Source organism: Aythya ferina, assembly GCF_964211825.1.
Source record: "Aythya ferina genome assembly, chromosome: 1".
Taxonomy (NCBI): domain Eukaryota; kingdom Metazoa; phylum Chordata; class Aves; order Anseriformes; family Anatidae; genus Aythya; species Aythya ferina.
Genome location: NC_140296.1, coordinates 60,883,293 through 60,944,948, shown reverse-complemented (window position 1 = coordinate 60,944,948; position 61,656 = coordinate 60,883,293). Strand labels below are relative to the sequence as shown.

The following is a 61,656-nucleotide window of genomic DNA, read 5'->3' as shown; positions in this document are numbered from 1 at the left end:
CCTTTCAGCGAGGTTTCCTTGGCGATCAGCCACGCCGCTTCTTCCTTCGGGCGCGCTTCGCCCCCCCGGCCCCGGCGGCCGCCCCACGTCCATGTTAATTTCGCCCTATGGAAATGAAAGCGGCCCGGCCGGGCGGCTGATATTAAAGCGATCCCCCGGCCGCTGCGGCCCCGCAGGAGCGTGGCAGCCCCGCAGAGCCCCGCAGAGCCCCGCAAAGCCCCGCGCCCCCCGCTCCCACGGCTGCGAGATGCGCTCGCTTGCGCGGGGCGCACCGCCTGCGAGCGGTTGCCTTGGCAGAAAGGTGCGGCTTTCTGATGTTCTTTTGTCTGATAACTAATTCAAGTTAATGCGATCTTTATGTAAAGCTAACAGCGGATAATTGTCTATTTTCTCGCCAACAATCTCCATCACAATCACTTATCTGGAAACCTGCGGTTGTATTAATCGTTATATTCCCCGAGATAAGCGTCTCTCGAATTATCAGTAAACACTGGAGGGAAATTAAACAAACTCCAGAGCCACTTAAGTTTCCTCTGCAGCTTTTAAACCCCTTCTCTGGGGGGAAAAAAAATAAAAAATGGAACAAAACAAAATAAAAAACCACCCTCCCCACCCCTCCATCCAACCTCCCCAAACGGGACCAAAGCGGAGGGGATGTAAAAGGGGGGTGAAACAGAGGAGAAGGGCCTGAACTTTTAGGTATTTTCGAGGAGCCCAGAACCGCTGAGCTCGTTCCTTCTTCGGCGCACACCTTGCGCCCCGCTCGCTGTGCAGGGGTCGGTCTTTAGCAGCCCCCGAGACCTTGTTGGCAATTCTTGTAAATCATGTAATTAAGTGTATTAGTCGCTGCAGGGCAAAGTCGAGCAGCTAGGAGAGAATACACGGGGAGATTAGGCAGAAGTTGCATGGCTTTAGGTCTGCCAGCCGAGCAGGAGAGAGTTCTGCTTCCTTCTGAGACTCCCCGTATTAGCACAATTATTGGCAATATTTATACTAGAGAGTGATCCGAACCCCAGGAGGGTAACAGAGTGCGAGAGAGCGGAACTACTGTGGGAATACGCTTTACTGCTCAGATCCCATCAGTTCCGTTAGGTGTAAAGAAATTATAGCAAATTGTGCTGGAAACCCCTCCAGGGAAAACATACTTGTATGAGAAAGATTTTGTCTTTTTGAGATGAAGTCAAAACAGCGGTGTCAAATGAAATTCATTTTAGGGGCGCTGCCGTGTGTGTGTTTACTCGAGTACCTGGGAGGGGAAAAAAAAAAAAAAAAAAAAAGCCCAGATCGTGGCATTTCGGTGGGGAATTTCGGACAGCAGAGAGTTTGCGACTCCTCCGGGGAAAAGGAGGCGTGCTGCAGCCTCCCCTCGCTCCCTGCCGCTCCCAGCCCGGCAGCCGGGCTGGAAATACCGCAGTCCCGCCTGTGCTGTGCGGTGCTTGCTAATCACTGGCTTCGCGCTTTGCATTTATAGGAGGCTCTGCCACGTTCAAAGCGCGTTATGAACACTCACTAAAAAATCCTGTCACTTGGTTGCAGAGCGGGCACCAAGGGATTTCCAAACTCGCCGCTGAGATGTGTTTTGTTTGCTGTCGTCTCGTGATTTTAATAAGCAAACTTTGATTTGCAAAGGATGGCACAGATCACCTCTTAGCCATGGGGAAGGTGAGGTCTGGGATGAGAAAGAAAAAAAAAAAAAGTCAACACACCCAAACACAAACCAAGTAAAATATCGCATCGAGGCACACTGCCTCCTGTAACTAGTTTGTGTGTCAAGGCAGAGTATTTCCAAATACGATCAGTGTCTTAAAAAAAAAAAAAAAAAAAAAAAAAAAAAGTAAAATCCTAAAACTGCTTCAGTTCTCGGGCTCTTTCACTTGCGCTGAAAGTTCCCAGGGTAGCTTTTTCTTATGGCATTTGAGAATCATCCCACTTCATCTCTCACCTGAATCTTGTCATCTGTGCCATCTTGAAGTGATCTGTGAACAATGCTGGTCCCTTGGACAGCCCAAGCTGGTCAATCAGGCAGAACAGACTATGCAAATGGAATGGAAAGGCGAAGCGATGGAGAACAGTGGCCCCCATTGTCTTGGGTATTTCAAAGCGAAGCCCAGCTGCAGCAGGCGTTGCTGTCTCGGACCCTTGGTTGCTACTCTAATGTCATCATTGCAAAACATCACATTTTGAAAACTATACAGTCTGAATGCATGAGCAGCCCTCCGCGAAGATTTCACTTTTCCGTGACATCCTTCAGAGTCACCCAAATATAAAAATAATTTAAAAAAAAATACATAAAAAAAATAAAAAGGGGGAAAAAACCACGCGACAACTGGGGACAGGGACTCGAGCCACATTGTCCCATAAGATCCCTGATCACCTTTTCCTGGGCTGCTACTTACTCTGGTAGAGCCGACGCAAAATGCCTTTTGCTACCTTCTGGTTGCATCGCCTTTCTTGGTGGTTTTTAGAGCCGAATCGGATGGTGATTTATTTAAGTTGCATTTAACTTATTTTATGTCGGGTCTCTTTCAGGCAAGCTAATGAGCTAACTCCGAGGAAACGTCGCTGTGAGCGAGCAGTGAAGCATTTATTCACAATTGCTCCCAAAACTTCAGATACGCGGGCTTTTAGGGGAGTCAGGCAGTGCCTTTGCGAGTGATTAACACGCAGCTAAGCCGGCTCCGTTAGGACTTTCCTGAATACCCGGTTTGGGAGCACCTCCTGCAGCTGCCGCTCCCCAGCATCCCTCCCAGCACCGGCCCCGAAGCTGGACCCGGCGGGAGGAATTAACTTTCGCCACGGCAAAGCCGAGCTCTGCCGAATGATTAATGTGCGTTTTTCAAGCGGCTGAATCTCTGCCCGTGTCTTACTTCTCGTTTCTTTTCATTTCCTTTTGTCTGCAGGTGACATTTGTGATCACCGTGTGGCGAGCAGAGGAAACTCCCCTGGCTTCCACCCTCATGCCAGCAGCCTGCGCTCAGAGAGCAAAGGTCTGTGCAAGAGGGATCTCAAAACACTGGGGGTTATCTTTCCCTCTTTGCCATCTCTTATCTAGCAGGAATTTGGGAATCAAAGGCTGCTTCTCCAACAGAGAGCCTACAGAGGTGGATAGTGCCCAGCCGGTCTTGGATGCTTCTAGATGGCATGGATTTGAGTGGTTGCACTGTGTTCACTCAAGAACGGAGAAGAAAGGTTCATCGGCGTAGGACAGCTAAGCTAAGAAACTCTTAACTGTGTTCCTTGCAGGACCAAAAAAACCTCAGTGTTTCTTTTCCGTTCCTTAAACAAGCTCTCACACTTTTGATAGGGTAACGTATTCTGTAATAAAGTCACATAAATTGCAAAGGAAAAAATGATGGGATTTTTTAAAACTAAGTTGTCCACTACAATTTGATTAGCTTTCTAATTCTAAGTTTTCCACTTTTGAAAATAAGTGTGTCTATAACAAGAAAAAGGTCAGGGTGACTAGCAAAAGCACAGAGGGGTTGAACTGAATGAGGTAAATAAATTACTGCATAGGTGCCATTTGATCTTCTGTCTGGAAGTTTCTTTCCCCTTCCCAAAGACAGCACCTGAGAGACATCTTCCAAGGACAAGTTCTAGCTTAAAAGAAAAACAATTTCCTACTGCATTGGCCTCTTCGTCAAATGAGTAACGGCAGGAACTCAAAGTGTTCCCCACTTCATGCAAATATTTCAATAGAGATGATATGCACTGTAAGCACCCTTCCCCTCCAGGGATTTGTTGATAGAAGTCCACAAGACTCTTTCCCCTACCTGTTAAAATTTTATCTACAACATAAATGGATCCATAAAACTATACCTCCCAAGAGGTCCTGAGCATGCTCCATTTGCCCTTTGAGCCCCTGAGTGCAGAAACCTCGAGGAAAAGCAGTGGTATGCAGCCAAGGCCTACACAGGGCACAAGAGCAATGCACGTGGCCAGGGACCAAGCACCCTGTTGCGGAAAGTGGGTGAATCTCCCTCTGGATCCCCACCAATGCACTACCAGACAGAAGGTGAGGAGGAGGAGGGTGCAGCAGCTTTCAATGGGGAGCAGCTGTTCCTCCACACACCTATGAAGGTGCTGCCGTGGGACTACGTGGAGGCAGGGGTCCCCTCTGTGGACTTCACAGCTCCAGTTCAGTGGTGGGATGGATGATGACCCTCAGGCCCGTGTTGCCAGCTGGAGCTCACCACTTCTCACCAGCTGCTGGCCTCCTGCCCTAGTGATGGGGAGCCCAGAGGACACCCCATGCTCAGGCCTGCTGTCCCTCCACGGACCCATTGCCACAGGCTAACTGTGCAGGGCTCTGCTGGAAGGCAAAAGGCCCCAAATCCTCAAGGAGGAATGTAAGGTAGCAGCCTGGGCCCCAGAGCCAGTGTGGTCCAACCCAGCCCCTCACCTTCCTTCCCTGTGTCCCCAGGTCCCCCTGCCAGCATGAGATAATTGGAAACAACAGCAGCACCTCCCACAAGGAGCTGAACTTCTCTTTTCTCTCACAGCTGGAACTTCTGCCCCTTCCCCCTACCAGCCCCAGCCCTGGTATATTCAGCCACAGTTATCTCTGCTCGTGCACTGACTGTATTTTTCATGTTTATTATCATCCAACACAGCGTAGTGCCATCTGGCACATGCACACACGGGGGGAAGAAAACCATATATTCAGCAAATGGAGCATACAGGGTTTAGGTTTTGTTCTGTCTTGTTTTTCTTATTCTTCCAGTTTCAGTTTAAAATTATGCAGAAGGGATAGCTGAGCAATTCACCCTCATGAAAAATGATCAGAAATCCCAGTTACGAAATTAAAAATTACATGAGAGTGGTGACGCCAAGAAAAGACAAGAACACCCCTTCTGCTGAAATACCGTTCCATCTTTTCCTCCTCCTGTGTTTCATTTCACCTTGTGTTCAGATAAGGAAGAGAATTACTTTCAAATGTTTGTGTTAACTCTTTTTGCCCAAGATTTGTTCTTGTCTTTCAAGTTGTTATTTTAACCACAAGGCATTTATTCTAGGCAAGTGATATGTAACAAACCATACTACTTTGAAGCACTAGAACACTGTGAGCCAAGCCACAGCCCTTGAGACCTTTGCTATTCTCACTGCTACCATGAAAATAGATGTAAAAATACATCTACATAGTAGATACAAAAATACGTGCAGTACTTTCTGTGAAAGCATTGCCACCTTGTTTCAAAGGTAGTTTTGTAACAGAGTTGTATAGTCAAAGCATTTTTATTGCACAATAATACATGCACTGTAAGATTATTATTATTATTAAGTAGAGTTGCCTGTGGAAAAAAATACTGCACCATGTGCTTGATTCATTTTCTTGCAATTTTTACTTTAATTTCATCTAATTACTGTATTGTGATCTAACTCAGTGATCTTAAATATCAAGTAAACTTTTGAAGAACTCCTAGAAATGCAAGATAATGATGAAATTTGAGTTGCTGTTGTTTATAGTATAATGTCTACACCATGGAAAAACATACTTTTTTGTTGTTGATGTTGATGTTTCATTTTCCAGTGTAGAATTTTATGCCATTGCTAAATTGTGACAAATAGGACTAAGAAAAAACTGTTTGGGGTACTTTATTTTTTTATTTTTATTTTTTCTCCTAAATTGAAAGATAGCTTTGACTAAAATGTGAGAGAAAATATGTCTTTGGACAAAACTGTCAGCTAGTCAGATTTTTTTTGGGAAAAAACAAATTGCTGTTTAAAAGATGCACATGTACAATTGCAAAATTCTTATGTGAGCCTGCTGAAAGAGATATCAGTGCGATTATTACAGTGTCTGTATATTGAACTAGATTCTGGTGTCACATCTGCTTAAAATTCAATCTATCCTTTGCTGTAGCCCTGATCCAAGGCTAAGTGATGTCACTGTAATGACTTCAAGTGTGCTTTGGATCAAGGCCTTTTACACCACTGCCGCTAGGATGAGAAAAGCTATTTTTGCTATGTCTTTCTTCTCCTGTGAAATCAGATTAATTTGGAATGAATTGGAAATGCTTGAACAGAGATGCTTGGCATTAAATTTTATGGCTATACTTCATATTTGAAATATTTCTTACAAATACAGTTTGATAGCAAAATAAAAACTTGCACTTTCCAGTTTATTTCCATTCATTTTTGATTTTGGGGTGAATCACATTTTACCTTTACATGTATGTGTTCATTGCCTTATTCTGGCAACAGAGCATTGCAATTTTTATGTAAATAACAAGCAAAAAGGGAATCTATTGTAAAATACAATGTATGACAAATTCATTGAAACAAGGAAAATAATTTAAATAATGGTTATTCAATAAATGTCAGAAAAGCAATCCCACACCTTTGCTGATCGAGGCTGCCGCGTAACTTGTAAGAAAGCGATCAAGGGAGACTTTTTATGCAGTAATATATGGAGACTGTTCCAGTTGTTAAGCACATAATTAGAAATTCAGCAAGTCTTACCGAAGAGGGTCATAAACAACCACAATTAAAACCTCAAATCTCTCTCTGCTTTGTATGGCAATGTGTATTGGAAAAAAAAGTGGGTTTTTTTTGGGTTGGTTTTTTTTTTTTTTTTTTTAGATTACTCAGATCAGCTCCAATTAAACTTAGCTTTAACTCTAAGAGCTGTAAAGCAAAACAAGCAGAACTTTGCTGCAGACTGTTAGAGGTTATGTTATTCACGAAGTGGTAGAATTGCTTTTAAGCATCTCCAATAAAAGAGGTATAGAAGAGAAATCAACAGTTTGAATGCTATAAGTATAAAGCAAAATCCTTATGTGTTGGTAAGCATTAATAGGTAACAAAGCCAACTTGAACCTGCCCATCTCTTTGCTTCATACTCTATGTGCTGCACAGGTTGAATCATATAAAATCATGATGTAAATGGTCTTCGTTTTCACAGATTACAGTGTCCCCATAAATATTGTTCAGTCCAATATTCATAATTGATGTAATCTGGTTAAATAATCTATAATCAGTAACATTTTAGCAGTGATTGGCAGAAGCAGAATCTTATTTCCATGCGTGGAGACTATCTTGTACCATTTACGTGAATTGAAAAGGCAGAACAGACTCCCCTCATCAAACCACATCCAAGAAGATGATATATGTGGAAAGAAGCCAATCATAATTAAATGACCCATCTAGATTATCCTATTATTGTTAGGTCATAATAAATGGGTAAGCGAAGCAATTTTTCTTTTAAGTGGTAAGTGCTTTAGAAATTTTAAGGAATTTAAATGATTGAAAATGTTTCCAGCTCACCTACTTTAATCGTCAAGTTTAGCTTCTGTTTTTCTCTAACTCTCCTCAAGTGGCCTTCAAAATCCATAAGCATGGATTTATTGTAAACTTCGTTGTTGCTGCTTCACAGTGGTTGTTCTGATCATTTCAGGACAAATGTGACAGCTTAAACTAATGACTGAACATCCATTGTGTTAGTGCTGTTTTCTGGTTATCTATTTATTATTTATTTCCTGCTTGTTCTATTGTTTCTTTCCTTATGAAGACTCCTGTTCACTCTGATAAAATTCCTTATAACATGGCTGAAACACCAAGGGTTGGGTAAAAGGGGTTCTCTGAACGATAACACAAAGAGCATATAAAGAATCCATCATAGCAGTCAGTAATATAATGAAATTTATTTTCACTAGACATCCTCTTCACTACTGGATTAGTCACTTCACTAATGAGCAAATGACCCATAACTCACAGGAGTGGGAACTTAATGTGCAGGTCTTTCCTGCACCAGTGTGGATGAACTGCAGCATGGTCACCATTATACCATCACTTAATGGTTATGGTTCCTTCCCATGTTTCTTGGGCATTCCATATGTGGTGGAAGTTTCAGGTGGGTGAATGCAGGACCTCATAGTGAAACAGATACCAGGCTTTATATTTCCTATTGTTCCAGGGAATATTAAAAAAAAGATGCCTTTTGCATCGAGATTCCTCCAGGAGCCCATAACCAGACAATGAGCTGGTTTTAAAAAGCAATCTTTGTACGTGCTAATACATTCAAGATGCTATTTTCTACTACTATATACTAGGCATCTTTCAAATTTATTGTCCAGATCTCACTTTAGCATGACTTTAAGTTTAAAGAGAATTTATCAGGTCATTCACTGTATGAATGCAGCTTGTCTCCCTGTGCTAGGAAAAGTTGACACCATGAAATCTAAAAATTCAGAGTTTAAGCCAGTAAAAGTGGAGTTTATAGTTTCAGTGGAATCAAAGAACTAACAAGATCTTGCTTTTAAATGTGTATTTTTTTTTTTTTATTTTCCTTAATTTTGCAATTGATTATATGCTTTTACAGAGTCCAGAAACTGAAGTTTATAATTACTATTAATAATCTGGAGTTCAGAACCAAATTCAATCAAAACCATGAAAGATTCAAAATTTAGGAGTTGGTGGATCACCCTATGTGACCAAGGAAGCAGAAATGTTTCCACTTTCCTTACTTGATTAGGTAAAGAATGATAACAAGATTTCCATATGCAACATTATTTTCAACATTTTAAAATAATTTGTAGGACTCAATTTGCACACTTATTCCAGAAAGAGTTTTCTAGAGATGAAATTACTTTTTGCTTTGATGATAGGGCTGAAGCTCTCCTGCAGAAATCAGTTGAGTTTATCAGCAGACTTATACCAGGCAAATGACAGAAAACTTACCAGTGTGACACAATAAAGACTGTGGTAATTAGAAACATTCTTTTTTTCCTCACTAGAAGGTCATATTTTTTCCTCCAAATCAGAAAATTCACTAAGTCTTTGCCCACTTACACATATGGCCAGAAAACATAATAGTTTTTTTTTCTTCTCAAATTCTAAATAAGACCATGAACCAAATGTCACTGAAGCCAACTATACTCTTTTCTATTGACTAACATAGATCTGCAATCAGGATGTTCCTTCTATTCTCTTTTGTTCTTCTGCATCAGTGATAGTTTTGTGCAAAACCTTGAAGAATATATTGCCAGTGTCTCTCAGGACAGAATTAGCTGAGCTGCAAAAGGAAATGACTTGACCACTGTTATGTTAGGTATTACATTTCAGTGATGTAGTAAGTATTATAGATGTTAGGTCTATGAATGCCTTTAATTTTCCCTGCACTATTTCCTCTTTCAAATAAAAAAGCTGTGGTTAAATTGGAGTATACTATAGAAAGATGTTTTATTTGGAGACCTTTGTAAGGATGAAAAATCCACCACAGTCTTAGGTAGATGATTCCAGTGGGTAGTTGCCATCATTAATCATTTAGGCCTTTTCTTTAGTCAGAATTTGTCTAGTTGAACTTTCAGGCATAGTGTGACATACTCCTTGGTCTGCTAGACTGGAGAGTTGTCTGCAGCCATCCTTCTGCCCCCATACACAAACCTGTATGATCAAGTCATCCTTTAACTTAGGCCTTCATATGACCGACTGAGACACAGTACCTTCTCTTTCTTTGACATACATTTTCAATAATGCTTTCCAGTCCTGTAACCATACTGCTCTGAAGTCTTTCCAGGATTATGTAGGTTTATAACAAGGTATTCTCAATCATCTAAGCAACATTAAGACTATTTTAAACATTGAGTAGCAGCTTGTGTTAAGTTCTTATTGGAATTATATTATTCATAAAGATATTAGAAATACGTAGCAAGAGCTGTAAAAAAAAAAAAAAAAAAAGACATATCAGTTGGTACTTCAAGTTTAGAGCTTTAGGGACAGAGAGTTAACATGAAAATAAAAGCTATTTATACCCTCAGCACTTATTGACCTCTTAATCTGATAGTCTAAATATACATCTAGGAGCCTGGCATGAGGCACTATTTCAGATGATCTAGAGAACTCCTCCTTTTATTTGTTTGTAAATGTAGTTTTCACATCCTAAGCTTTTCCATTTTGCTTTGAGTGAGGACACCAATCTTCATTTTGCTGTTGGAAGGCTGCCTAATGTTTGAGTCCAAAGTTAAGGTCACTGTTGAAACATCTTTGGACTGATGATGTGGAAAACAACAGTCCCAGTGAAGTTTATAAAGCATTTGCTTTGGGGACAAAATTATTATTATCATAATTGCATTTTCTTTGAATAATTATTTTGTTATAATTCATAGTTGATAAAAGACCTCTAGTACAACTGCTTCATGAAAATGTTACTATGTCCCATGAAGAAGCCTATAAAAATTATTGTAGCTACTTCAACTGGCAATTGGTGGTCGATAGATTGATCCATGACACCGATATTTCATGCATTAAGCACTTTGCATTTTTCATGAAGTCACATTGGTATTTTACAAAGTTACTTTAACAAAAATAGATCATGTTAAGTTTGGAGGAGTGAAATATTCTAATTTTCCCTGCTTTTATGAAATATGTCCTACCAATAGAGCAAAAAATACAATATATATAAAAAAGATCTATATATCTGTTCAATAAAAAAAAAAAAAGAAGAAAGAGGAACAATAACAAAACAAAACAAACAAACAAAAAAAAACACAAAAACATAAGGCATAGCTCAATTTGTTATTTAAAGAAAAAATGCTGTTTTCCCATGAATAACTTATTTTTCTTCTAGCCTTTTCTGTCAGGCTTTTTGCTTCTGCTGTTGGTTTTGTTTATGCCTTCATTCTGTCACTGTTTCCTGCACTCCTCCTGTTTTTCTTTCTCCTCTATTTTCCTTCTGCCTAGCCAAGTCTATGTGGGATGAGTACAATTGCAGATTCCTCAGACCACCTTGGTTTTTGAACATGTGGGTTTTGTGATGTAAATACAGGTAAGCTAGGGAGCTGCTTCAGATAATTAAAAATAAGACTAGAGGGACAAAGAAAGCAGGGCTGAAAAATAAATCCTGACAGGAGGGGGTTTAAGAAAACCATCTCTTTTGTGTGACTTTAATGTCAATTTCTGAGGGAGGACCATATACCTGCGCTGTCCCCCTAAGACCTGGTCCTGTTAGGCTAATTTTTCCCATTTTGCAACTTCAATGCCATGCTAAAACTGTTACATGGTTTCATAAGTCAGTTCAGTGCACAGCCATTTCACCTTTTTCATCCCCCCCTCGCTCCTGTAAGACGAGTCTAGGGTGCAGCAACAGCCACGAGTCAATCAAGGATGGTTCTGATTGTAAATGCCTGCAATGGTATAAATGACAGTGCAGAAGGAGATTATATTCAGAGCCACATACACACTGCAGAGGTCCCACCTCGAGATTAGCCTAAAATACCACCCAGATCTCTAGGTCCCTCCCAATTAGCACAGCCAGGCAATCTTCCTGGCACTACGGAGGCAAAGACGTATTTTTAGCTCAATGCTGTGCTCTCTCCCCTGAACTCTTGGAGCCCTGCTGAGCCAATGGAGTCCCAATCAGTGGGCTAGCTCTGATGCTGCCCCTTCACAAAATTGCCTGTAAAGCCAGTTCAGCGAAGGGATCTGTAATGAGCTCGGCAGCTTGGGGCTCTCAGTAAACTGCAGTGGTGAAGTGAGCTCATGGCTGAAATACCAGCTCTTTTATTCACCAATATCATGACAATTAGTAGTTTAACAAGCAGAGGAAAGATGCACTGAATGTTCATTTAATATTAGATTGATCATAGCCTGCATTTGTGTTAATTATGGCAAGTTTTCCACAGTTAATTTGATTAGTTAATTGAGATGTATTTTTTTTTTATTTTTATTTCTTCATTCCCCATGATACAAAGAACCTACCAGCTAAGTTCAGTTGCAATCTACAGAATCAAAATATAAAGGTTTTAAAATAAGAAGTTAAAACAATTCTTCTTACAGATTGAGCAATTCATGAAGAGAAGGGTATCCTAGAATCCTGTAGGCAACATATATGGTTTGTGATATTGTGGTTATACTTACAATTCTGGTTTATTGCTCTTAGAAAGCATTAAGCATTAACGATTTGCATTATACAGGAAACACTTGTGAGTTAATCAGTGCTTCAAGTTCTTCAGTGGTTTCGCCCCTTCTTTCTTCCTGTCTCACAAAGAGCTGATTTTATTACTTAATTAGTTCCTCTGGTCAAGGACTGTGGACCCAAGTGTTGTCAAAGTTAGCAGAAAGAAACATCTGTCCACTCATTTCTCTCCCATCACCAGCAGAGACAGACAAGCAGTTGATGGCAAACAGTGTGTTCTCCAAATGATGGGCTATTATTATTTTACTAACCCATTGGAATATTTTATTTTATTTTATTTTATTTTATTTTATTTTATTTTATTTTATTTTATTTTATTTTATTTTATTTTATTTTATTTTATTATGCAGTTATTTACAAGTATTCAAGAAATCCATGATAGGAACATGTTTCATCCAATTTCAGTCTATTGCACGTTGGATCTTTGCCTTTGCTATTCATTGCTTGCCATTTTCTCAGAGAAACTAGTCCCCCTAGTCACATGTTTTTTTTCTTCTTGTCCATTGCTGGGTGAGTGGAACTAATCAATAGGAGGTTGGAATTAATTTATTTAATTAATTTCTGATTTCTCACTGGGAAATCAAAACCCTTTTTCTTTGACTTGATTATGCAAGCACAAACCTACTCAACTTAAGCTTAATATATCATATTGGAAGTTCAAGATTCCGGTTTCTCAATTCCCTCAGGAAAAAAAAAAATAAAATAAAAAATAGAGTCAGCATTTATAGTGAAAATTTCAGACTTTTTTCTTCTGGTACAAAGTCACAAGCTTAGAACAAATTTAAAATTAATTCTCATTTTTCAGTTTTGCAAGAAATCTTGTTCTCAAATGTTTCTTTGCTCTGTTCTCAGGTAGGAAAATATCTAAAAGTTAATTACTTTCTACTCTATTCTTTAGAGAATACATACACACATAATCATTGTTTTGTCTGTTATCTTGAAATGTATTTTCTGCTGACCAACTTCAGTTCTCCTGATATCTACCACATGGAAGACTGCTGACACCATTTTCTCTTTAAATGAAAAGCCAACAAACAAAATGGAGTCTATTACATCCCATCAGTTGGTCTTACCGGGCTCAACAACCATCTCTGTGTGTCTGCCATGTGATGGAGCTTTCTATAACTATGGCTCAGTCTCTCCACCTTATTCATATTTTAACAGTTCAGAATTTTAGCACACTGCAGTGTTTCTTAGAGCCCCACTTGTCTATGATTTCTGTGATTAAAACAGTCCTTTCCAACAAGGTGACTACTCCATACTATGTTGTTTTCTTTTCATTTATTACATGTCTGTTATTGTTTTTGTTTGTTTGTTTGTTTGTTTGTTTTGTTTTGTTTTGTTTTGTTTTGTTTTTGTTTCACTGTAGCTTCACCCATCTGACCCATTCTTCAATCCACATCTACCCCGTGGTGTTTCTGCCACCTTTGAAGTCAGTGCTTGTTCCCATGCCTTCAATGAATGGCATTGCTCATCTCCTGCTAATGTTTCTGTTAACATTGGTTAGAATGATTGTCATGAAAGTTTTTTTTTTTTTTTAACCTTCAGAAAATATCAAAATACATTCTGTTTTGTGAAGATGGCCTAGTTATGGCTAGCAAGAACAAAACTGAGTATTATAACCTTGCAAACTGTTAGGATATAAAACTATTGCCAGTGGCCATGCCTACTTCCACCCATTGTGCCCATCGTGTTCTTGTGTTCTTCCTTCTCTGCTCCCCAGCAGACATCAGTTCCAGCATCCATATTATCTTCTGTCTCGATAAGCATCTATGCTCAGTCTCTTTGACCAGCCTTCATACCTACAGTATGTACTTCACAGATGTACTTCACTCTGGTTGCACCCCTGCCCTCAATTTTCCTCCATTTTAAGAGAAACAAGTAAGGAGTTATGACTGAGAAAGCAGTCAGTGTCTCATTGACAGGACTCACATGACTTTCTTACTAGGTCCATGGTTCCAAAGCTCCTTTTCCAACCCTACAACTTTTCCTGTCTGTTTTGATTTCTCACCGCCTTGGTTGTTTCCCATTAAATTAAGATTTTTTGCTATTCTGGGAAAGGAGAATATTGTGACTTCTTTGGACATTTTCTGGCATGTCTTTTAAACTTTTGACTTCTGAAAATGTTAATAACTGTTATAAATTTTATAGTATAAAGTATAAAATATAACAATATAAACATAGGACCATGACATCTACTGATGCAAGTAATTTCCCATGACACATGTATCTAAGTCCATCTGAATGGCATGGTCAGTTCTTTGTTTGTTCCTCTGGCCTCTTGGGAGGGGTTCTGGGGGAGTTCTTGGTTATGAAAAATGATGTCCACACAGTTTTGTCAGTTTTGTGTAAGTGCAGAGCTCCCAAGGCTTTGTCTGGTCCTCGGTAGGATTTTTGCTCCATGGTGCTGTTCCTCACCACACTCCCTCCCAAACTAAAACCGTATGTTGATATATTCATAAATTGAATTACAATGTGTCCAGTCTCCTTTTATAGACAGGCAGATAGGACAACTGCTTGGAATTCCAGGCCAGAGAAGGGAGGAGCTGTTATTGACGTGACCACAGCAAAAGTCACCTTATTTTGGAAGGGTCTATGCCTTGTACTGTCATGAGACTGATTCTGGCTGCACTGTTGACATTGGCACAAACATTTGTGACCCAATGTGAATTACTATACATTTTCTGGGCTCAAGAGGATGCTGCTGGGTCCCTGCAATACCAATCCTGTCATGGTTCCAGCTGAGACTGTTGGGTCCAACCTAAGCCTGGCAGTCTGGGACTGTCTTCTTCAGAGGCTGCACCTGGTATCCAAAAGTTGCATTCACTCACAAGCTGGTGAACATCCAGCAGGAGGTTGAAATGTGGCTTCATTTCACATGTTAGTTTTTATTCATGATTTTAGAGAGGGCTTTAAATAACATATGATACGATAAAAGAAAAAGTGGTGTTATTCATAGGGTTTAAGTGGTTTAAGGATGAAAAAGGTAGTTCTCTGGCCCAGCAGACTAGGGCTTATGAAACTGCTTCTGGAAAAAATGGGAAGATAAACAGTCTTGCCATCTGACATATACTACATCCATAAGCCTGGACAGAATTATATACAGGAAAAATAAAGAGTGTTTTTTCTTGCCTGGATATTTGTCAGAAATCAGTAGAAGAGGAGAGCTTAAATGTAAAATTAAATATTTTTAATGTGAGTTTAAATAAAAATTCAGTTTCTAATTTCCTCAGTTGTTGCCCCTCAAGTCTTACCATTGTGCTTTCAATTTCTGTTCAGCAGCCTAATTTTCAGAGTGGTATAACTTTAAACTTTCAAGGAACTGTATCATCCAGCAGCCTCATATTGGTTACAGTTTGTATTTTTTATGATATGCCCTCTTCTAAATGTGACTGGGTCTAATCATCTGTACTGCAGCTTGTGAAACTCCATTACCATTCAAAGCTCTACATAGGTGGAAAATTTGACTCATGGTTATTTAAGAAAGTTTTATATTCTTTCTATGTTGTTATAGGGTCTTCAACATTATTGTATATGAGTATCATAGCACAATATTAGTAGAAGTTACATATTTAGGAAAACCTCTTAGTACCATTATAAAACACTTTTAAAATTGTCATTGCTTTTGAAATGATGATACCACTTACTCTGACCTTGATACAGAACATATTTATCTTCCCTTCTGTATTTGTATAAACTTGTCAACACCTTATCTGGAACAGAAAAAAAGCTGCAATGCATCTTTTTTAGTTCAGGATTCATACATAGGAAATCTCTCTCTTGATACAGTAATGAAAATAGGAATGTGTACAATATAATACTAATAAAAATGGTATCATAAAATCCCACTTCAAGAATTTTTCAGTGAAAAATTAAAAGTAAACCTGTCAAATATATTTGGTGGGCAGAAGTCAAAAACACTTGATATCAGACATATATTAAGATACGTAGCTGCTACCTCATTTGGATATAGCCAGTGTTTCTTTACTCACCCAAGGTACCTTGCCACTTTTCAGAATATATATTACAATGACAATTGATCTGTAATAGCATTATAAATAGTGAGTGAATATAGCACAAATATTGGTGTAAATGCAATAACTATTGAAGTTCTTGATGCCACCAAGAAATGGCAAGGCATAGCTCTGTTTCAGACTGAAAGACCACCAGAGTTTAATTAACTGATCACAACAATGGTCTCTACTCTCTGTCACCTAATGGTCGGGACAAAATCCTGAGGTGTCCAAGATTATTTTTTTTCTCTACACAGGTTGCTTCAGTGTTCAGCCTGGGTTTTTCAGGTGCTCAAAGTTAGCTTTCAAACACCTTCAGAAAACCCCAGTATGGAATTTTGGTAACTAACTGCTTGCCTGAGCTACTTTATGATCTAAATGTGTTCAAAGAGACCTAAATATTACGTATATCCTGAAAGATAATTTAAAAAACAAAACAAAACAAAACAAAACGCTTTTTACTTTTTACTTTTTTTTTTTTTTTTTCCAAGAACTGTCTACTCAGTAAGAGCCTAATGATTGAAGTTCTTTGCCCTCTTGTTGTGCCCATGTTCTAGCATCAGGCAGGTGGATGAAGAATATGCCCACCAAGGTGACCCAAGGACCTGATATTAAGGTTGTACCTTGAGATGTGGGTGCTACAGGCTCAAACTCTGTCAGGGTATCCTGATTGCTGTGGAGGTGTTGTGAACTCTGCAGAAGCATGAGAGAGAGCACTTTCAACTGTGCTTCAGATTGCATGTTGTCTGAAAGCTTGTTGCTTCCTTTTTTTCCTTTGCAGTGGTGAGCCAAAGGAGACCTTCTCATTGTCTCTTGGATATCACACAAAATCAACTGACACTGTTGAATTGAGCAGACTGGGATGGCAAATGTGTAGTGCAAAGCCCTTCTGTCTGCAGAAATACAAAGGAGCTCAGCTCTGTTTCTACTGCAGCTCTGGGCAGCTTCCTTTGCAGCATCCAGTCTTTGGAGATCAAAGCTATTCCCTCCACTGAATTCACAGGGATCTCACACAGCTGTTCAGCAGGGTTTGCATTTTTTTATTATTATTATTATTTTATTTTATTTTTTTTCAATGCTGGGTGCCTGCAATTGCAGTGCAACACAGTAGGAACTTGCCCCTTGTGTACCCATGGAAGGGTGTGTGACTTTTCTTCATCAGCGATATTTTTGTTGTTATCTTTCATAGTTTCATTTGTTTTCAGATAGAAAAAATAACATTAAAAATGGAGATACAATAGACTATGTTTTATTCTATATCCAGACCTTCCAGGCAGTGCACTGGGGAGGGGCCTCAGGGCGCTTGCATGATGTGGGGCTGGCTGTTGTCCCCCCCTGCCTTGGCATAACACTACCTGCAACAACCTATTCCAGGCCCCCATGGGACTCCTGTGGGTGTAAGACATCACTCTTTACAGTTTTTTGTGGGCTATCAGTGCAAAGTGTCTAATATGATGAGGTGCTGGGTCAGAACCTTTAGAATAGGAATTTTCTTGTGTGATACTGATGGTATGTGCTGTGTGACATGGGAAGGGGCATGATAACATGTGAATGACAGCTCATGCAACTCTGGGAGAGTTTTACAGGATGACTCAAAGCAGAATGAGCTATGGTTGGTGCAATCCACAGCCTAGTGTTTGGTTGGTTGGTTGGTTGGCTGGTTGGGTGGTTTTTGGGGGGGTTATTTCAGTAAACTACCCCACCAACTGCACTTAGACTTCTCTCTGCAGGAAAAAAAGTGATTAACTGGAGAAGGGAATTAGGTGTGAAGTAGTGTATGTGTAAGATGGCAGGGTGAACATGTAAAGCTAAATTAGTGGATGCAGCCTTTGTTGCAGGGTTAAACCTGCTCTTACAATATTAACATCCCTCCCATCTATCCCAACAAACTCTAACCTGAGTCTAATGGTGTTTTCAATCCAGGCTGGCAATCCTGCCTCAGCATTTGGGTAACAACACTAGCAGTCACTTTCCCTTCAGCTGATGATCAGCCTGTTCAGCAGTTAGAAAGGATGCCAAGGTGTCCTGGTGGACTTCCATCACTTCATGATAATTGAGAGGCCACCTGATAATCGTTGATGAATCATGATGGTTAGAAGTGCCCAAAGACTGGAGGAAAATAGATGTTACTCGTCCTCAAGAAAGTGGACCTAGGGAACTACAGGCCGTTCACCTCAATCTTTGGGAAGGTGACAGAATAGCTAATCCCGGAAACCATTTTGTTGCAAACGGCATGAAGCTGGAGGCAGTGGCTGGTAGGCCAAAGGGCCATGCAGCCATACAGAGAGATATCAACAAGCTGGAGAAGTGGGCTGACAAGAATCTCATGAAGTTCAACTAGGAGAAGTGCAGAGTCCTAAACCTGGGGAAGAACAACCTTTGGCACCAGGATGTACCCAGAAGAAAAGCAGCTTCATAGGAAAGGACCTGGGAATCCCGGTAGATACCAAGCTGAGCATGAACCAGCTATGTGTTCTCACATCAAAGAAGGCTGATGGTATCCTGGGCTGCATTAAGAGGAGTGTCGTCAACAGGTCAAGGGTGGGGTTCTTTTCCCTCTGCTTAACACTGATTAGGCCACAGGTGGAGTACTGTGTGAGATTCAGATCTTCCCAGTGAAGGAGAGAGAACTACTGAAGAGTTCAGCAAAGGGCTATGAAGATGGCTAAGGGACTGGAGCATCTCACATAGAGCAACTGCTAAGAGCAGTGGAACTATTAAACTTAGAAAAGAGAAGGCTTGGGGGATCTTTTTGATATGCATTATAATATGGAGGGTGGGTGAAAAGAATTCAAAGCCAGGCTCTTGTCAGAGGTGCTCAGTGCCAGGACCAGAGGCCCAGGGCACAAACTGGCACCCAGGAGGCTCCCTCTGAGCACCAGGCAACACTTCTGTGCTGTGCGGGTGAGGAGCCCTGGCACAGGCTGCCCAGAGAGGCTGTGGGGTCTCCTCCTTGGAGACCTTCCAAAGCCGCCTGGAGATGTGCCTGGGCAACCTGCTCTGGGTTTCTGTGCTTGAGTAGGGGGCTTAGAGAAGATGACTTCCAGCGGCTTCCTGCCTGAACCATTCTGTGATTCTGTGAAATGTATGCAGCAAAAAGAGCTACGTTCCCCCAGGAGTCCTGAAGTTCAAAGGAGCCTGAAGCCTGTGAAGACACCATGGCACAAATACATCTGTGTGGCACAATTATGTACACCTTGGGTCAGCCAGGCTGCACTGGCTTGGCAAAAGACAACTTTAAGAGAGCTGTGGACCATCAAGTGAAGGCAAGTCACAGCCAAGACAGGTTGGTGTTTGTCACAACAATGATAAAGAACAGTGGTTTTGAGGCCTATTAGAGTTATTATTTGCAGTAATGTGATTTTTCATAAAGAAAGAGGTACAATCAGAGGCATGCACTACTGTATTTCTTTCTTCAGCATTTGGGGATCACAACACATTCTTACCATGTAAACGAGGGGTGAAATAACATTTTACACTGTTTTTTGAGCAGACAGGATTGCAGATCAGATTGTGTTGTGAAACAAAGAATAGCTCCACAGGAGCCATGACTCTTCCTATGAATCATTCAGTCCTCCTCTCCGTTTCCCATATATCTTTTATTTTTGTATTTTTTCTTAAAGGTAAATATATTCTAAATGGGAATGCCATACTAACTGAATGGCTGGACTTAAAAATGGCTAAAGTTGGCTGTTTACTAGCTACAATTTTATTTAATAAATGGTGACTGATAATGGTTATTTGCCTTCCTACTTTGAGACAGAAAATACACTTTAAACATAAACACATGCATTGTCAGAATTATAAACACAACCTTCTCCTAAAGTGCCAAATAGAAATAAAAGTCATAATACACCTCCAATATCAGGAGAGAGATTGGGGTGGAGGGCCTGGAGAGATGGGGTATATGTTTTTCTGTGTAATGTTCTGCTAACAACAGCTATGAGTGAAGAGAAATTACATATGGAGCCATGCTGACATTTACAGGAACTGTTGTAGAGAACCTGAACTATATAACGGAGAAAATAAGAGATTTGGAGTTAAAAGGACACACCACACTTAGAAATTAAAGAAAACAAGTGCTGCAGTTCATGATAATACAGGTGGAAAAAGGATTACAGGTGCATCTAAGGACTGCCTGGTGAGCTTTACAGAACATTGTTTCCCTCTAACTTTCAATGGGTGATTTGCCACATACTTCCTGACATGTTTTTGAGGTGAGAGCTTCTTTGTGCACATCCGTGGTGCTCTGGTCATATTCCCGAGGAGCCACAGTCGAGGTTCAGGAGGTAGCATGCTCCTCGGCTTGCCAGTGTCAGGCTGCTTGCACCTGGCACTTCCAGTGGGGCAGCAGGTTTTTCTGTGGGCATACAAGTGGGTCAGTTGCAACATGTAGCAGTTTTCAGGGCTCTGGGTTCTCCGCTGAGGCAACAGTGGGCACCATGTGCTGAAGTGGGGGAGGAAGAAGGAGGAAGAGAGGGAGTTGATTTTGGGGAAAAGACAGGGCATAAACCCATTGTACATACCAGGAATGTGTGTTGAACATTTCCAGAGTAGCTACCACATACACTGCAGAACATTTCCTGCTGTAATCACAGTCCTATTTTTCACCAAACACACATTTTCCCCATCATCTTTGATCCACGGGAGCAGTGACTAGCAACATTTTTGCTGTTGTAAGGATGGCAAAACTCGGTTCCTCAATGTGATGTAGCAGCTGTCCTTTCAGAGAGTCAGCATGGAAGAGCAGAGCGCAGGCACAGACCTCCCCACTGCTTTCCAAGTGGGAAAAATAGCTGGTTTTGCTCCCTGGAGCAAAGCAAGGATAGTGATGGGTATGCCCTGGCTTGCACTGTCAGGAGAAACCATTCTGGATGGGGACTAACATCCAGTGATTACCCCAAAGAGTAACCATAAAATCTATTTTTCCCTGATTCATTTTGTGTCCCATCCTGGGAACAGCAGCCACATCCACAGCATTGTGCAGAAAAGATTGTTCTAGTTGAGAAAAATACTATCTGGCTGCTGAAGCCTCCCTGGCAGTGCTCAGTGGCTGGCCAAGTTCTGGCCTGAAGTATATTCAAGTATATTCACACACAGAAACACTGACAGACATTATGTGTCACATATCATTTCATTGTAATTTCCTGGATTCAGCAATTATTTCACTAATGTTTTGTTTCAAGTCTTCAAAAGTGTCTAAGTGTCCAAATTTGATTTTTCATGCATATAAGTAGTCTTAAGAGGCAGTGGTCCTTTTGTGCAAAAGATGATGCTTCAGGAGCTCACCACAGCATGCATATCCACTGTAAACATTATTTCCGTGTTTGTGCTCATTAAAATATGAAAGGTTAACATTTGAATACATACATATATTTTAAGTATCTATTCTGAGAAAATATTTTTTTAGATTATCTTTACTGACTTATGGAGATGATGTTGACTTACAAATCAGCAACAAAGCTTCAAATTCCAATGAAAAAGGAAAATAAAAAGGGGAAAGAGAAAGAAAGGAGGAAAGGAGAGGTGAAGAGAAGAGGAGGAAAATGAGAAGGACAAGAAAAAGAAGAAAGAGATCTAACAGAGGAATGAATACCAGTTTTGAAACAGCTTAAGGACTGGTCATAGGAAAAACACAAAGCAGGTATGTCTTTATGTAGAAGGTATAGTAAAAACAAGACACTTAACTTCTTAAATGACATTTGTGAGCACTTTTGCTTCTAATGTACTGTCTCCAAAAGAAAACAAGATTTTCCTTTTAGTTAGTACACAGCACATCAAGGCTGATAAATTTGTTAATGTGTTAGGGAGAAGAGAGATTAGAGTGACAGAGACTCTGACGTGTAAATCAGTGCAGTTCTGTTAAAGAGTATTGTAAAATGCCATGCATGCCTAACTTTTTAAATCTGTATGATTTTTTTTTGGAGGGGTGCTTTAAGATCACATAATTAAAGACTGTGACAGTGCAAGCACCTCCAGATTATAACGAGTTTTGTCACTCCTTTTGTGAATGTACAGGTAACTATACACATAGACCTAGGAACCCCGTGTTCCTAGCTATATATATGGGAAGCTTTGCTATTATATAACTTTTAACTGTTTGGCAAAGAAAATCCAATGAGGGCTTTTGGACAGGAAAATTGCAGGATTAAGTCCAAATGTGAGTAATCTTTGTGTCTCTGCTTAATTATGATCCACTTTGTTACAATAGTAGAAATAGCGCTAGACAAAATGAGACAATTCTTGTCCTGAAGAGTATGCAGTCTTATTATTATTTTATTTGTATTCTTCCTCCTTAACATCAGTCGCTACTTATAGAGTATCCACAATACTTCCAAACAGTAGGATGGAGACAGGGACCGAGTAAGTGAAACCTGCCCTAAGCATGAACCCAAGAAATCAACAGAAATCTTACAGTGTCTTATAGAGGTTAGTGGCTATACATATAAGCAGAGGAAAATCATACTGGAAGCCACATGAACATTTTCAAGTGGGAAAACTGGGGGGTTGCCTGCTGCAGATGTCCTTGCTACTGGAGAGTGCATGTATGTGTGTGCATGTGAGTCACAGAGAGAGACTGAGATGGAGGGAGGAAGAGAGAGAACAAGAGAATGAGGAAAAAGGAAAAAGGGGGAAAAGATAAATCACTAGAGACATGCAGATGCAAATGCACAATAGTTGTATTAAATTATTTTGAGCTTTTTGTACAACTTACATAATTCCCAAGTAGAAGAAAATAAATCCATAATTTATGCACAGTTCTTCCTAGCAAGTAAAAAAAGAAAAAAGAAGTTATTTTTACATCCCCCTATATTGATTGTATTTTTAGAACGCTTTCTAAAATAAGTGGAGAATTCAATCCTACTCTCTGAGGCATGTCAATTTGTGCCCACATACTCGATGGAAAGATTGAACCCTAAGTGCAGATCATGACATTCTGCTGTGATAAAAGCTGTTTCTGTTTGCTTTAACACTCATGCATAGTGGTAAATGCCACCTGTGACACATTGGGATAAGTATAACTATCTCTATTGCATCCAGTGATTGCAATACACTAAAAGTTGCTTCTGAAACTTACCTGACTCTCTCTGCTAGGATAAGTTACTTTTGTTCAAGTGTTTTAAGACAGGAGAAGACCATCAAGCTATAGATACAAATACATTTCACTTGCCAGGAGGTTGTTTTTCAGAAAAATATAAAAATTAACAAAAAACAACACATGCTTTAACAGAAAATCAGTCTGCTAACTGCACAGGCATGTTCTGACACTGTTTAGGAAGAACCTTGGATTCTTGCTTAGTTACTTCTTGATTGATCCTGTAAACATTTTATAATCAGGGTTATGGTAAATACCCACTCCCCGTTACTCCCCTCAGGTATTTTTGTGCATGTAATGACATATATATTAATAATTAAGGTCTGGGCAGAAAAATATCCTTCAGCCTACTCTGTTTATTGCCTCCCAGATGCTGGACTTTCCTTACACCACCAAATGTTTTTGTCTCCATGACTATTTAAGCCACTATGGCCAAAAAGAAAGAACCAGAAGCCGCCAGAACCTTTTAAATAAATGAAAATCTGGTTGCTCAATAAACCTAAACATCTCACAACATTATGTCGGCAGAGACAAGGTAAGATTTCTGTGCTTCCAATGGCATGTTTCTTCTCATGTGATGCCTCGGACAGGGCAGCAGAGTGGCAGACTGTCTTCCCATGAGCACTTTTGCACTTTCCCAGCTGTCTCATCAGCTTCCAGGTGTCTCCTGCTTCAGAAAGTTATTCTCAGCTCCGGACCTGCCAAAGAAGCCTGAGTCCTTGTTTTTGGCTTGCTTACTTAAACTATATTTTATGAATTGTTTTTGTTTGTTTGTTTGTTTTAGGTGGGAAACCAGTTGTTCTGTTTGCCTAGGAACTCACATGGTTCTGGTACTCACATGGGATCCTGAACATCATGATGATATGCTATGAATATGTGTGATGAACAACATGGCAGGAACAAATTATTTTCTCCATCCATGCTGGCTTGTTCTTGTCTGCTGTAAAGATGAACTGTCAGGTTCATGTTCCAAATGTTCTTTTTGCTCTCCCCTCTGTCCTGCAACCCATGTTGGCCTAGTTTTGAAGCATACTGAATAATGGATGGGAGCAGCTAGAATTTCCTTCATGTGCAAGACAATGTGTCCTTCCTAATATTAATTTCTAAAGTTCCCAAACTCTTTAGCAATTTAATAAATCCAGGACACAAAAACTTTTTACCAATTTAATAAATGTAGGGCACAAAAAATTATAGTGAGTATTGATGGGGCCTCTGATAATAATACATAAGTGAAAATGGTATTTAATTGAAATTTTGCTCAAAAATTATTTTTGTCCTTGGGCTACATTTTCTTACTGTGCTTACGTGTTGGCGTGCCTCCTACTGTTAGTTGTATAGTTCTATAGATACAGTGATATATATTCATGTGGGCATTACCTATATATCTCTTGTTTGCTAAACCTGAAGTAATTTATGTAATTATACACATAATGTATTTTATCTAAATACACAAAGAAGATTTTTTTAAATGCCACTTAGGATCCAGATTTAACTTAAACCACTACTTAGTCTATCTCCCTTAATAGGATACTAAAAAGGAATTTTATGACAACATTATCAGTAGCATTTTGCTGATAATTAGAATAACAATAATAATACTGAGATATTTTTTTCAGTAATAATGGTGTTATTAATGAGATTTTTATGAAAGACAGACTTCTTTGGTATAATTATGAAAATTGATCTTTTGCATTTTACTTATTCACTGAAATCAGATAAGTGGCTTAACTACATGTATTATTTCTAATAAATATTCAAAAGAATGCATTTAAACAAGGCACCTCATTCTATTCTTGCTCATATTCCTTGCATTTAAATAAAAGTGTAATTGCTCTGCTTTTTTAAACTGCTAGTTTGGATTAGCTGTCTAACCTGTACAGTGTAGCTGTTTGCTGTTTGCATTTTTAATAGCTTTATTACCATTTGGTGAAGCCTTAATTTCTCACTCCCTTGAAGAGTCCTGCCTTTAAGTCAGCTCTACAATTTAACCAGCAATAATCTGTCAAGATAAGATAAAGACCTACACCAGATGAAATGCAGTATTTTTGTGTAGCATTCTGTCATTGTTAAAGGAAAGATCTGAGTATGTCAAAATGTAACACCTGAAAGTTTAATAAACTTTGTAGCATAATTTTACAGTTCACATTTTAAAATAAATTGTTCTAGAATACATTAGCTTGTTCACTAGTGAAATCAGTTAAATATGTATATAAATATGTTTGGGTGAAGGGAGCCAGCAGTTTTTCAACAAGGATAAAAATTCTTTCAGTTTTCAAGCCTCAGATTAAGTCACTTTTAAAAACCCTTGCTTCGAATCAGTTCCATTAATTCTGCAGTTTCTTTGTAACTCCTTCATAACATTTGTCCATAACAACGCTGTAGAGTTTCATTAACTATTGCAAGCATTGTTTTTTTTTTTTTTTTTTTTTTTTTTTTTTAAGATCTGTTAATACCAAGGTAATTGAAGTGAAGAATCCTTAACTCCTCACTTTCAGGACTCAGGCTGCTGTTTGAATATTCCTGTTTCTTTTCATATTTCTGTTTCACTTATTCACACAAATAAGGATTTTTTTTTTTTTTTGAGATATTTAAATATGAGATCCTAAATCCATGTGAAGAAAAAATGATATCCAAACTGTTTCACTTGTATATTTATTGGATAGAAGAAACAAGACTGAGTTTCTCAGCATTACGTTAGCGGAGCCTTCTATTCCACAAACAGATGGAAATTAGCATATTTTATCTAGCCAGAAATATTTGATGAAAATTACAGATGTGTACGCTCTGTGAGCTACTCTTGAGTCCATGAGAGTAGATACAGGGTCAGAGATGTGGTCAGGGAGGAAAGAGAAGAGTACTACTGTGCATGGGAACATTTGGAATCCCTTCTGTCCAAATCCTGCACCCCTACGCCCTCTGGGCAGCTCAGGTGGTGCTGTGAGCTTTCTCTGTGCAATCTAGGAAGGAAGGAAGTATTAGGATTTCATACCCAAGATTTTTTTTTTTTTTTGAATAAAAATGTGCAGTAAGATAAAAAGCCAGTGATAGTGGCTCAGTTTGCAGGCATTCATCTCAGAACATTTCAGCTTGGCTCAAGCTGTTTTCTCTCTACACAATGAACAGCATTCCCCTCAGGTTGGTTAAACTTTCCCAGGGAAGCTTTGCTAAAACATACACTTCTGTGAAATGGTTCTGTTTTGATGAGCCATCATTTTGTAGTGAAAAATCTGTTTTGCTGCCAAATCCCCCAATCTGTGTAACTTCAGTATTTCATTTTTTTTTTCCTGGACTTGTTCTGCATTGAACTATATTAAGAAGCAACCCAAAATGCTATTTTGGAGGGCTATGAAGGTTTGGCACTGCAAAGTCTGTATTAATTACAAATACCATAGTACTGTGAATTTCCATTTTTCACAGTCAGTGATTTATGAACTACAGAGACATCACTGAATAGACTTTGAGTTATGAGAACCAGGTCCTGCCTGAAACTGCAAAGGCTGTTAATAATTTAGCTCTGCTTTGACAAATACTTGGGTAGTTGTATGGTCCTTGGCTATTAGTCATGAGGAACAGAATCAGATTTTTAGAATGAACAGGAAAGATATGTCTGCAATAAATACATCTGCTGTGTGCTTCATCAAAAACCCTGGTGAGGGCAAATCCATTCAATTTTAAGGCTAAGGCTGTAGAACTATTCTGTGTTGTTGACATGAGAAAGGCCCATAGGATGAACATCTCTGAACATCTCTGCATTGAGATACAGAACTCATATTTAAAAAAATAGGAGCATCTAAAATTAGGCTTCTCTCCACTTTTAAGGACTCAAACATATTTAGGTATCCAAAGTAGTTACTTCATTGGCAACCAAGGATAGCAGCTGAGTGAGTTATTATCCCTATTCCATAATCAGTAACATGTGATGTGTCAAGAGAGTTCTAGCACTGGTGATGTGTGTTGGAGAATTTTCCTATGATAGTGTTGCTGATTATGACTCTAGATTATAGCAACTAAAACACATTTTAAAGGAAGCTCAAAATATAGATATATTCTAATTTGAGCTTTCAGGGTGACTGATATATGATATTTTTTTTTTTTTCCTACATGGATATTAAGTAGTTGAAAATGAGAATAAAGGCAGCTTATGAACAATGTCACAGTCCCGTAGGTGTGAGAAAGCCTGCTGAAGGTGCAGCCTTTAATGAATATTGAATGCCTATGTGCCTGCTTGAAGTATACTCGCTACAAACACAGGTTGCTATTCAACAAATCAGTTAGTCAAATTCCTATATATATTATACTTGTATTTGAGGCCTGATCTGTGTCTCAAAGACTTCTTGGAATTGCAGACTGACATTCCTACACTCAGCCTCTTTCTGGGAGACACAGTTCAGACCAAGGGGAAGGTTTCTTTGGAGGCTGAATTAAATCAGCTCACAAGACCACAATATGCATAGAGGCAAAAGACCTCATCTGCCAGCATCAAGCGCCAGATCGGCATCTATTGCAAGGAAGTCTGGAGCTGCTGGGAAGACATTCACTCTTCCAGCTGTACAAAGTGAAAGCAGTACTAGGTCTGCTGATGCCTGGCTACCATGGGAGGTTACTGCTTCAGTAGCTCTGGCTGTAGAACACTTTGGCAGAAAGCAGCCAGGTTAATGCCAGCTGCCAGGCTTGTCCAGACGAACCCAGGCAGCTTTGTCCACAGAACGGTGACAACAGCAACCTCCAGTAACAGGCTGGGGACACCCTCATCTCACACAGCTCTTTGCAGTACAAACATAGACTTTTAACCCGATTGCTTTCTTCACAGTCTGAAGTGAAGTGTGGGTGCAAACAGCTCTTCATAGGAGTAGCCCAAGCCTACGTCAACCTCGAAAAGCATTTCTACAAGCATGAATCATGGGAAAAGGAAGGACAGCTATGGCTTCCCACTGAGAAGGAGGAATGATGCACCCAACAGAGCTGGAGCCAGCTGGGCTTCAAACATGCCTAAAACTCTTCCCAAACTGCAATCTTTCAGCTGCTATCTCAAAGCAGTTTCAAAATAGGGTCTCACAGGCAGTATTTTAGACAATTCTCTCCACACCAAGACAGCCTGAATTTGAGACTAGTCCAGGCTGGAAACAAATATACACTTGACATTAATGTATCACATGTGCGTGATATGAGGGCACATGACAATTAAAGGTGTGAAAACTGATTACAGCAAAAAGCTCTGAGTAGAATAACCACAGAGAAACCAAGAGGCTCATGGCTCAATAACAAGTTCATTCAGGAAATCACAAGGCAGTGTGACAGCTGGAGCAAGGAAAGACTTGTGGCGATTATTTTTATTAAGAATTGCATGATGAAAAAATAATAATGAACATTAACAATGTTGTTGTTGTTGTTGTTTTCCCATGACACAAACAATGGCATTCTAGTCATAAGCCCAAATTTGACAAAGGTCCAAGATTGAAAAGGGTTTCTTTGAGCCTGTCTTCCTGGTATAATTATTGTAGGTTCAGAGGAACCAGATCTGGAGTGTTGTAAAACTCAACACAATGAACTTGACAGACAGCCAGATTTCTGTTTTCAGCCAGTTTAGGGTTACTATAATCTCATCATTATGCTTGAAAGACGACAAGTAATAGAATCTCAGGTAGCTGTTCTGTCTTTACTCAGCCGCATCTTCTCTTTTATGCCGATTTCCCTTGATTACCTGAACTAGTGAGGCTCGGTTTTCAACCACTTATCTTCCAGAAATAATCATCTGATCAGCCTTACAAGGTTCTCACTGCACTCAACGGTTTTAATGGGTCAAGCGTTAAATTAACCCTTTAACCATATCCCAGGAGAATACAAAACTTATTAAAAAGCAATTTACTATTCAGTCATTGTTAACATCGCAAAGGAGAAAGAGTTCCTTAGACAGTTTTACTTGTTGTTCCCTCCTCTCATGTCCTGTTTTACTACTTCTTTGCCCTTAGTAACACACAAAATCTTTTCTAAGCTTCTGCTCAAGGATGCATTCTTCTGGTTTCTTACTTCCACAAAAGCAAAAAATGAAGCCACAGGAAAAGTGGGGTGTATCTTATGTTCTATTTTAAGGTAACTTTTTGCAAAGGTTGAATGTAGATTTCAATGTATGGAAAAACACATTGACTCAAAATGTGACTCTTACCAACTCAAGTAGTATTTCATGCAGAATTGTAAAGCTCATGCAACACTTACAGACCCCATCTCCATGAGCAGAAGGGTTTGCAGCCCTTTCTAGCATGGAAGATTATTTGCATCAGCCCCAGCTACAGCAGGGAAGCCACCAAGAGGACATTTTCCTCTGTAGATGTATCATGCACAGAGTGCAGTGAGCAGCTGTGCTGCCACTTCTGCCCTCCCCAGAAAACTCCAGAGTCTGCTTTGGCAGGAGGCTTGAAGTGGAGTGTCTGAGCTATGCTCTCTGGCTTTATCCTTCCTCAGAACAAAGCTCAACCAGCAGAAATACCTTCTGTGCTGAGTCAGCTCAAAGCTGGGGAAATTGAGGGAGGTGTAAGAGTATGTGGCTCACAGGAAGTCTTAGCAGAGCTGCTCCTAGGAGGTCTGCACCATCAGAAAACTGTGCCATCAGGAAGGGCTTGGACAAGAGGCAGATAGTATCCATGGCTGTATCAGACCTTTACTGTTGCGAAGCCAAGGCCCTCTGCAAATAAGTTGAACTGTCTCAGCAGAACACTCCGTCCATTTTACAAAGGGCCAAACCCTCCCTTTCAGTCTTCATATTCCAATGCAAAAAAGAGGCCAAAGCAGAAATATTTCATATAAACCAAGGCTAGAAAGAGCCTAGATTTACTGTGGTTATGAATAAAGGGTGTGATCCATCCTACTGCTGCTTCTTACAATAGCACAGTAGAAATGCCCAGAATGTAGATCTACCCTTGCTATCTTAAGGCAATTCTTGCTCACACAAAATTCTCACTGCCATTCACAGAGATATTGCCAGGAAATGGATTGAATTAAATATTTTATTTATTTATTTATTTATTTATTTATAAAGAGAAATCTCAAACAACACTTTCATCACCTTTAGTTTGTAAAATCCCAGATCTGATCTTTGATGAAAACTGCAACTGCTTAAGGGCCTTTACTAGCCTAGGTTAGTAGTAATCAAAGGAATATTTGGTCTGTAAAATCTGCCATGTGTGCTCATCATTAGTGTGTAAGGTAGTTGTTATTTTTCTGTATTAAAATAACATGGTGATTTCAGTCTGTTCATGGTATATTGGTCCTTTACAATGGAGTAATGAAAAGAAAGAAGTGTCTAAAAGTTAGATGGTGTAATGATTTTGGGCATATGAGCACTCAAGTGGAATCTAGGGTGTCACCAGGTCCTTACACAGAAGAGGGAAGAATCAATGCAAACAACGTTGAGCACAGCCAGCCTGCTAGGCAGGGCATTGACAATAGGTAGCCCTAGAAACACTAAAAAGTGGAATGCATATTGGGGCTCAGTCCATGGCAAAACTTAAGGATCTTACTGGGGTTTGCAGTGAAGGTGGCCTGTTGTCTCCAGAGACCTCTGACTGTGAGGTGTGTTTCTTCTAAAAGTATTAAAGCTACTTTTACTCCAAACATTGCCATTAGAGAAGATGTGGTGGTGGCCTTTCTACATCATTCCTTGTGGGCAGGATCTTACCCCAAGACACTGAGTGTCTGTGTTATGTGTCTTCCTCAGCTTGAAGGTCTTTAGACTCAGATATCTGTCCTACCAGTTCTGTAATTGCTGGTCCACAAACTGGCATCCTTCAGACAGATGGGCAGCAACAGTGAAGTGAATAATATACATTAAATTTTCTGTCAGTTTCTGTGCAAGCTCTAATGACAAATATTTGAAATAAATCAATAAATCAATATTGTATATATATTCAAAGTGGGTTTTCACATAAAAAAAAAAAAAAGAAAGAAAAAAAAAAAAGAAATGGCAAGATTCAGTTTGTAAACATACAGATAAACATCATGCACTGATGCTTCAAGGTACTTCTCCTAAGTCTCCAGGTCAGCCATTTTAGATGCTAGTGTCTATAGGCTATTGCTAGTCTACTGCTAGTGTATACATTTTAGATGCTAGTGTTTACAGGTATGATAAAAGCCCTCTGAGATACTTACACCTTCCTGCAATGGCAGATGAAGGCAGATAAAGAGATATCCTACATAACTAAAGTAGCTCCAAACATTTCCATTTGGGCAGTAGAATCCTATACCTCGGCTTTTATTGGCTTTGATCCCAAAGTCTTTTTTTTTTTTTTTAAATATATTAACACCTTATTTTTCCTATTATTTTCATCAATTTCCATTTGAGAAGATAAAATGGTTATTGTTTCTTCTTCATCAGTAATATTGTTGTAGATCCTTCCACAAAAATTAAAAATAAAAAATCGACAAGTTTTCGTAAGGTCATCAGGGAGTGGAAATGTGTATGGAGTCTGTCAGTATATGAGAAGGAAAAAGAGAGCAATGTGAAATTTAAAATCAGTTCTAAGATCAAATGAAATGTGTTGAAATTTAAGAGAAAAACAGATATTTTCCATGTTTTCTGCTTTTGGGTGTAGGAATTATTAATGAGGTGAAATATCAGATTGAGGACAAATACAAACAAACAAGCAAACAAACAAAACAAAACAAAAAAACAATTACCAAAGCATGTTTTTCAACAGTCACACTGTGATGTAGCAGTATGGTAGAGAAAAATTATATCCAACTTGTTCTGAAGTGGCTAACCTCTTTCTGAGTTTTTGGAAGATTTGTGGGAGTATCTTATCTAGTGTGTGTGGCCTGTATTCATCTGATTCAACCTGAATATCTGCAACTCTTCACCCAAGGCTCCTTTTGTAGACAGTGGAGAAGCATATACACATTTAGGTAGCAATTTCTCTGAATCATTTTAGATATGTATTTTAAAGATATACTTTGAAGAGCTAGTGCCCTTCTGGGAAACCATGGGGTCCATCCAGCTCTTCCAAAGGCATAAAATGCCTTAAACCTGTGACAGAAAAACAGAATGGATGATATTGGAAGGGACCTCTGGAGGTCATCTCGTCCAATCCCCCTGCTCAAGCTGGGACACATAGAACAGGTTGCCCAGGTCAAATATAAGATTCTGGTCTAAAGATTACTACATTATAGCTCTGAGCTGTATTTGGATTAAAGGCCAACATCTTGAACAAAGTTCCCTGTAATTTAAGGGAAATAGCTTATAGCTAAAGGTTAAAAAATAGCAGTTAATGGTACCTGAAAACTATATTAAAAAGTGCTTCAGAAGAAGGGGTGATTTTCTAGTGCATGAAGTAGATACAGTATAATGCCTAATGTGAAATCAGTGCAAAATCTTCAGTGGTTTTAAATTGCTTCAAAATAAAAATATACTGCAGTAGAAAGTGTACAACTTGGGCACAATACTTCTGATTCCTAAAACCAATTTTCTGCACTATGCATGTATAGAACATCACCAAATTGCAAAGTCCTTCTGTGTGATGAAAATATTTCTTAAGTATTTAAAAAGGATACCGGCGCTTTACCTGCACAGCTATATTGCAATTTACCTTGAGATCAAAAATGTGCTAAAGGAAGTTTTAACTAAATTTAATGAAATCATTCCCACTGGTAAAACAAAACTTTAGAGGATAAATAACCTGACAGATAATCAAAATATAAATTATTTTTTTTATGAGTGGGACTGATGGTAAATTACACTTAAATTTCTGGGCTATGAAAAAGATCAAGATTTCTATGCAATTTCTTTGAGTTGCAAGTCAAATCTTCATCTGTTTGTGCAGTATTTGCATGTGGAAATCAGGATGTCATGTAAACAGGTAAAAGCAAGGTGTGAAATCAGGCTTCAGGGAAGTTATAGCATAATTTCCATTGCACAAGTTCTCAGATCAAATTTAAGCTGCCTGGAAGTTGGCCATCCATTCTAAATTAGCTGTCTAATTTCTTTCTATATCCAATATACTTTGGAGGGCAATTCCTCCTATCCTCAGATAGCTGCCTAAAACAGATGGCCCTGTTTCTCCATTAACTGTGGTGGGGCATAGAAATTTGGCTTTCACTGACCATCTAGATTTCTGAAATCATCAGCTAAGGGGTTTAAGAGATAAAAGGAAGCCTACTTCCAGAAGGGTACCATTTGCTACTAGGATAATATGAATAGAGAATAATTTAAAAAACCTTCAGTGGAAGTTACTCCTTCTGTGAATGATACTGGTACTTTTTTTTTTTTTTTTTTTTTTTTTTTTTTTTTTTTTTAAGTATTTGGTAGTTTCTTACGAACTTTAAGGTATCCATGAAAACTCTACACAACCTTCCCATGCTCTCCCAGATACAAATACCCAATGACTCTGCTCATGGAGGGGAGACAGTGAAGGTAACAGATGGAGTTTTGCCTAGAATTTAAATGTGCTTATCCCTTGTAAAGCCCTACCAGGCAGTAGGCTCAGGGAACAAGTCATTGAAGCAGGACATAGGGATGTCTGCTCCACTCCTACTTCTGCTGCTGACCTCCTGTGTGGCCTTGGGCAAACCGCTCTACCATCTGTTTCTTCACCCCATTTTTGTCTGTGCAGGGAATGGCTACAGGGCATTTTGCAGCCAGATGCAAGCAAGCTGTCTCCACACCCTAACCCAAAATTGCATTACCAAGGTGGTGCGGTGCCAAGCCTGAGCTAACACACCCAGTGCTTCAGAAAGGCTCTTCAGCTCCATCTTCCTGCTTTGTTGACTGTAGTGATATCATATCTGCTCAGCTCATGTCATCAGCCAAGCACAAGTCCAGGTAGGCTTATTCATAGACTGTAAGCACCTTATCACAGGAGTCTCATGTCTTTTCTTCTGTGCAGCACAAAGAGACCTGTAAACTGCCCTACAGATTAATAGCACTGATTAATGCACCCATGGGGTAAGAGCAGATGTTTAGTTAGGATGATGGCATTTCTGACTAATCCTTCACTTCCTATAAAGAGGAGAAGCTGGTTTTAATTAACTATAGAGATCAAATTTAAATTACTAATATAAATGGAATATTGTGCTTGCATCTATCTGTGTATGTATCTGTGTGTATTTACACAACATGCTTAACCCTGTTTCTTTAAGTGATGAAACAGGAAACTTTCTTGTTCCTCTCTTTCCTTCCCACCTGCTTTCATTTGGAAATTTTAGTTTAGTCAAGATACATTTTGCCTTTGAAATTAGTGAGTTCACTTATTTACTATTCAGGATGAGAAAGTCACAGAAACACTGGAATCTGCAAATGGATACTTAACACACCGGAATCCTGTGCTTCTCAGCAATTTATTCAGCTAGCTGGAAATGTTCTTAGAAATAAGGAATCAGCTTAACATAAAATCCACTAACCATAACAGAGCAGCAAACCATTTTACAACAAAAAATGACTGCACATATTTGTGCTGAAGAGCCTCATCTGACATGTTACCTGCACACCATGCTCTAGGCTTGCAGTCTACCAACAAAATTTCAAACATTCAGAAGAGGGTCAAATGAACGCTGCTGGGGAGGATTCACAAGCATTACATAAACTTGACTTTGAACATCACACTAGAGAAGCTGCTAAAAAAACAGATCTCTAAAAATTGCTGTGGGGTACATGATCTGCAGCATTTTCCAGCTGAGTATGATCCATCCACCAGTGCCACCAAAAAGATGCCTGCAGAAGTGAGCTCCCAGCAATGAGTTTCTGTTTCGTACATGAGGAGAGTTTTTATGTTGGATAGCAGATTTGGTTTCTAGCACTCTCAAGTGAGAAAAGGTTATAGGTCACCTTGCTGACCTGCCTCAGGCTCTTGCTTCAGGGGGTTCACACAGTTATGGCATATGCTATAAAAGCCAGAATGGGTTCCTCTTGTAAATGGTATGCCACAGGGCTGGTTTTGGTATGACTGTCTTAGAATGGAACCAGGAGTTTGTTGAGAAAAGGTCAAGAATCTCTTCAACTTGAAAGATGGAATGGGAGTTTGAACATCCATCCCTTGGGTCTGCAACAAGAGCTGTTCAGTACCCAGTCGCTCTATTATGAATATTAATCCTTCCCCCAAAAAAGTGTTTGTTTAATAACTGGGTTTGAGCTCAGGGCCTGTAAAAATAAGCACAAGCCACAGCTTGATCTAAGACTCCATGCTGACAGAAGTAACAAGTGTGTGCTATTAATTTTAGTCATCTGTCTAAATGCCAAATTTTAAGCTTGCTTGTTCTTTCCCTTGAAAATGTCAGTGGAGGAAGTACTGAAAGTGAAGAACCCTTTCTTGCAATATCCCTCCTTGTTGCATTTGTGCAGGAGAATCTGGAATAAGTGTGGAGTCTGGATTCTCTTCCCTTCAAAGCCTCATCCTTCTCCCACCAGGAATGACAAGCTACATCTATAACTCAGCTGTGGGAGCCAGGAATATGTGCTGGGCCCACCTTCAGTATAGGCAAAGAAAAAAGCAAACAAGAATCAGCAGAGCATCAGACCTGACTTTCTATATCACACATCTCTGCATTGAATCCTAGGAACCCAGGCAACTAGGTTAGTGAGGCAAGCATCAGACTAACTAAGCACCATAGGTGGAGGAGAGAGAGTATGAGGGATGTAAGGGAGAGAAACAGTAGCTCTGTCTGCCCTGAAGTCTGAAGGGGTGGGAAAACATCACCTTGCAAGTTTTAATCCAGCTATACATGGCAGCAAAGGCTCAGCAACATGAGCACAGTGATGCTGTGTCTTCACTGCTACCACAAACTGAGCTAGCAAGATTAAAGCAAGGTGCCTCAATGTGAGAAAGTCTGGCACAGTCCAGTCATTCCTCTGGCATGAATCCCACATGCAGAAAGAGCCTTTTGCAGAGCCAGTGATAGTGCTAGGCTAATACTGCTCTTGCCTACCCTCTATGATACTTCTAGAGAGAGATTTATCCCGAGAGTGATGCAGTGCTCCTAGCTAGTGAGCATCACTACAGCAAATCCCACCCCATTCTGAAGCAAGTTCTGCTATCCATCCAAGGGGCTGCAACAGCCTTGCAAAAGAAAAAGGCCCCAGTGAACAGTGTAAGTCCTCGGACCAAAACATCCCTCAGATCAGCTGATACCTGCTGACAAGCTGGGCCCTGCATCTTTGCTCATATCCAGCTGACCATGTGGTGTTTGGTCTCTCCGCATAGCCATTGGAGTGCTCTGCATGGCTTCAGATGTACTGAAACCTGAGGCTACCAAAATGTTGAGCCAATAAATCATGTAGCTAGCCAGTTTTCCTACCATAGACAAGATTCCTCTCCTTCTGTGGCTGGTACTACAAATTCTAGCTGCTAGAAAATGAAAGACCTCAGAAAAGTCTGGTGAGCTGAACAGTTTTGTCACTGGCCCTCCCCTTTTTAAACTTAGGTTGCTACGGTGACTGAAATAGTTGCCCTTGTCTGGCTAAATCGGCTCTGCATAAGACCAGTCTCGTAAGAGTTACACTTATGAGTTACAAACATGCAACATAAAATCACTTATACCACTTTTGTGGGGATATCCATACTTTTTCTACCAGGAAATTAAACGCTTTACCAAGTTTACTCCTCACTCCCACCTTTTTCTATAAAAACTTTGTTCTGGTAAGAATTTGGATTGTCATCCATAAGGTTTACCCTTGCAAAATCTGTTCTTCAGTGATCAAACCTCATAGAAAGAAAGAGAGATGAATATTATTTGGCGTTCCATTAGGGATCAGGGATTTTACAGCCTGCAGAACTACATTTCCACGCAGTGTAAATTTGTTTGGAAAATAAGCCCATCTTTTTGTTTGAAGTAGTTAATTACCTTGATAGAGGAACCAAATGAAATAAAAGATTTATGGATCCCCGTTTCTCATACTGAAGGAGAAAGTGATCTGTTTGCAGGAGTTACATTTTCAGGCACTTTGCTGAGACACCCCAACCCCCCTCGGTTGCTGACTGTAAAATAAGAAAACTATTACCCAGCTGGGGTAACAATAGGCTCCCACAGTGCTTTTCTGCTCAGCCCGCAGCTGCCAGTGAAAGTGGAAACTACAGCAGCAGGATAACATTCTTTTCTTACAGCCTGTTTCTATGGGCAAGGAGCCCTCCCACTGATTCAATGTATTTTCTATGCAAAACTGTAGAAGAAGTGACATTTTAAAAGTTTTGACCTTTGTTTTTTTTTTTCTCCCCCCTCCTTTTTTTTTTTTTTTTTTTTTTTTTTTTTTTTTTTTCATGAACTGAGGCATACATTTTTTAAACCTTCTGACAGGGTGTGTGTTAGGAACAGCAATAGCCATTACTAGAATAATAAAATGTTTCAAAATTTGAAAATTCTATATTGAGTATAGCACACTGGTAACCTTTGTGCAGAAAAAGGTAGTGATGAGAGATGCAGAAGTGTTTCGATTATTGTCACAGGCAAACACATGATGGTGGCAGATCTCACACACCTTTGCAGAACAAATGTATTTGAATGCCACATTTGCATTTTCCAAATTCATATTTTAAGGATATATATTTAAAAGATTTTGAAAGCAAAGTATTTTTTCCATCACTACAAGAAAAAAAAAGTTAACGTATAACATTATAATTACCTTTTAAAAACAAAGTGTTTACAAAAGAAGAAAATAGTGGGCAGAGTAACACTAGTAAACACTAGCAAACTAGCTACATATATGTGTATCCAAACTATATTGATCTAATTTGGTAGGAAATTGGCAGAGTTCCCAATTAGGTTACAAATACAACAACAACAACAACAACAAAATCACCCTCCTGGTTAACAGATAAAATAACATGCTAAATCTCAGGAAATGATAAAGAAAGGTAAATAATGTAAAATATATTTTTCCCAACACGAGCAAAATAAATGAAATTTGTTCGAGCGAGACAGTAGCGGGGGGGGGGAGGGTAGGAGGGGGGAGGAGGAGGGAAACACATGAGTCATTGAAGTGAATGTAGAACAGATTCCAAAAACAAGCCTGGCAGGTTAATCCATGTGAGAGGCTTCAATTCATTACCAATTCCCTTTGCTAGCTACTACCACTAGCTATCACCAGCTCACCCTTATGTTCACAAGGGCACCAGCCCTGTTGTGGGTCCATCTATATGTCTATATCTGTTGGCCTGACCCCACATTCTTTTCATATCCCTCATACAAACTGAAGCCAATGGAAATTTGACTGATGCAAATAATGACAAATAGGCTGATAGGACAGTAGTAGCAATGTTCTGATATAATCAGGTTAAAAATCAAAAAGATTTAGAAGAGACAGTAGAAAAATCCCGTGTTTTAAACTGGTAGCTCTACTGGTAAATTGATAAAAAGCTGTAAAGACATCTTGGTAACCTGAGTCATCCATCAGAACGAGATAAAATAATCTATACAACACACGTAGTGTAACCAAATCCGTCATTAGCAAACTACATCAAACTATCATTCATCATTAGGCAATGACCTACTATAAATTACAATGGATCCATTAAAAGATCATGAAACCCAACAAAAGAAAAAAAAAAATTCTCCCAGGAGGGTCTACATCAAGACAGAAAGGTCTTTCAAGTCCCTTCGAGCTGTGTGTGAGACTTTACAAACTCCCAGGACACCCTCTAGGTTTCATGTCCTGCACATGACATCTGAAGATAAGCAAAGCAAAAGGAAGTCTTAGTTTTCACCTGAACTGTCTTTTTTTGTTTTGTTTTGTTTTGTTTTGTGTGTGTGTGTGTGTTTGTTGTTGTTGTTTTTTTCTGTGTGTGTGGTTTTTTTTGTTTGTTTCTCTTAGCAGAACATCTCCTGCAGGTTTTCAAATCCAAGTTGCTTTGCCTGATCTGTGAATCAAGAGTGTTAAAAAAAAACATTCAGAAATGTTTCCATTGCAAGCCCACAAGTGCTGACCCACGGAACAGTGGCGGTTCTGTGGAAGACACTGTGGCATCTGCACCTTTCCTGAGTGCTCCTCATGGTTTGGGTTACAGATCCCTGAAGGCCAGAGTGAGGCACACTGTGGTCAGCCAGACTTGGACTTGCTGAAGATAACATGAGTCTTCCGATTGGCTTCAGTGTAAGTGAGATCAAGTCCAAACAAGTTACGATTTCCAAAGTGTGTCTCTCATCGTCTGCTGTATTAATAGCTATTTGCATGTTATTTCCTGGTTTCTTTACTGAGATATGTGGGTGCAGGCAGAAGAATTCTAAAGGATTTTTAGGCTGATAGTACTTTCATTATTCAGGACAATGTGCTATCCAAGGCAGGCAGCTATTTGGGATAAATAGCATATCCCCATTTGTCCAAAATAGCCAAATGTCTGGCATGAGTCATGCCAAACAGGCAGCTGCTCGGCAGGAGTGTAGTACTGGCATACTAAAAAGCAGAAGGTTTTGGAGGGGGCAGAGAGAGCTAAAGGTGGCACAGGGGTATAACGACAGAGGGTTTGTGGGGTCAGTAGCACACAGCAATCAAATTCATTAGACCCGTCAGACAATGCCTTCATAAATGCCACCATTTGTCTACAGTTTTCACACAACAGTTTCCAAGACACCATTCATCTTCTCAGTACCTAAAACAAACAATAAGCAAATATATTTGCCTCTGCTCTATGGGAAATGCTGGCAGGTATTGCCTTTGAAACACACACATTGCAAGTACGGTACCGCTGCCAGAGAAACACATTCAGCACGGACAGGAAAGCTTTGAGAAACAGCTTCTATAATCAAGGTGCTGCTGGGTGATTTATATAGCACAGGGTATTTCCTCAAGTGTCTGAGATGGCTTCCTGAGAAGTGATCACAGTTGCAAGGAGCAGGACTGATGCTGCAGGGAAGTACAGGTGGTGCATGGTTACATTTCCAGGTGAGTGAAGATAACTGTGTCCTTAGCTGGCTGCTGGGACAAGCCATGTGCATGCAGGCTTGTGAGTACTGTACATGTGCTTGCTTTGCAGAGGACCATCCTGTCCTTTCCAGGTGATAAAATCACTTCCCCTCAGCACCATATGAGGACCAATGATTTTGGCTGCAGCTACTCCTGTGAAGTAGGTAATGAACTTCATTTCACAAAGAAAGAAACCAAAGACGTAACTGCTGCCATACCCAATGCCACAAAGGAAGAACGGTGCAAAGTTTTGAGTGAAGCTAGCAGCTGAGAAACAGTCCTCTACTGCAAAAGTATCCTTTATCACAGTTATTACAGTGCAAGCTCAGCAGGTGCCACTTCGTACTCAATATGTTGGCCACCTATTTTATTTTAAAATATAAATGAAAACAGTTCCTGGCATGTAGTAAACCACTTGCCAAACTTGGGAATTTTTAGCTTACAATATCTTTAGCACATTTAAGTGCCAACAAATATATAAAAAAGAAACTGGGTAAATGTGTAGTTAGTCATGCTTGTAAAAATGTCAACGCTGTCAAAAATATTTGTGTGAAAATCATAAACAAAATCTGCTGCCATGAGAAGTTATTTGGCTCTTAATTATGGGACAAAATGACTTCTTTTTCATGAAGACTTAAAAAAAAAAAAAAAAAAGAGAGCTAACACTGTGATGGAAATATTGGCACAATCTTAACTCAGCTGCTTCCCTGGGGTAATAAAGTTGCTCCCAGAAAGAAGAGGATTATAATCTTCATAGAGTACCTTAAAAATCCAGCTAGGATGTCAGGCTAGCTTAGCAGGTTCCTAATAGGATGTGCAATCCTGCACCCCTAAGTATGTTTGGAAGGGTTCAGGTACTTAAATGCGAGAGAGGTTTGGTTAGTCCTTTAATAGGCATTACAGAGTGGATTTCTTGAACTGCAACACTCAGATTTACACACTTGCTTACACAGGCTGGATAAGCATATTTTATAACCTAAAAAAAATAAACAAAAGCAATAGGTCACCAGACCAAATCATGCAGGTCAGTGGAGAGGAATACCTATAGCTATCCTGAGGTTTGTGTTCGCTGACCTGTGGGAACAGTTGGTGGTCCCACTCCATTTCTGAGGGACAGATGTCCTCACCCACACGCTACCACAGGTGGCAATGCTGCAGTCAGCAGACCCAATGGGCATGTCCCAGGAATGAACACCCACAGAGTGGGTTCGCTGGGGCCAAGTACGCTGGAAGGGCCTTTGGAGAAGTTGTCCTCTCTTACCCCTCTCTTTCTTTGCAACTTTATAAAAGCAGACTCATACAACTTGTAGTTAATTGGTAAACTTTCCCTGGTGGTAAATTCACAGAGAGTAGAAGTGAGCATTCAGTATTATGGCCATTTGTGGTCTTAACTAACTATTTTGCAAACCATCCAGTGAGTTCAGGCATTGCCATCTTCTCAGAACAGAATCGTGTATGTTGCATATGGCTGTAAAATGTGAGACTCACTAAATTAACAGTGAAGTAGTCAGAGAGCCAAGGTATTTATCTCTCTTGCCCTGAACTGCAAAGACAACTTGTTAAAATTAGTGTCCAGCAGTAATGGCACGGTCCCATTCAGCAGTGTTCAGGTTTCTCAAGAGTCTGGGGAAATGTTGCTGAAAGGTCTGTCACAACATGGTACTAAACAAGTTACTAGCAAGAAGCAAATTCCAAAAAGGGCCACAGAAACTGAAGCAATATTTCCTGTTGAGCTCTGCAGTGCCAGGGTCTGTTAGATAAATAGTTTCCTATTCCTTAATATCCCTGGGAATTCAATACCAATGTGTTGCATTGGAAACCTAAAAGATTTGTTGAAACAGAACAAAGACTCATAAAATTAATCTCTTATTTCACCATTTCATGTCTCTCTCTTGTTATCTTCCCTCCTCATAGAATTTCAGATTACTGCTTGAGAAAGGTAAGGAAAAACAATCTTATATTAATACTCACTAGATTTATTCATGGGGGTTTGTGTTATACTATTTTATAATTTAAAATATCTGCATGGAATCGAGATACAATCAAAACTCGAGAGAAAAGTAACATTTTTTTTTTTTTCATATTAAAAAAGGGATAAAACCTGAAGCAGAAAAATGTGACATTAAATGAACAAAGAACATGTTATGTTCACTCATTTCAATGATATCTACCTTCATTCCTCTGAAAGATTCTGCTGAGGGAGTCCTGGTACTTCTTTCTTGTTATCACCATGAAAACAAGCTTTTACTGGAAGAGAAAAAAGGTAAGCATCTCTTATGCACTGTCTTTAAATTTACTCTTCATCAGATACAAGAATTGCTGAAATCTCTTTTACTTCCTGGAAAAAAAATAAAATAAAATAATAAGAGCTGGTCAAATTGGTGTCATCCATTTTTGGTCTGTCTTGTGAAAAAATGCCATCTTTTTCTCAATAAATTAGAGCAGATTTGTTGCAGTGTTTGGGGAATATGAGAACTAGTGGAAAGGCAGATCAGGAATAAATGGATTAAAGACCGTCTTCTAAGCAAGAGAAAAAAAGTACAGCCTGGAGATATTTTAATGTAAAGCAACACAAGCAGCAGCTTGTGCTCTGCCTTACAGAAGGGGTGGTAGGGAAGTGAAAGGTGCCATCTACCTCTGCTGCACTTGTTGTCCTCAGATGGGGAGAGGGAGCTGTTGAAGCACGGCCTGCCTGTAAGGACTGCCCTCCCAGTGGAGACTCTGCCCAGCTTCTGCACTCCAGTGGGTCACCAGGAGGACCTGTTGTCACTGGGCCAGCACAGGATGTGCTGCTTCTGGAATAAAGCAGCAGGACTGTCACGGTCTGACATGCCATCTGCTTCCTGGCCTGTTCCGAGGACAGCACCAAAGCACACTGCCAACAGCTCCCACAAGGGGAGTCCCACAAGGCATCAGAATTTTTTGCTTCTCCTGAGAAATAGGATTCTCCGGTGCTGTCTATTTCCAAGATCCCTAGGGCACAAAGGAAAGCAAAGTAGGTTCTTCTACACAACAAGCAGTGAGAAGTTTGGCTCAGTGTTGTTCAGCACATCATCAGAATTCAACCTAAATGTGATAAACCATCAATGTGTCTTTTCTACAGTCTCTTGTTCCATTGTCCTCAGGTTGTTGAGAGCCAGAAGAGGGAAGCTGATATCCTCAGCTCTCTGAGGCGCCACTTAGATATTTTCATTAATACTTGCCTTCTTCTGTTAGCTTCTCTGGGGTCCTGAAGACCTTAGACCCTCCTATTTTTACTGCCAACACTTTTGGGCCCAGAAACTGGGTCCGGTCTGCTGGGCTTGAGCACAATACAGTCTCACAGACATTACAACTGGTGCACACTGATGCAAAGGATCAGCAGAGAAGACTTGTGAGACAGGACAATATGGGTACATTTCCTGGAACATACTCCTATGGACAAAAACATTTTTCCATCATGTTTCCTGATGGGAAAGGTCACAACCATCCCACTAGCAGATCCAATATCCTGGTGAGCCTCGGTTTAAAGATTTTGCTCTCATTTTGTCCCACTCTTCCATTGCTATCTCACTTCCAACTAGGATATCAGAATAGGTCCTGGAGACAATTCGGCCACCTGTAGACACCTGGAAGTCAGGTAGGAGACCTCTCTGATCAACAGGTCTTAGTAATGCAGTTCTCCTAGTGCAGCCGTGTGCTACTGGTAAATAGAGATATCTGCCTCTTTCCTGATCCTAACAGCAGATCTGAGAAAGCTGTTGGAGGAATCTGTGAAAAAACATCAAGCAACTTCACACTTGGCTGTGTAACTGTCTAGGTAGATATAGAGAAGATATATAGATATATAGATAGATAGATAGATAGATAGATAGATAGATCGATCGATCTAAGGCTAAGGTTGAATGAGCAGAGGTGTTAAAATATAAAATTAAAATGCTACTATTTTGTGACAGTGTTGTAATCTATTTGGTAATTTGTGGATTTCTGGTTTGCTGAACCACTGCTCTATTCACCACTTAGTTGACCACCTTTAGTTTATGTAAAGCATCATAATGTTACACATCTACAGAAAGTAGAGACTAGCCGCAAAGCCAGTTGTCTTTGGCTTTTCTTAACCATATGTCATGTGCCTTGTGGTAGTTATCTAATTCAGAATGGGCCAAATTACTGCCAGGAAGTACTTACATTTTTGCATTGATTATGAAAAAACAAAAGAAGAAGTGGACTAGTTCTGCACTGTAGATATCTTATTTTTGGTCTTTCACATATAAATTTCAGTCGCTCTATCCCACCAAAAGTTTCACCGTACAGTTAAGAATACCCATTTAAAATACATCTTTATAAACTGGGCAAACAGCAATGGTAAAGTGAGAGGTGTGCAAATTTTCACAGACATAGGTTCAAGCTCACTTCTATAACAGGCTAGGATGAAAATTAGTCTTAGAATAAAATGCATAGATTGCTTGTTTGGCATAGCTTTCCCACAGTATATAATAGATACAAAGTTAGCTAGTGAGGGAGGAAAAAAAATAAATAAAATAGATCATTTGCTTTCACTTCCAAAGCTTTAAAAGCATTCAGAACAATATAAATCCTGAGACAGACAGAGACTGTCCTCTACAGATGGGCACTGGGCATCTGCAACAAAACACAGTCATGACCCTACATATAAGTATCTGTGAAGGGCCATTAGACGGGAGACAGCTCATTGTGTGCACATGTGTTTGGAGGAGAAAAATGAGTCACTCCCAACTCTGGATCAAGCAGGTGATGTAAGGGATTGGCAGGGAGAATGATGCAGACAAAGGCTCTGCTTTCTGAAAAGCACTGAGTCACATCCTAGGGAAGAGCATTAAAAAAAAAAAGAAAGCAAAACTGGGTGCAGTGATATCAGCTGAGAGTTGGGAGCAATGATGAGCAACGTACCTGCCCTGCTACAGAGAATGCACACCTGTGTAAAGCAAGGAGTCCTGACCATGTTTTACAGTAGCTCCTGTAAGGCCTTATCATTGAACCTTTCTGCCTGTTCAGCAGCAGTGTTGTTAGAAGCAGTCCTTTTGTAATTTCATATCACTTCAGCACCATGTAGAACTTCTCTGGAAAACATTTTAGGAAGGCGAAATTTTATACCTGGCTTAGAAATCTGGATGACAAATTCTTCATTGGAGAAACCTGGTCACAAAGCTGATAAGAAGTGGTCTATTAGAAGGGATAATCAGGTTCACCATGCTTCCAAAGTTTTTCTATCCTTCTTAGTAATATTTCTAATTTCTTCTCAGTGTAAGGATAACCATAAAAGATGTTATTGCATTTGTAATATAAGAGAGAGACTGAGAAGAATCATGGACCTTTTAGGACCCAAAATGCTATGAATACGGTGATTAATTCTCCTGCTACGTTTTACCAGGTTTTAGAGCAGCAGGAAAACAAACAGAGTTTTTTTAGCTCTAGACTGAGATTCACCCCTACTGGACTTGGGCTGCCTTTGAGCTGAGCTGCTCAGGTGTCCTGCTGTACTCCCCAATACCTTTATTGTCACAATACCCCAGCCCTCCTCTACTTACTGTGGGTAGTGGAGATTGGGAATGTTTGGTTTAGTGACTTTAAGGAATTCAGCTCACACCTTTTTCTGATTTTAATAATTACAGGACATTCATGAGAAGGGAAGAAAAAAAAAGCCTGGAAACATGTACACTAGAGCAGGGGGATAGCCATGACCTGTATCACTGCCCTCTTGGATGCGGCAAGACAGCTAGCTTCAGTTAGCCTTTCAATGGACCAGCTTCTGATAGGAGTAACAGATTTTGAAATGTTATTTCTGAGCTTAGGACCCCTAAAAGGACACAGCAGGTGTCTACCTTTTAAAGCACTGGCAGGATAATTCTGTGGGGCAGCTCCCCTATAGCTTTACAAACCACTCTCCCTATGCACATTTAACAATTGATAAGGCGGATGCTCTGAGAGGTAGATGTCACCAGGAAGATGAATACAAATAAAGTTAAAGATTAAGCTAAGAAGCAATGTTCAAGCAGCATAAACCAATTTAATTGTATTTTAAATTTTCTTGCATCCCAGTCCCATTTCCTCATGTCTCTACTCAGTTTTCATTAATGTTTCATGAGGCCCTCAGAAGATTTTGTTGCTTTGCATCCTCCCCGTCTTTGCTTCTGTGTAAGATATTTTTGTGTATTCTGAGAAGCACATGTGAGTAAGAGAGAGGTTTGGCACTTCAGGTTTGCCATACTCTTGACACTTTCCCAGAAGTTCAAAGAGGTACTTGTCACCCAACCCCAGATTATGAGAAGAAACAGGGAAGCTTCAAGATTACACGTGCTTCCACAGAGCTCTCACAGCTGGTCTTTGAAACCTTCTGGAGGGACCAGGCTAAAGCCCAAGACCACAAGTCAATTAACACCTTAGATGTTCTCATCCCCCAGTGAACTTTTGTCGGCCTCTCCTCTTCCCAAAAGAAAGGGGGAAAAACATCCTTTTTGTAGTGGCTGCTTATTATATAAAGCAAATCAAGAGTGAAGGGATGGAGCAAAGAGAAGGCACAGAGCCTGATAAGTGCACCCTTAAATCTATAATTAAAACCAAAGGCAAGTTCCCAATATAGCCAATTCAGTTATATAAGATCTTACAAAAGCTTCACACTGTTTGCTGGGTTTTGCTTTATTACTGTTCCCTCTCCTTGGAGTTCACTTCAGGTCAGTAGTGGATGAGGTTTTGCAGTCAGAGTTTATGGCAGGGTAGAATCTAACAGTGCCCTGTTTGTAAAGATATGCAAGTGTGCACCCAGAGGGAAAAATAACCACTGGCTCTACTTGAAAGAGAAGAAGTTAATGGCCGCTCTGGAGCTCAGTTCAGGCCATCTCCAGCTCCGGAAACTGATTGCCAGTTACTTAAAAATTACTTTAAATGATGCCCTCAGAGCGTGTAAAAAGCCTGTCCTTGCCCACCAGTCAGAGAAATATGGCAAAACTACAAGTAAGACAAGAAATCAGTCTGGATATTGCCTTGCTAGCCATAAGGATACAGAACTGTCCTCAGAACACCAATAACAAATCTATACCACATCTCCTCATGCCTACTAAGAGGAGCCTGCAGGAAAAAAATTAATTCATCTGGCATTTTTGTAAGTGTAGGCAGCTCACTGTTCTGTGCAATTGTACAGGGAGTTGCTATCTTCAACTGGGAGCTAGAATATGTATTAGAACCACTACATTAAGTAGTATGCAAGCTAGGTGTCAGAAATATAAATAAAAAGCATTTACTCTTAGTGGTAAAACCTTTCATTGGTGTGTCTTCTTCTTGCATTCTTTGCAGCAGGGATTAGCAGTACCATTCTCTGGGAGCAATAGTTTCCTAGGGCCATGCTGACACTAAACTCTTCCTCCTTATAGAAGTGGACAAGACATCAGCAATACTGTGTTTAAACACAGTAGAAACACTCAAAAGCAACCAATACTGTGCAGACTTTCATGTATTTCTGAGGTATCAGGTTTCAAAGGTATGGAGAATGTGGTTACTGAGGAAGAAGAAAAATTTCTTCTCCATTTCATCATTAAGTTAGAAAGGCCAAGAACATACACCTTGTTGAACCTCTAACTGCATCACTTAATGCATTTTGTTGAAGTCCCATGTCCCAGAGTGATAAGTGACCTTAAGAAGAATTTCTCTAGAATTAGCCAATGATTGCTAAGTGTAGCACCAACATTCACAGATCTAAATACTTTCACTTTCAAACACCCAGCTATATTTATGTTAATTTGTTCCATAAAAATAGGAGTAGGGGTAAATAGAACACTTTAAAAAATATTTCTGTTTTTTTTCCCAGTGAAAATTACAAACTTAACCATTTTTTTCTGGCATGACAGGTCGCAGAAAAATTGGAATAATTATTTACAGAACTGGTTGTGAAATTTTTGACCATTTTTTCTTTGAAATGTGAAACCATAGAATCACGGAATCATATGACTTTTCATGATTCTATGAAGAAATACATGAGGTTTCTATATGAAACCTCAGTGAAATGTAACTTTTAAAAAACTGGAGTCTAGATACATTTAAATGCTTATCGTTTGAACTCTGTTTTCTCTTTTGAGCCCTGATAGCCAACAGTTGAAATACCATATGCAAAAGTACAGAGAAAATCACCATGGGCAAAAGTGTTTGGCTGATGCAGTGCACTTAAGATACTGTACACGCAGGCCTCAATCAGAGGATTTCTGTAATGTGCATCTGTCTGGCATATCATCCACCAGAATGGCTGAGGCTTGAAGGGACCTCTGAAGGTCATCTGGTCCAACCCCCGGGTCAGGTCTAGCAGGGTCACCTAGAGAAGGATCATGTCAAAACAGCTTTCCAATAATATACTTATCTATGAATAATTTTGAGTACCTCCTTATCTAAAAGGATATCTGTATCTAGCTTGTATTCCACACATTGTTATAGATAGAAGCTCAACAAAAGAGTGAATCTGGCAATTATTTTTTGTCTGGCAACAGGTAAAAGATGGCCAAGTCCTGTGCAAATTTCATGGAGCAAGATCATTGTTTATGCCAGTCTTGCATTGCTTTCTTTTGTGAAATCCTTTCTAACTGAAGCCAACAGGAAAAAAAAAAATCATTTGACAAATCAAAGTGTGTGTTAGTTCTGTTTTTTGCTGTTGTTGTTTTTTTCTTTTAACTTAATCAAGTCAAGGTAATCAAGCTTGAGTTCTAAAAGCTAATCAGGTTCTGTATGGGATTAAAGTTGACTTAGCCTTAATCATTGTCTTGAATACAGGATTCCATTTCCTTCAACACACTTGATACTCATTACAGTCTATCAACTGGGTAAAATAACCTCATTGTGTCAACGCAAGCATTAATCGATTCACTTTCCAGGGCTCAGAGAGTCTAACAAGTATTTTATTCGTGATACTTGTTTCAAAACTAATTTGCACCATCTCTCTATGGCATTTTCAGCCTCAGGTGCAGTGTCTTCTCCCATAATATGCTGAAAATAGAGCTTCTGTTCATATTGCTATGCTGACATCTCATTCCCCTTCCATAGCCTTCTTTTTGCTTAATATCATAAAACAGGACACAGAATCTCAAGGGATCATTCTCATAAGGTGCATAACATATATCACAGATCTCAGGTGCTGTGTCAGAACATAAATGTTATGAAATAGCGTCTGATTTCTTGGTACAGTAACAGTTTCTTTCTCATTAGAATAATCTGCTAGTATATAATATTTGTTTATCTTATGTTTTGATTTCTCTGAGCCCTCTACTATTTCTTTTTGTGTATGTGTCTGATTTGACTTTAGACATACCAACTGATGTATGGAATACCAAGTGGAGTATCACCCTCCATTCATGCTATTTCCTTCCCTTAATGTTTTCAAGATACTTTCCAGTTATCATTAGGGAAAAAAAAAAAAAAAAAAAAAAAAAGCAACACACAAACAAACAAACTCAGAATGTACCTTCAAATTTATGCTTAATAACACTGACATTAAATATCACTGTGGCAAAAGTGATTGTTTTTTTTTCACTTTCTTTGCTGTTCTTTTAAGTTTCTTTGCTGTTCTTTTTCAGATGTGTAACTCGTACAAACATTGTCCATGGTTTTCAAGACTTTTCCCACTACACCACTTGGAGCTGTTGCCTCTAGCAGGGAACCTGCCTCCCAGAGCAGAATCACCTGTGGCTTCTGAACATATTTTGCTCTGAACATTTCAAATTCTTATCAAGTGATTTTTTCAAAACTACACTAAGACAAAGTACCTGGATGCCTAATCTGAGACAAGGTCAACAGAGAGAAATTGATCACCAAGGTGGGTAAGAATACTGCTTCTCTTAAATAAGCAGTTTAAAAATATTTTCATCCTAGGTCCCTTTTTACAACCAGTGTTGTGCACTCTTTTAGAACTCATTTTTCATTTCTATAGACTTGCAAAGATGGTGGTGAACAAATACTTCAGCAATGCTCCTGAGCATAACATGTTTTTAGAAATAGGCTAGAGAGAAGAGATACTTATGTTCGTCTAGCCCTCAACACTGACAAGAAAGAAAAAGCAAACTCAGTCCAATCTTTGAAGCAAACAAATAGTAAATAAATAAATACATTTTTGATTCCCTTCTTATATTCTTCCCAGGGAAACCATGGCAGATGAGACACAGGGTGGTAGAAAGTTTTTTTCTGAGTGTTTCAGAATTATTCATTCTTCTTGCTTGTGGAGAACATAAAAAAAAAAAAAAAAACAAAAAACAAACAAACAAACAAACAAACAAGAAATGACAAACAACCAAAACAAAATCAGAAAATGCAATGATGGGTCCTCGTCTGTCCACTTGGGCATGGAGACTGCTTCTCTCCAGTGACTACAGATGACCAGGGTTTGTCAGTAGCAGTCTGAATCACTGAAGATTTTGGATACTACAGTAGTCAGAAAGCCTGTATCAGGCACCTCAATTAGTCACCTGGAGTCTAAAAGTAAGACAAGTATAGGAGACAGAGTGCTGTAAATTCAGAAGGCAGATATTTTTCTATTCTAAGTTTTCAAATCTGCCTTATGAACTTAGCAATTTGCTTACTTCTGCTGTGGGTAATGAGGCACCTTCTGAAACCACTTGCTAGATTACATAAAATCTGAATTCAGGATGGGATTATGGGGACAATGACACATCTTTGCTGTTTTAGCATTTCATTTACAGGCAGCAAGTGCTATTATGTAGTTGCATGCTCTCAAAAATATGTGTGTCCCGTATGCCCCACCCACAGAAATTTTGTGACAAGAGGAGGTTTCTTTCCGGTACCCATCCCTTACATTGAAGATATTTGAGCTTTTCACCCTGCTGCTAGTAGGTAGACATATATTATCGGTAGTGGCAGCAACTGTTTGCTTGCTTTAGCCCATTGTGGAAACAATTGCTCAGAGGTCCTGTAAATAATAGTTCTTTAGCATCATTAAAAAAAAAAAAAAAAAAAAAAAAAGCCCCTGAGTACACAATAAGCTGGCAGTAATTTTCACATTACTCCAGACAGTATCCCATTCACTGCTTGACAGATCCATTTTTAATTCAGATTTCTAATTCTGCTTTAGCTCTCCTGTTGCAGGTAGACAATAGAATTTAACTGTTTGTGTTCAACACCCATGGCTTTATTTGCTGCAAAACTGTTTCAGAAGGGTATCTAACAAAAAGCACTCAAAATTCTGCCCCACAGAAATTTGGGGAGGGGGCAGGGGGATGGAGAAGAGAGCTAAGAAGACTGAAAATAGCTAGTGGGAAACCCACCTGACTCACAAGAAATTCATCTTCAAAATACATTTTCCCAACTCAATTCAGAGATGAAGTACAGCAAATAAGAACAAACTGGTGAGGAAGTAACAGAGTTCTGACAAAAACTGCACCCCAATCTAGTGCACTTTTTTTTTTTTTTTTTGATTGTAAGCAATGCAAATTATGCCAGAGAATGGAAAGTACTCGTTCCTCAGTCTACAGTTTTGTTCTCTGCACCAGATCCAACACCTGAAACATCTCTAACAAGCCTTTGGTCTGTTTGCATGTGTAACAAGTGTGCATGCTTTGTGGGGGACAGGGAGGGGGACAGGGCAAAAGCAAATTTCAGGGGGTGGCACTGTTAATGCTATGAGCCATCTATGCTACTAAAGCAGTTTCTCTGAGGTCTGATGGTTTGTCTGTACAAAGGGAGGCTGCTAGGAAATAAAAGGCAATGCTAGGTCTCCGTCAATTAGAAGCCCCACCTCACCCCCCTGCTTGCAGCTGTCATAAAATCAATGTGTTTTTTCTTGCTTGCCCTGACAACTATGCTGTAATAAACTTCTAGGAGAAACAGCAAGTAAGTATCACAAGAAGATGGTGATTATGTCTGGCTGAATTGTTCTCTCTCCTGAGATTTTTTTCTGTTCCCTGCAGCAACTGAGATGCAGGTGTGCTTCTCAGAAAATCCCCACCTGCAGCACAGGGTAGTGTCTGTGCAGAAACTGATGATACTCACGCTTGTGTCATCAGACCTCTGTGGCTGGGCAAAATTAATTTTCAGAGCGACACTTCTGAGGTGCCATCTGCAAAACACGAGAATGCATCATACCATGAGAGTACTAAATATATGCATCTTCATCCAAGATGCTGGCCTATCTCCCCCTGCCATATGCTTCTACTGCTAAGCTAAGTTCCCTTTCCTGAGTACGTGCCAAACTGTACAAACAGCACTCCTTGAGTTATATTCAGTAGCGCAGGGTTACTTGGTCTTCAACAGATCGTGATTCAGCAGCTGAAAATTCAAATAAAGATGTTCAAAGCTGATCATGAAAAGTGAAGGGAATTAAAAAGTAGGAAAAAGAAGAAAGTAACCTGAGGCAGGCTTCAGGTTTTTTTTTTTTTTTTTAATATGTTGGATTCCCACACGAAGTGGGAGGAACCTCACAGATGGATTAAAGAGAGCATATACCAACATCTAGTAAAGGGTAAGTAACTGAAGCATTGTTGAATTTAAAGATGCTCCAAATCACTGACATTTCCTTATTTAAAATTATAAATATATTAAAAAACAAACAAACAAACACAAAACTTTCAGAATATAAGAAATATATAATAATAAACAGAAATTCAGATAATTGAGCAATCACCCCAAATTATTATAGAATTAATTACAGAAATAAAAGTCCCATGAAATGTTTTAACCAACATAAAGAATCTAATATATGCTCACAGCCTTACTAGTACACTGAGCTAGTTTTAAAGTTTTTCAATCTAATCAAAATGACCAGATCTGAATTAGAGTCTATGTTTTCAAACCAGAAAATCTAAAAGTAAGCTAACAATACTTACTCTGAAGACTTTAATGGGAATTAATGTTGATCTCAGTCACTTTTTATTCAAGTTCAATGGTGTGGGATTCCACTTTCAGTGGGATGAAGGGTTAACAAGCACAAGAAAGAACTATGGAACAATAATTAGATAATTACAGAAATGCCATCCCTTTAAGCACTACTGAACTGCTCCCACAGGGGATTCATAGGAAGACCCTGGTGCAAAATAAGTGGAAATCCAGCACCAGTGCTGAGAGATATCAGTCCTGATTCTTCAAACACTTACCAAGACAAATAAGCTCATGCAACAAAAGTCCTGGCTGTGCTGAATTTTACCTATGCTCACCCCAGCACATGAGAGGCACATTCTTCTTTTCCGGAAAAGTCCTGCCCCAGTTACTGTCCTTATGGATGCCTCATTTGTAATGGAAGAAAGGTTGATCAAAAAAGTGGGCCGCAGGACTCAGCAAGGGAAGGAATTTGGGTGGTTAGGACCACAGGATGACACAAGTATAAGCTCCACTGAACTATCTTCTACATCATGGCAGGCACAAAGAGAGCTGCAAGGATAGAGGGAGGACAAAGTAGAAAAGGGACAAACTCAGAAACATTGTCGCAGTTTGAGCATTCCCGTGTCTTCCTCTGTCATCGGCTACAGTCACTGCCATAAAACAGCTGCTGGCCATCAGCAGTGGAGCAGGCTTCCAGCCAGCCTAGTTTATTTGCCCAGTGTCTAACACATCATTATTCCATGGCATCCTGAGCAGGAAAATAGCTTGTGCCTCACACATTGGTGATATCTAAATATAAAATAAAACATTGTGTACAGAGCAGGAAGCTTTCTGTATCACTTAGCTTTTATGAATTTTTCAGGAAGAATGTAAAGACCCAAGCAGGGAAAATCAGAGGCAGACTTTTCAACGCAAGTAAACCCACAAAATATATAATGTCTTATCAGAAGTTTATTGTTATTGCTATTATTATTATTATTCATTTGTTTTGTAATTAATCTGTTTTTAATATATATTTACAATCTCATACACTGTACATATGTCTCCTTTTTACCATTCATCAAAAAATTATGTATCCTTTAGACCTGATAAGCATTTAAATTATTCTCAAAGTGTCCTGGTACCAGAAGTCACCTTGGCTTTTCCATCCTTACCTTAGCGGCATCAAGCTCATCTCTGATGTCTGTGTAAAGGGTTGTATAATTCCCTGAGCTGCACACATTCCCTCTGCTGTCTACCAGAACTTGCAGAAGCAAAACAAGATGTTGCAATGTGTACATCACCCTGACAATGATTACTGTAAAATGGGGGAAATGGGGGTAAAAGCACTCATTGAAAATAATGCACAATAAAGAAAAAGGCAAAGCAAATAGGAATTAGTTAAGTCCAAAAGACAGTATCAGAATTGGGAACATATTTTTAAAAGATGCATCTATTATTATTAATCTTTAGATTACTCAAGGTAACCATTCAGTGGGCTCTGTTTGCTAAGTGTGCTAGCTGCACGTTGTGACTTTCAGTGGCTGGGTGATACAGAGTAGATATTTCTCCTTATCCATTAAGAAAAAAAATATATATTTTTTTACATGAGTTTAGTGATCACAGATTGTCATTCCTACCACTCCAGAAGTCTATAGAGAGCTGCTTCCTTCAGCACAAGCCTCCTCACAATGGTTTGACTGGTACTTCATTCCCAAACTGGCGCACCAGCAGGTACCCGGTGCCTCAGCAGCCTGCCTTCTCTGTTGACAACAAGAGAGGTTTTAGGAGGCTGTGATTCACCAAACACCTCAAGCACCTGCTTGACTTTAAACATGTGTATATCCTGTGCTTATTCAATGAATGCTTGAGACCAAGACTGCATTTTGGCCTGTGTTTAAATTACAGAAGCCTTGTGGACACAAGCATATTGCATTGCTTGGTGAAATAAGACCTATAGTGATTAGGAACCCAGAAAGTTCTCTGAGTATTGCCAGATTCTGACCATTATATTTTACTTGGACTTACTTTGCTTGAGCACAAGGTTGCAGTAAGTGGATTTGAATACAAACTGATACTTATTTGTTCTGAATTTACTGAGAACTAGTGTCCTGAATAAAGATTTTTTCCCCTTGATATCTACTTTTCTAATGAGTGGTTAAGAGATAATGCCTTCTAAATTTTAGGCATGAGACCGAGATATGTTTGCTAGCTTTGAAAAATCTCCAGAAGTGTTGCTGCAATGTTTTGGGAAGTGACTGACCAGTCCACTTCATCAATCTATATAGCTCTCACTATAGGGGCCTGCTTCCAGGTTCCCAACCAACACAGATACACAATTTAAAATCATTTAAGAGGTTTAGGAAGAAGAAATTCAACTAAAGGATTTCCTTTGCTCTATATTCAAATTGGCCAAGGGTTGAATGCAATTGTCTTCATTGTGCTATGGAATTTCCTCGTAAGAAATCACTGTTAATGAGAAGTTCATCTAGAAGGTTTTCCCCCGTCTACTACTGAGATGTCTTAGAAGAGTTCACCATTTTACTCTCTGTTTTCATTATTGTTAAAACAACCTGGTTTAGTTCCCTAGCAAAATGCCTATAAGAACATGTGAGAGTGTTCAAGTTGCTGCAGGAGCTACTTAGAGAAATAAATGGCTTGCTTCAGAAGAACATGTAACAGAAGCTCATATAAAAGCCGATGATCCTGTTTTATGTAAGCATCTTGTACATCCATGAGCATTCCCCAGAGCACATTTGCACAGGGCAGGGTCTGGTCATGGCAGATGGACAGGTCTAACTTCAAGCTGACAGCTTCAGTATGTACACAGGGCAGACCTTGTTCTTGCATGTATACTACTGAAAGTGCTTAACTGCACAGACAAAAATGACAATACATGGAGCTAATGTCTTTCTTCCCTCATCTTGGTGCTTTTAATTTTGGCTTAAGAGATGGGTGAATGCTGAGAGAGAGCTGAGGGGCCAGTCCTGCCCCAGAAAGGCAGCAGGGAGTCCGGAAGTTTTCCTCAGGGTTTTGTTTCAGATTTATGTTTGTTTTGAAGCAGAGGCTATGTCAGAACATGTTCCCCCACAGGCACTTTTCACAAACAAACAGGCAGACAGAAAGACACACACACACACAAAATGGTACATCTGCAAGATTTGATTATGGTGTGTGAGGTGTCAATTTTGTTTTATTTATTCGGGGCTATTATCTACTGTAATGGAGCATCTTCCTTCTCTCCCACACCCACTAATACTAATACAATCAGATGGTGACTATTTCCTGCAGAAGGAATATCGATGACTGTGCACTTGACCGCTGTCCCCAGCCTCTCACAGTGTGTACATGCAGGAGGAGAGCTCCTTTAAAGTTTTTCCAATACTTAAATTCCCTAGAATTTTCAAGAACAACTGGAAATGAATGCAGTGCAATATATTCTTTTTGCTCATAAAGTAAATTAACCATAAATCACATTTGTAATAAAGAGATTAATTCACATTTTTGCAGTGTGGGAAGATTCTGTTGTGGCCATGATATAAAAAAAATTGAAAACCAAACCACAATTGAAATCTTAGACATGCAGCAATTTCCCCAAGATTATTCCCAGTAAAGTTCCTGGCTCAATTTCTGTATTTCAGGATTCTCTCTTCTCAGACACATGCACACATCATGGTTTTCCCTGGCACCTACTAAATAACCACCACGTATCCCCTCCTTCCCCCCCCCCCCCCACTCCCCTGCCTTTCTGCAAACCTCTCTTCTCTTTTTTCTTCCTTCCCTCTCTTGTTCTCTTGCCTCCAGGACCTCATAGTTACTACTTCATGCCCAATCGCTCCTATTCAGTCCGTCTCCCTTTCTCTCTACCCACTCGCAAGGAAAACTTACCAGAATGCACATTCTCCGAGCACTCTTTTCATTTAAATGTGAAGAAGAGTCATCTGAGCCTCTCTCCTAGTGAAGAACTGGTCATTTCTCAGTTGAAGAAGTTATCTATATGTATTTTTATTAACTTAGGAATTTATTGTCTTTACATTTTGGTTGTAAAAATAAGCATTTTAAATGAGACCAGAAGTGAAATGGCATCACCCTGTTTAACCCCTGTCATAACCACATTTGAGTTATTAAACCCCCATGCCATGCTTTTGACTGTAAATTTTGTTCTAATACTTACTTTATCAGAGGAAGCAGAAAGTTACATTTCCCCAAAACATGCTGAAATGCTACATTCGACTTGTACGCTGCTTAACTCCCAGACACGCTTTCCCCAGTGTCACACACGAACTCCCTCCCTCCCTGCTTACATGCATATTCAATGGACCATATGCTTGATCTCAAATATCTCCGGGCATTATGGATCCTATTCATCAAGAAGTGGCTGGTACACTCATGAGCAAGGAAAAAAAAAGGGGGGTGGGGGGTGGGAGGGGTGGCTTTTCAAAGAGCATTCAAGAGTTTTCTGAGAAAGAAATCCCAGTACACAGTGACCTGTACCTAGTAGGCCGCGGTCCACTTTAAACTAAACCCACATGTTTCTGCTGAAAACACACACACAGGCATTAAGAAATTCTCATTATTTCACCATAAAGGCGGTCTGTATAGAGATCTCATGAGGGATTTAAGCGGGAGCATATTGACAAACACAAACCGACCGATTCCTTGGAATCCAAGGGGGAGTCAAGAGAAAGCAGCACGCAGGGTGACAGGGCAGTCCCATCACCAGCCCCAAATACATGACAAAAGCCACGGCCACTCCAAAGCTGACACACCAACCGCCTCCAGACCAGATGCTGTGCTGGGAGCTTTTCCCTGACACCGTGGCATATGGGCTCTGCGCTGCCATTTGAAGAGCCTGGGACAGACAGAAACAATCTGGAGAGGGTGGGAAATTGATGGCACGTCAGGCCCTTGCTTATGTTAGCTCTTTGGTTATTAGGCTATGTTTAAATGCAACTTGGGCCTTAATATGTAGAAAAATCTTGACCCAGAGGAAGCCCTGGTGTAACTGTATTAGTTCCAGTGCTGTTAGTGGGAATTATCAGCTTGTTTGCTTGTTTGTTTGTTTGTTTGTTTGTTTTCCTTAAGAAACACATAATTTTTTTTTTCCTGTGTGTAGTCAGAGAAATTCAGATATATATTTAAATAGAAATTAAGTCACTGTGAAATCGCCCTTGTTTCTCAAAGCTGTAGTAATCTCTTTGCTGCCTTGTCAAACCCAGATAAACTAGTCTCTGCAGCCCTGCCACTGACTGCAACCAGTCCCTGAAAAAGCCAAGAGGATTCCATGTGTGATTGACTTACAGGTGCATGGAGGTTTTGCATCTGTCCCTTGCTTCATTGTTGAGAGTCATCTGACTTTGCACCAATGAATATTTTTTTGCCAGTGCTTGAAGAGCATATTACACAAACCCTACACAAACTGCTCAACCTACAGCTGCAAGGTAGAGGCTCACAAGGAACATAGGGTTTGCTTTTATCCTGAAAGGCCCATGCCTTCAACCACAATGGTTTTGGATTCCTCCAAGCAAATTTGCTGTGTTTGTTAAAGCCAGCTGCTGCCTGGGAGCAAAGGGAGCCAGAAGCACCAGCAGGGGCTGAAACTGCCAGTGGGAGAAGGCAACGAGGCAGAAGGTTCAGAGGTCCAGGGGAGGAGGAAGCCACATGCCAAGGAAGCATGTGCAGAGGAGAATACACCAGAGACCAGAGGAACATGTGCACAGCAGGAAGAGGACTGAGAAGAACAGGAACATAAATAGCATTGCAGAATGCTTGGGGCTTTATTTATTTATTTATTATAAATAAATAAATATTAATGATTAATAATAAATAATAATAATACATAATTACTAATAAATAAATAAAAAGCTAACTCAGGAAAATAGCTAACTCAGTAGGATTCTGTCTGAATCATACTGAAGCAGTGTTTGGGCACATCAGTGCTGAAGAGAATCCCTGAAAGCACCAGCTGTGGGAGTTTCACCAGCAGATGTGTTCCATCTTTGGCTTTCTTTCATATTTTTCAGGGGAGCTTGGTCTAATGGCTGTTTAAATTCAAGCAGTACCAGACTAAAATCACTCCTGTTGTGACACCTTCTTTCTTCCACACTCCTCATGCACCCTTCAGCCACACACAGATCAGCTCATGATGCAGAGAACGCTCTTCTCCTGCTGCTCTGGACCTTGAAGTCCACAATCACCATGTGCTCATTGCCTCAGCTCGCTTACATGGCAAGTAGGGATTCCCTCATCTAGCCATTCCTGACCTTGCCAGTGCTAAGTGAACGGAGGGATGGAGGAAGGTAGCATTTCTGCACCAACTATTCCTAGTGCTGTTTGCACAAAGCGTATTACACTCTGTACATAGTGTGTTCTCTTCAAGATGGTTAAAAAAATGCTGCTCCTTCTGATCACTCTGCCTCCACTTACTTTCACTGTTTTCACCTCATATTATTTTATTCATTTTTTTTTTCATTGCAAGCACGAATTTTATCAGAAGGGTTGGTGAACTGGAAAAAAAATAAATAAGGAAGAAAAATAAAAATGTTATATATACATATATACACATGCATATCACCTTATACATGCACTGGTTGAACTATAAAGTTTGTACGTATGAATCCTGAATAATTGCTTGATCTTTTCAGGACTCCTTTTTTTCTTGCTTTGTTGACTTTTGTCTCTGTCATCAGATGCTTGTGCAGAAGTTCTGGCTGCCAGCAGGACTCTGACACAGATTTGGATGCATGATTTCCCATCTTGAGTAGTGTCTTTGGCTTTTCATTGAAAAAGAAAAAAAAAAAACACTAATATATAATAAATTTTAATTAAATCATGCACAACTCCTGTGGCAAGCACAAGGAAAATCCTACTCTACCTCCACAGCAGTGTTCCATAAAAACAGAGAGCATCTTTTCATTCTTGTGGCTTTAGTGGCAAAGGTCTTACAGGCAATATATACAATACCATTTGAAAATTGCAGAACTTATACTTTTGCCCTGTAATGACTCCTGGTTAATAGGGTTTACAATGGATTAGTTTCATCTTAAAATATGATACAGAAAGATAACTCCTTGACTGCACTGAATGAGGTAATGTAAGCTTGTTGTGATAAGGACCTGAAATTAGTCAATTAGCATCTAACATCACAGATTTACTTATAGCATGTGATAACGACATGGATGCAGAGCCTTGAAGGAAGGCAGTTCCCAAAGAGACAGTTGGGAACTGTCCCAATAAGGGCCATGTGTTCAGTACCCTATGCCTGAGAATGCAACCATCTCTCTCATGAAAATATAGCCTCTGTTGCTCTTTGCCTAGGATACCCAGCCTTCAAAAAGGTGTAGAATATAGCACCATTTCACAGAGAGTTTTAGGGAAAGAGACCTACCTGTGAGCATTTTTCACGGTGGTACCTCACTTAGAACAAAGCAACCCCAGATTTTTAGTGTTTTAACTAAGTGTTTGATGGCAGTTTTGGAACCATGGAAATAAGTGAAGCTGCCATTCCAATTTATATTTCTAAAACTCTCAGAAATAAGAAAATCAAATTCAACTGATTATTGAGATAACTAGACAGACTATGCTTACAAGTGAAATCCACTCTACAAGATAACTCTTAACTCATCACTAAGACAGCTCCCTTAACTGCAGTAGACTTAGTTACACAAGGAGTTAATGTGTTCCACTAAATTAGAAGCAATCAGAAACTTACCAGGTAAAATGACATGTTTTCACAATATAAAGCTTTGTAACTTTTGCTTTAAATCTTTTTTTTTTTTTTTTCTTGTTGTTGTTTTGTTTGTTTTTGTTTTCAAATGTGCACTTACAAACAGGAGATTTTTATTTGGCAGTCCACTTTCTTGCTGTTCCATGTCTCAGCTTTGCAGTTTGGTTTCGCCCAACTAGTAGCGAATAAAGTCGATATACTAAGCAACTGACGCTGAAGGAAAAGCAGCTGCTCGCTGACACTGCTCTCTCCAGCACACAAATCTTGCACTTTTGCAGAAAGAGAACAAATACTTCTGGAAAATACACATGGAGTTTGATGCTCAAGGGGTATAAGATTAGGTCCAGTGTATTGACTAGGGAAATAGCCTGCAGGCCGTAGGCCAGCAAGGCTGCTTGCCAGTGACTTCATTAGGGCTTTTGCCTATGAAAGGGCTGCCTGTTTGGATCCTGGAAGCTTACATCAATACGTCATTTTGTGTGACTAAAGTAAGCAGAATGCGTCCAAAGCACTGGCCAGCTACGGACCTCAATCTGCCTCCATTTGCAGGCAATGTCAGTCTTAGGAAATCAGGTTTTGATTTGATCTGGGGCTCTTTTCAATAGGACTTTCATCACTGACTTGAGCTGACAGAGTGCTTCACGCAAAGGTCCCTATTCTCTCTTATATCTTCCCACAAAAGATGCAGGCAGCTGATCTCCTTCACAGACCTCACCCAGGAATTTCAGAACCCCCCCAAATCTTTGCAAGTTTCAGGCAGCCCTCTGCTACAAAGCCAGGGAATCCCAGAACTCCTCTGCAGTGAGGGAAGGAGGGAGGAGAGAAAGGAAGGGAAAAGATGTCGGAGCAGGTGCAAAAACTTTGCACATCTGTCTGTGTAAATTTACATACTTACTTTGCAAAAATCCCATGGGCTTCAATTCCAGTGGTTCAAGGGGGAAAAGATGGGCAGAATCCACCTTGGAGACCACCCTTCTTGGTATTCAGTTCCCTCTGATTTCTTTAGAACAGTAGGAGGAAGGATAGACCAGGCTGGTGGACAAAGTTGCTTCTGGATACAGTTTTCTGTCAAAGAGTAGATACAGAAAATTGAAAAACTGAGGACCAATACCCCGAGTTAGCACTGCACACAGCACACTCACTCATTTAGGGCATGAAAAAATAATGAAATGCAAGAATACTGAATTCTTTGCTGTACGCTGAAAAACATCTAACAAACATTTCACAGTTCTGTGG

General features: G+C 39.7%; 1 long non-coding RNA gene across 1 annotated transcript; it reads left to right on the top strand.

Annotated features, from left to right (window-relative positions):
- Positions 1 to 17,932: 17,932 nt before the first annotated feature.
- Positions 17,933 to 23,532, top strand: LOC311440069. The gene is made up of 4 exons (XR_014695194.1): positions 17,933 to 19,213; positions 19,915 to 20,068; positions 21,338 to 21,571; positions 23,394 to 23,532. It is a non-coding gene; the product is annotated as an uncharacterized lncRNA (long non-coding RNA).
- Positions 23,533 to 61,656: the final 38,124 nt, after the last annotated feature.